This window comes from Python bivittatus, unplaced genomic scaffold (assembly GCF_059951505.1).
Source record: "Python bivittatus isolate LINGU-HERP-01145 unplaced genomic scaffold, Pbiv_v1 ctg000020_np1212, whole genome shotgun sequence".
Classification (NCBI taxonomy): Eukaryota; Metazoa; Chordata; class Lepidosauria; order Squamata; family Pythonidae; genus Python; species Python bivittatus.
In genome coordinates this window covers 54,309,536-54,381,624 of record NW_028277030.1, presented here as the reverse complement: position 1 = coordinate 54,381,624, position 72,089 = coordinate 54,309,536, and the positions used below count along the sequence as shown (strand labels likewise).

Here is a 72,089-nt window from a genome sequence, read left to right as displayed (position 1 = left end):
GGTATTCCATATCCCCAAACTGCCTGATACATGGCTTGAATGTCCAAGAATCCCTGGAGAAGTCAAGATAAAGTGAAAAGTGGAGGGAATCTGCTTAAAGATTCTTTTATTTATGTAGTGATAGGCTAAGGCTATGTAAGACTATTATTCTTTATTTCTGTGTCCAAGCTCTACGGTGGTATGTATTTCAGCCACGTATATATATGTGTGCATGTGGGTGTACACATACATAGACAGTGAGTTGTGAGGATATTTTCTTTCTCTTGTGGCCTATCATAGTCAGTTGAAACTTGCCATCCAATTTCTTTCCATGGCGACATTAGGGCAATGAAAAAGCTAATTATACAGTGGTACCTCGGGATACGAACTTAATCCGTTCCGTGACTCTGGACGTATCCCGAGTTGGTCGTAACCCGAAATGTTCGTTAGTAGAGGCGTTCGTAACCCGAGGTATCACTGTAACTTGTGGACTGAGAAGAAGTTTGCATCTTATTTTCAGTTTTTTTTTCTTTATAGTGCACTTGGAAACATCTGCTTTATTGAGTCAGCTCTTTATTTCACTCTTAACAAGGAATGGTTACATGTTAATATTTAAAGTTAAAAAGAGGGTTATAATTTTTTTTTATTTCTAAGAAAGTTTTGTTTATCTCTTGTAAAATGAGTTTCTCTTTCCAAGAAGGCCCAAAATTTCTAGCCATATGCTTTTACTCTAAGGCCAGGAAGTAGCCCTATTCAAATTATTTCACTTTTTTCTTTTTTTTTTACTTTTGAAACACCAGAAACATGGCTTGGGTGGTTATGAGAGCCTATGTTTCTCACACATTGAGGTTAGAAGGACAGCAGGTGAGGCACTCCCAGGAAGTAGGTGGGAGTGGCATGAACTATGAAGCCATTAACCCAAAGCAGAAATGAGGGCCAGTGTTTGAAGACGCAGAGGACTCTTGAGAGAGGGGTTTTGAGACCTCCAACCTTCAACTCTATGGGCCCAGTCGTTTTGCTACAGTTGTTAACTGCCAGGAGTTGTTGAAGTTTATGACAATATAGAAATCAGATAAATATATAAAAGATATTGGCATTTTGATCCAGAGTAGTTATGATTAAGTGCCTCTATGATGGGTGTATAATATGAGAAATTTGAAATCCTATCAAATTTCTCAATCTCCTAAGAGTTCAGTCATTTTAGTTTGTCTGTCTATCTCACCAGTGCACCTCAGATCACAGGTTGGGATTCATTTGCTCAGTGGACTCTTTATTGATGTTGAAAAGTACTGGCTTCCATTTGGCTACTGAGCTATATGCAAGATGTTTTATTCATTTATAATGGTCTAAATAGCTTAGGACCAGGTTATTTGAGAAATTCTTCCTTTCTAGTTTATTCAATTGTTACATTTAGAGGAGGATGCCTCCTTTAATATACTGTAGGTTTGCAACATTCATTTAGTGATGATATGGAGAAAGGCATTTCCCACTATCTCTGTGTGAAAAGACTTTCCTGTTGAGATTAGGCAGCCGCTAAGTGGAATCTTTTTTTCTGATTATTGAAGACTTTCTTTTTGATTGGACACTGTCCTAACTATATTATTGATAATTATGCCTAATAATTACTGCACTGTTTTATGGTGCTGCTTTTAATTGGTTATAATATATAAACTATTATGTTTTAATTATTATTCTAAACAACTTTGAGTTGTTTAACAAATAAATAAAAAATACTTTCAATCTGTAATACATGTTATAGATATTATGAGCAAGACTTTAACAAGCGTTTTGCTGGGCCTGGCCAAAGATCCATCTAACCTAACAGAGGTTGACCAGATGTTTTTTTGATGTTCAAAAACAGGACATGCCCACTGGTATTCAAACTCGCGCTAGTCTTTTCTTGAATATAGAGATTCCATTGCCTAATTGTAAGATTTAATTCTAGTTTGTTTGCATTCTTTAAATCATTTAAGACAATGTCTGTCTGTGTTACATGTTGTAACACTAAATGTGTTAATGCATCATGGATTGCCTGCAATGTTGTCTTCTGTCAGTCAATGGAACTGTGGCATCCAGAATATTAACAGTTTGAAACAGAAGTTTGTCTTTTGCTGTTTCCATTCTCTCATTCATAATTTTTTATGTTGCTACTGGTTTGCCCTAAAACAAAAGCTGCAAATACCTCAGCGTTTTCTCAGATATCACTTCCATGAGTAGAACTGAAGGCTGGATCCTGCTGCAATCTGAATGGAATTTCATTTTCACTTTTTGAATAGAAATGAAACTAAGTATTGAAAATTGTATACTGTATGGTTTGACAAATCCACATTTTCCACAAACAAAGCTACTTGTTGCACTTTTCAGTCATTTTTGCTAATTACTGTCTGACATGATGAAGCTTTTGATGTTTAGGTCGCTCCCAGGTCAACCATACAGCACTTGGCAAACAGTAGATCCAGAGGAAATGAAAAAATTCCGACTGTTAGCACACAAGTGGTGGGATGAGTATGGAGAATATGCAGCCCTTCATTCTATGAATGATATTAGAGTGCCTTTCATCAGGTAAATTTTAAAAATATGTTGATGTTTTCATGCTTTTGCCAGGAATTTGAAATTAGTGAGAATTATCAGCTTTTGAAATTGAAGCATAGCCTTAGTTACTATTGCTTAGTTAAAAATTGTATTGATCCCAAAACTGTAAAGTATAATTATTGGTAAATTAAATAAGTAGTATAGTTCTGTGTATATGTCAACTCAGAAGTCAGTTACTGAGTTTTACCACCAAAGTTTTCAAGGCAGTAGCAGTTTTATTTAGGGAATATTTTAATCAGTTACAGCTATTTTTCTGAGCAACTGTTTCTTCTGGAGGGGTGTGGTGGTAAATACTGTAATAGTGAATGTTGAAAATGAAATGCAGTTGTTGATATTAAATTGATTTTTTCCCCTTATGACAGTTTTAAAATATTGAGGTTTTGGTAATATGCAAGTGTATTACTGGTTTTAATTAAATCATATTTGTTTTATAATCTGCAAGTGTTTTACTGGTTTTAATTAAATCATATTTGTGTTATATTTTGTGCAAGAGATACTATATTGAATATGAAAAATGACCATCAGCTAGGAAGCCCTCTCTTTAGCATGAAGATCCTAGATGTTGGCTGCGGCGGTGGATTGCTTACTGAGGTAGCACTTACACATTTGATGATGGTTAATGTTCTTCTCTTCTGCCTTTAATTAATAGGAGGAAGCACTGAGCTTTTAAATATTCTTTATTTCTTTCAAAACTTGGTTTAGCTAAGGTTAACTCTCTCGTGCAACAGCAAGAACATTTGCTTTCAGCATCATGGGATCTCTCTCACATTTTACCCAGGTCAGGTAGCTAGCAAGAAACAGGCCAGAAGTTTTATGTTGCTATTTAGAACACGAACCAGGCAGCCTGATCCTTACCAGCCAGCAAATAACTTCATCGGGGGGTGGCAGGGACTAGATAGCTGGTTTTCCCACTGCTGATTACAGAGGGAACTCCTCCATCTGCAATAGGTTACTTAGATAGAAGTCGATTAAGGAGGGAAAGTATGTGGGCAAATGTAAGGGAACACCATGTGTCTGTATTTGTGAAGGTGTATGGGCATTAGAATGGCTCTATACATACGTGTGATTCCTAACCCAGAAATTGTGTATCTCTTGGCAATAAAATGTTTCCCAAGCACTACAGTATGGATTGTTGGCTCTAAATTCTTCTGCTTTATTGGAATTTCCACCACTTTTACCATCATGTTATCTTCTTTTGGGTTCAGTGGACCTTACTCTACATTTGAGTGATGTTAAATTGCAACTTTGGGCAGATAGCATTTTTTCCCCCTAAATCCTTTAAAAATGATATCGGTATACTTAAATACTGTAATTTCCATTTAAACTTAATTATAATTATATTTAATTGTCTCATTTAATCAAATATGAAATAAGAGGCAGAATTGGTCTAAGACAAAGGAAAACATAATTGTCAACTTGTCTAAGAAACAATGTTTGGTAGCCAACTTTTTAGGCATGTTGAGGATGATCAACTAAAAGGAAGTTCCATAATGAAATATTAGGATTCATATTTTATTATTGCAGTATTTATTTTTAGAGGGCAAGGAAGCTTTAGCACTTATCTTAAGCTTAAGTAATGTTAGCCATATCTGTAGCTGATATGGAGGCTTTTTCATATTTTAATGCAGGAGAAGATGACATATTTATGGTATTAGCCCCTAGGTAGACTGGGAGCTTCAGTTACTGGAATTGATCCTTTGGAAGAGAACATTTGGACAGCAGAACAGCATAAATCATTTGATCCAGTCCTTACTAAGAGGATTCAGTACAGAACCTGTACATTAGAGGATATTGTGGAAGAGGAATCAGAAAAATTTGACATCGTTGTTGCTTCTGAAGTAGTAGAACATGTGGCTGATGTTGAAAAGTTAATCAGGTGCTTTGGTGAAGTGTTAAAAGTAAGTTTAATAAATGCTAAATCCCAGCATTTATTAATAGATCCCAGTGATATATTTTTTTACTGTAAAGACCTTTTTGCATTTATATGTATGTTTCCTTTTACTTTAGTGGCTCATTGCTCCACGGTAGAATTTGGTCCATAATGTATTTCACATTCTGAATATCTAGACTGAACACAGAATCTTCATAGTTTGCCCTTTGCTGTTCAGAAAATATTGATTCAGACAACAGAACTACTAAATGCTTAATTAAGAATATGAAATAAATCTAAATGGTGAATAAATATGAATGTTATTAATTTATTTGATTTGTACAGTATTCTATTTTTCCCAAGAGACCAGGACAAATAGCATTTATTTTTTTCAGTAGAGTACTTTTTTCAGACTTTTTTTCAGTAGAGTTCTTTTATCCATATACAGATCTAATTGATTTAAACTTTTTGTATTACCTTTTTAAAAAAATATCTATAAACTATGTTCTCTGTATGCTTTTTTATTGGTGATGTGGGTTGTTGTATAAATAACCACCTTGCAAATGACCCTTTGTTTTATATTAGCCTGCAGGTTCCCTCTTTATTACTACAATCAACAAAACACAGCTTTCCTATGTTTTTGGCATTATGGTTGCTGAGAGGTTACTGGGCATTGTTCCACCAGGCACTCATGACTGGGAGAAGTTCATAGCACCTGAAGAATTAGAGCGTCTCCTAGAATCAAGTACGTATTAAGTCCCAAGGAGGCAAGTGGTAATATCCTTTAAATATGACTGCTAGTTGACTTTGAGTTGTCTGTAACAAAGATGTTGTGTAAATAAAACACACTTCAATCAGATGATTTTGTAAAATGAAAAGTTAGTCTATGTGGTAGTGCACCTTTGCTCAATCCAGTGTCCTCCCACTTAGCCAACTCACTGTTGGCACTACTGGTTGAGAATTCAGGGAGTTGAAGTCACAGCACATCTGGAGACTTCCAAGTCTACTAATTTTCATAAGTAATTATTATTTTTTTTCCGATTACTGATTGAGTTGATTTTGTTTTAAGAAACTTAAATAAGATGATAGAAAATCCATTATTTCCATTTTGGTGTGGAAATAAGATAACAAAAGCTAGAAACCTAGTTATACATTCTGCTTGGGTTTGCAGGCCTTGTATAATGAAGCTGGAAGGAAGCAGAGTGGGATGGATTAGGATTTTGAGCCTGAAGCCATACTTGCCCTTTGACTCTGATATTGGGGTCCTTCTGCAAAAAGTGAGCAAGGTCAGGACAAAGAAGAGGGCAGAATTAGGATTTAAACTAAATCTGATAGAATTGAATTATATTAATTTAATGTATCTGATTGGATTATTCTCCAATCTGTACTTTTTGTCTTACATCAGAAGTATCACAACACATATAAAATGTTGATCTCGTGGTTGTAATACCAACTTTACTTTTTTGACCTCCTCCCTGCAGACACCCTTGTCTTGCATTAAACTTCCATTTAACAGCAACCTTTGGGGAGTGCGTCCAGATTTTCAGGCAGGTGGGCAAGGCAATGTAAGAGGTATAAAGGGAAATTGGTAAGGATCACCTCTCACTGGTTGGGGAGTTTTGAGTGAAACTCTGCTTGGGGAATGTCCCCCTTTTGCAAATAATCTGGATGGAACTCAAAGCCTTACAATTCTTTGGTGTACATTATTGTTGTCTTTAATTTAAAAGCTTGAAAAGAGTTAGCCATGTTAATTCTATGAAGAATTGTGGCACTTTAAAGAGTAATAACTGTATGGTGAGCAATTTTGGTTCATGAAAGCTTATGTTATTTACTATAGTACATGTTAGTCTTTAAGGCTCTTGGTTTGAACCTGTACTTTTAAATCCCATTTGATTTTAAATATATTAGGGCATTGTATTTATTAATTTGCAGATCACAATAGGAAAATAATTGGTCAGCTACTAATATTGTAGCAAACAAGCAGTATATATTTTTACTTGGAGTGGGCCATCCTGAATAGTTCAATGGCTTCAAGAACTAAAATACTGTATGTTGCTAATGACGTCTGACCTAGGTCGTCATCCCACTCTAAATACAGGTAGTCCTCACTTACCAACTGCCTTATTCAGCAACTGCTTGAAGTTACAGCGGTGCTGAAAAAATGGCTTTATGACCAATGCCCGGATTTATGACTTTTGCAGCGTCCCTCCATCACATGACTGCCATTACAGTCAATACATCCTGTCCTGTGACTTCTGGGGAAGCAATGGGGAACTGAAGACAGCTTTGCTTTTAGTGGAGCCAATGTCTGTGGCAGAATGAGCAGCCAATGAACAGATCGGCACCTCAGAATTCCTTCCCAGACAAAGGGAAGGACCTGGGATTGCCCATAGGGCTCCATACAGATGCTCCCCATGATGAGACTGCAAAACAGTGGCCTCTGGTGGGTTTTAGAGCTCTGGGAGTTGGGAGAATCAGCTTTGCCCAAGCCACAGTTCGGAGCCTTCAGAGGGACACTGGGTTCGCCCACTTCCTCTCTTAATCACTTCTGGAAATGGCTTGTAAATTACTTTTTGGATACTAAGAACCTTCAAAAGGACACGTTTCATTTCACTAGGTGATTCTCCTTTAGTACTCAATGAAAGAAGCTTTAGAACATTTTTTATATTTGGAAATAAGCAGCAAAAGGGTGATTAGAACATTGATTTTGGAAAGTTATAAACGGGCTAAGAGGCTAGATTGACTGGAAATAAGATTTTGAAACTAATTACAAGAATCCTTCCTGTCGTTTGTTTAAAATCCTATTAAAAATATATGAGGATCTTGAAGTTAAGTATAAGAAATCTTTCCATGGGAAAATGTGGATTAGAGAAAAATAAGAGGAGACCTCCTCCTTCGCGGTAAGAAGAGACCTTAAAGGCTGGTTACTAGAGGCAACCTGAAAGAACTTAATATTATAATTAAAGGAGAAGACCCACTAATACAGAATGGAGAAAAGTATTTTAACTCTGGAAGAATTCAAGGATATTTGGCAACAATATACTCAGAACTTTCTCTTAAGATTGTCTGATACTATAAAAATTGGTTTTGAAGAGGAGATAGAAGAAAAACAACTGAGAATCAGGCTGTTTTAGATATGGATTTAAGAATGACAGGATACAAGAATGATATCGACAAAGATGCAACACAGGACTTATGAATGAAACTGGTTGATGTTTTAATAGCTAAAAGGGACACACAACTAATAAATCAGAAGAGTGACTTGGACAACTTTCTTATCTTGGACTTACAAAAGAGATGTGTTATACTTATGAAGGAGTTCCTGAGAAAAGATAGAGAGGATGAAAAGAAACCAGCTTTTGGGACACTAATTAAAAGGAATAAACATTAAAGCTTTTAAAACCAAAAAGAAGGATGATAAAGTTGGTTTGTTGGTTCAAGGTTAAAATATGTATGATTTTTCTTCTAATAGCTTTTAATGGATTTTTCTTGACCAGGACTGAATAATGAGGGGAGGAAAAAAATTGGTCAGGCACAGGAGAGATTGCTTACAGAAATTGCTTGGGTTTTTTTTTTCTCCCCCACCCCCCCAGAATGGGGAGATCGAAGAGGAAAGGATTACAAGAGAGTAAGCAGGTACACAATGGGGAATAAACCAGGCTGTTTGCATAGCACGCTTGGGGCTGCACATTGCTTTTGATGTGTGTTCCCCATTGTCTGTGTACTCTCTTGTAATCTCTTCTTCTCCAATGAATGTAAAAGCAAACATTAATTCCCTTTTTGCTAATTATCTCAGCCCTAGTGGGAGCATTCCAAAGGGTGGGGGATGGTTAGGAAACAAACAAAAGCTATAGGTATGAAACTGATTAGTCTTGTCAGTTTCAAGACAGCTATCCAAGCAGGGCCAGGTTGAGCTTTCCAAAGGGTGGGGGAGTGGGAAAAAGGAAAGCACAGTTGCAGTCACATGATTTTCCACTTAGTGACTGCTTTGCTTTACAAATGGTCCCAATTGTGGTGGTTTAACAAGGACTACCTGTAGTAATCCCACCATTGTGTCAGAATTATATTGCAAGAGCTTGGGGACTTTTAGTGTAAATGATAGCTTATTTTTAAAAATTGCCTTAGTCTCCCCTTTCTTTTCCTCCCCTGCAGATGGCTTTTCAGTTAAGGCAGTCAAAGGCATGTTATACAATCCTCTTTTTGGATCCTGGAGCTGGATTGGAAGCACTAGCATTAATTATGCACTCCATGCGATGAAAGCAAGCATGCAAGAACAACTGGATCTGAAGGAAGCCTCCACAGAGCATCAACAAGCAGAAGCTAACTTCAGAACTGCTAGCTAAGACATAATGTCTATAGTTGCTACAGCAGCACAGAGGAAGATATGATAAATAGCTGTAATAAATCAGACAGTGGCAAGCAACCTCATGTTCAATGTGTTGGATAAAGTGTTTGTTGCCAGTCTCAGCACACACGGTAGAGGAATTATTTGTTGTTCGTAATATCCGATACATGTAGATAAATACTCTATGCAACTTGCTGGAAGTCTGATTCTACTTGAAATAGTTCTCACAATGATTGCTTTTAAGACTTTAGAATTACATTGCCATTTGTAAAATAATTACTCAAATTCAATAGGTGGCCTATTTTTTAATGTAAAATCATAAACATCACTTATTTTGCTGCTTCTTCAGGGTTAACTTTGAGCATGATATTACAGCTATAAAAGATAGTGAGGCTTAATTATATATAAAGACCAATTTTTGAGGCTAGAATTTGCACTGGTCGCTCCAAGTTACCCACATACAGTGGGGCAAAAAAGTATTTAGTCAGCCACCAATTGTGCAAGTTCTCCCACTTAAAAAGATGAGAGAGGCCTGTAATTTTCATCATAGGTATACCTCAACTATGAGAGACAAAATGGGGGAAAAAATCCAGAAAATCACATTGTCTGCTTTTTAAAGAATTTATTTACAAATCATGGTGGAAAATAAGTATTTGGTCACCTACAAACAAGCAAGATGTCTGGCTCTCACAGACCTGTAACTACTTCTTTAAGAGGCTCCTCTGTCCTCCACCTGTTACCTGTAGTAATGGCACCTGTTTGACCTTGTTATCAGTATAAAAGACCCCTGTCCACAACCTCAAACAATCACACTCCAAACTCCACTATGGCCAAGACCAAAGAGCTGTCGAAGGACACCAGAAACAAAATTGTAGACCTGCACCTGGCTGGGAAGACTGAATCTGCAATAGGCAAGCAGCTTGGTGTGAAGAAATCAACTGTGGGAGCAATAATTAGAAAATGGAAGACATACAAGACCACTGATAATCTCCCTTGATCTGGGGCTCCATGCAAGATCTCACCCTGTGGGGTCAAAATGATCACAAGAACGGTGAGCAAAAATCCCAGAACCACACGGGGGGACCTAGTGAATCACCTGCAGAGAGCTGGGACCAAAGTAACAAAGGCTACTATCAGTAACACACTATGCTGCCAGGGACTCAAATCCTGCAGTGCCAGACGTGTCCCCCTGCTTAAGCCAGTACATGTCTGGGCCTGTCTGAAGTTTGCTAGAGAGCATTTCAATGATCCAGAAGAGGATTGGGAGAATGTCATATGGTCAGATGAAACCAAAGTAGAATGTTTTGGTCTAAACTCAACTCGTCGTGTTTGGAGGAGAGAGAATGCTGAGTTGCATCCAAAGAACACCATACCTACTGTGAAGCATGGGGGTGGAAACATCATGCTTTGGGGCTGTTTTTCTCCAAAGGGACCAGGACGACTGATCTGTGTAAAGGAAAGAATGAATGGGGCCATGTATCGTGAGATTTTGAGTGAACACCTCCTTCCATCAGCAAGGGCATTGAAGATGAAACGTGGCTGGGTCTTTCAGCATGACAATGATCCCAAACACACTGCCTGGGCAACGAAGGAATGGCTTCGTAAGAAGCATTTCAAGGTCCTGGAGTGGCCTAGCCAGTCTCCAGATCTCAACCCCATGGAAAACCTTTGGAGGGAGTTGAAAGTCCGTGTTGCCCAGCGACAGCCCCAAAACATCACTGCTCTAGAGGAGATCTGCATGGAGGAATGGGCCAAAATACCAGCAACAGTGTGTGAAAACCTTGTGAAGACTTACAGAAAACGTTTGACCTCTGTCATTGCCAACAAAGGATATATAACAAAGTATTGAGATGAACTTTTGATATTGACTAAATACTTATTTTCCACCATGATTTGCAAATAAATTCTTTAAAAATCAGACAATGTGATTTTCTGGATTTTTTCCCTCATTTTGTCTCTCATAGTTGAGGTATACCTATGATGAAAATTACAGGCCTCTCTCATCTTTTTAAGTGGGAGAACTTGCACAATTGGTGGCTGCCTAAATACTTTTTTGCCTCACTGTATTCAGAGACACTATAGTAGCTGCTAACGGCTACCAGATTTGGTTTCAAAAATTGGGATGACCACTAGAGGGCAGAAAAGTGATGCAGAAAACTTTAATCCTTTGTTGCCCTCTAGTGGCCATCTGGATTCTTGAAGCCCAGATCTGGTAACCCTGTTTGCCAAGCCTCATCTGCCTTTTGTATCTAAAAAAATAAGAATAGATCTTTTAATTTAAAAAGGGAGACATTGAAATAGTGCAGAAAGCATTTGCCCTGAGCATCCATCATCTTTATTTCTAAAAAAGCACGGGGACCAAACAGGCTTCAAACACTATTTTAGGAATAAAAATAATGGGTAGCTTCAGCCCATTTACTCAGAAAAAGGGACAGAAAGAGGCAGTGGTAGTAGGGAATGTCCTTTGTGTGTGGGGAGGTAAATGGGGTGGCCTAGTAGGTGCTTTGCAACTGAGTACATATGTATGTATATATTTATGGATAAAGCTCGCAGCAGTCAGTTGCAGAAGTGCCCATGACATGTTGAGATGTAAAATGTATGTGCTGCCTGGAACAAGTTGGGGACCCCTATCCTATAGTGTGGCTAGCTGGTACATTGTATGATACTATGGTTTTTAAACAGGTTTTATTAAATAAACCACATTTGAGTTCACGTACCATGCTAAGACAAAAAACAAAGATAACACATCACACATGGCTTAGTGTGATGTGTGAATCTGAATCTATAACAGCTTTGGTTCATGACATTGATGCACATAGAGATGCTAAACACATTCTTTGATGTAGAAAAGCAGAACAAGGAAATGGGATGCATTATGTGAATTATCTATTGAGAATATAAGTCCTTGATCTTTTATCTGACAAAAGGTGCCTTCCTTCCCTTCACAGAGTTTTCCTCTGTGTTAGAAGAGTAACCTTTACTTTTTCTGTACCTGTTTCAGTAGCTATCTTTGCTTTATGGTGGGAGGTAGTGATGGAATGTTAAATGCAAGCACTCTGGAAGACCCAGCTGGTAGGAGATGATCATAGCTTGCTTCTTTGAATGTACAGTTATTTTACTTTATGGGCAGAAGGAAACCATGACACCAGCAAATACACCACTAATGATCTCGTCAGACTGGCACCACTGAGGAATATATTTTAAGTGTTAAGTGTTTGGGTTTTGCCACTGTTGCATCTTCATATTGTATCCTGGCTGCAAAAGTGCTGGGAATTATTTTGTTGGATGTTGACTTCACCTGCTTTAAGAACCTTGGATTGCAAAATATGGATTGAAAACATGCTTCACAAAGGATGAAGCAGTATATAACATTGAAAGGGCAATAATTACAGACCATTTTAAAAATGTTTTCAAAATAGCAATAGCTAAGGCATAGTCTTAGAAGGCCTAAGACCTGGATTGCACCTATCACGTTTTAAGAGCAAGCCACAAACATTTTAAGCATTAGCAAGCATAAATATTTTATATGAGGTTATGATGGTGCCATTGATGCCTGATAATTAGAGTAATGGAACCCTTTCCCTCTTTCCATATATAGCAAGAAAAAGACAGTGACAGTATATTTCAGTAGTTGCTTGCAAGGGGAAACTGTTTGCCAGGTTTAAATTGATAAATGTATTCAGTGAACTTCAAGTTACTACACTGAGTTTCTTGAATGGAGTCTTCTACAGTATTCTCTGCTTCAGTCTGCTAAAACAGCTGGGCTCGTGCATTGATTGAATGGACCTCATTCCTCGCCAAAGGCTGTCTTCAATAATGGTAACCAGAAATGGATTGAGCTTATATTAATTTCATAGTACATATAGCCTCTTGTAGCATCTTCCTGTGGTTGGGCTTGCTTTCACCTCAGTGATGGCTGGATGATGTTAGAAGATGCTCTTAAGTCACAAGCAGGGCTCTGGCTATATAAATATGATATACAAATAAGTCAACAGAGGCAAAAGAAGCAGTCCAAGTGTTCTTGGGTTTGTCTTCAGAAGGCTTGAATTTCAAATTCTAAAAAATTACTAATTTTTTTCTCATCCAAATTTGGCTAATTTTTGCAAGAAAAATCCCAATCTCTACATACAGATGTATATGCATGATGATCTTTCTATATGCAAGGACCCTGCAAAGAAATAAATAAATTACCGATGTGGATGGAGGCTTTCCAGATCTGATTCTTTTGTGTATAAGCACCTTTTAAAGAATATTTCTTAAATAAAAAGGAAGATGTGGAAATTTGGTTATAGATAAGTCCAGTTGCCTTCATACAAAGAGAAATGGCTGCAGTCAGTTCCGATATTAAACTTTTGGAGGAAATAGAACTGGAGAACGGCTTATATCCCCCTTAAAACATTTCCTTGCTGCAAGGAATCTCTTCAAAATTATTTGCTTGCTAACTTAGAGGCCGCGTGACCTTGGATCTTCCAATCTGCCTTGACCCTGTATTTGGCCAAACAAATCCTGCAGAGTGGAAAGTCAATCTCTTTAAGATGAAGACAGTGATGAAAAGTTAAAAGGGAGAGAAATAGAGGGGTGTGGGTTGTATACAATATGGAAACACGTACATACTAAAACAAGGGTTGGTGTACCCAACAGAAGCGATTTTATTTTTGCTCCGAAGATGCAGCTCACCGCTTGAAGTGAAGTGGAGGCCATGTGACACCATCCGGGCTGATGCCGCGAAAGCTGCAGGAAACAACAACAACAAAATGAGCCAATAGGACGGAACTTCACTTCCCGGAACGGAATATACGCTAATCTCCCAACCAGCCCTCGGTCTGCCTCCCTTCCCGATGCCGACGGCCGTAAAGCTCTCCCTAAATCGCGCCCTTCGCTTACGAGTGACCTCTGTTTTCCTCTCCGCTAATCTAGCAGCTTTAGTGTTTAATTTCTCACGGAGGGGACTTGACTTGCTGCTCGGCTTTTAGGCAGATTGAAAGCCATGACATCACCTCCTACCCTCCTCCATGCGAAGACATAAAGACGGGAGGTAGCTGCAGGGAAAAAGTGCCGCCGCCGCCGCCGCCGCCGCCGCCGCCGCCGCCGGGGATGGTGGTGCTGATGTTGCAGCGATCGCCAAGGACACTCGGCAGAGCCACCGCGGCCGCCGCTCTCTCCTTCTTCTCTTTCTCCTCCTCCTCCACTGTTAAACTCCCAGCTTGCCCCTGCCATCAGCACCTTGACGCCGCCCGGTTTCTCCCTCATGCAGACGGCCCTGGCGTCGATCCGTGGGCAAACGGGAGCCAGCAACGCCCGCGTCGCGCAGCATGCACTGGGGGGTTGGCTTCGCCTCATCCAGGTCGTGCGTGGTGGATCTAAGCAGGAATCAGAGCCTTTGGTGCGCGGGGTCCGACGATCACTTTTCCTTTTATGGGGAGATCATTGCTTTCCCACCGCAGGATTACGGCGGGATCATGGCAGGGCTGGGATCTGATTCGTGGTGGAAGAAAACCCTTTATTTGACTGGGGGGGCCCTGCTCGCCGCTGCTGCCTATCTCTTCCACGAACTCCTGGCTATTAGGTGAGCGAGAGATCCGGGTTTTTGGAAGGAAGTCATAGATGCAAGATAACACAGCAGGGGCAACGATCGTGAGGATTATGTTTTCATTTAGAGCAAGGTTTCTTTGACGGGGGCCGGGAAGGGGAAGGTGGAGACGGGCAGGGTTATTGGCTGACAGGAATAGGATACAGATGGTCGCGCTTTAAGAATGCAGGCCTTAATTTAAGAGGAGGCTCTGTAATCCCAAAGCCTGCTTTCGATGCCAGCGTTAAGCCCCTGAGCAGGGCCTCTGAGAATAAGCAGAGTGCTTTTCTAGTAGCACTCTAGAATTAAAAAAAGTGTGATTTGCAGGCTGCTATGATCTCTTGTGAACTATTACTCTTGTAAAACTGGGATTACTAATTTACTTAACTTCGATTAGAAGGGAGATTTCTTTGCTTACAGTCGGTATGTTTTTAAACTGAAGCTCAATTGTAGAAGAAATAATATCCCCGTAAAACATTTAGAGCCAGCATTCAATATGACCTAGTTTAGAGCACCATTTTTGGTGATGTAGTTATAAATACTTTGTACACAAAGTGAAGTCTTCCAGTCAACCTCCACTTCTGATGGACATATCCTTGCACCTTTCTTTGGCAGTAATGGACGTGTTCTTAATTTCCCAGTCTCAGCAACAGCTGCTGTATTCCATAAGGTCTCCCATACAAATTGTAATCAGGCCTAAACCTGCTTGGCTGCCATATTGGTTAGGCATAGAGGAATAGGGCCCACTACAAAATTTCCCATGATCTCCGCTGGATCAATGGAAACAGCACAAGATCCTCTACAGAACTGTGGCATTGTGATTTCTACACACTTGCATACCAACCAAGTAACATTTATGCTGAAATATATGCAGTAAATATGAGATACGTTGTGATATTTAACAACAGATGTTTCCATTTCCTTCAAAATGGGGAGAAAAGGTGAGGTGGTGGTGGAAACAGAACAAGAAAAAAGGCTTTTCTTTCACAGTTTTTCACCTGTAAATGGCTGTGTGCAAATTTGGGATAATCAGCCTTTCCTCATTTTAGAGACGACCAGATATGCTGGACTACACACCCCATCATCAAAAGTCAGTACTGTACTGGGGAAGTCTGTTTTCTCTTTGTTTGCATGATAATTGTGAAACTCAATAGGAAACTGCTAAACTCCATTGCCAGCCTCCATTGTGGCCAGCCTCTTTGGGTTTAGCATCACCCTTGAAAAAAGGAAGAAATTCTGGAAGACTTCGAAAGCTTTCTTCCTATGCTATGATACTTTTATGGGTGTCTGATAAAAGTCTGTTCTTGTGGTTTTTGCCACTCTCATCTCTCTGTGTCAACCAGTATGACTAACTGCAATTTTAAAAATATGTAGCAAAAGCTTGGAACAGGAGCCAAGCCCCATAATTACTTTATATCAGTTCAGTTATTGTTCACAAATCACAATGTTCTAAAGTTCAGATTTCTCTTCAGAACAGTTTTCTCTCCATTGTGTATTAACTAAGGTAGTTTTGTCCCATAACCTGCAAACATTGGAGACAACATTACATAGAAAAAACGCTCAGCCTTTTTCAGACCAAGAGCCACATTTGGGCTTGGAGTGGCCTGCCAGGGGCCACCTTCCAAAAGTAGGCAGGGCCAAGGAATGGGTGCAGCCAGGCAAAAACTAAATTTTGTTTACTTGATATTTGCATTTACTTGAGTAGAATTAACGATGACTTTCCCATGTATTTAATCATGTTGTCTTTCAATCACATTAAAAGTGACAGCTTTATGGAAACTTTTGGAGAGGCACTGAAAGACTATCCATCAGAGTCTGCAGGAGTAGGCAAGGGGGGGATGAGACTGACAAAAGCAAACCCTGACCCTTTTCTATCACAGTTCAGACTTCATTGTGGTCACGGACCAGAGTTCGACTAAAAGCAACATAAACATTTAAAACATATAACATAAAACAAAGAAATAAAACAGAAATAGTTGTATGGTCACTGTGATGAGGTCATGGCAACTTTTACATACAGTAAAATAGAATTTGGCCACATTCAGTGAAACTCAGTCATATAGATCAGTGAACAGCAGCCATATGTAGAATAGATGTGAACGGTCTGAAAATGTAAAAAGGGAGTTCTAAAATAGTTGACAGTGCAGCAAAATATGAACCATATTTTAAATTTCCTCTTCTCTACCAGAACACAGGCTTAATATAAAAGATTCCCCACCCCCCAAATTTTCCTTCAAGAACAAATTTCCGTGGAAGTAATTGAAACATGCTAGGGTTAATGTCCTTCTGAATTTGGAGATAATTATTTAATTTAACCATCTTGTGGGACCAGCTACTCAAAAACATAACTCTAGAGAGGGCTGACAGATGTAATAGCCCTTCTGTGCCCATAACACATTGTAAAGGCCTGACACTGCCTGCCTGTAGCCCATCATTGATGGTATACCTTTACTTTGAGCACCACAACATCTCATGCATACACAAAAGAGGTGGAGCTTGTGGCACAATCACAATGCTGCTTTTGTTTTTCTAATGAAATCAGCACTAATTCATGTCTCTTCAGAAGAAATCACCTCTAAATTCAAGGGACTATCATACCAAATAAGGGGGTATGTGTCTAGGGGATTTGTAGGGTGCTTCCAGAAAGAGGATTCCTAGAATTACCAAAGTCCACCTCTTCCATCTGTTGATCTTCCAAAGTAGTTGATAGTTTTAAAATCATGGTAAATCTGAGGATCGGTTTATTTGGAGCTGATTGGATATGTTTGTTTCATTTGTTTCATTTATATTGTACCTGTCCTGCATTGTCCTCTCTTCAATTTTATCATCACAATTACTCTTTGAGGTAGGGTAGACTGATAATTAATAATTGCCCTAAAAGCAATTAAAGAGGTTTATATAGTTGGGTTCAAAGCTGGGTCTACCCAGGTCTAGTCTAACACTATATTAGCATTGTTTCACATAGTACATTCTGAATTATTTATTTGTGGTTGTTTTGTTATTAAAAGTTGACTAATCAGTTCTTGAACTTTCTGCAAGAATACATTGGAGAGTAAGACCAGTGATTATCATAACTAGTAACTATTAACCTCCCCAGTTTAATAGAATTTATTGTATCGGGCAATTCTATGCACATCTGCTTAGAAAGAAGTTGTGCTTAATTTAATCAACTTTATGCCCAGGTGTGAATTTGCTTTATTTTTTATTTTATTTATTTATTGATCATATTTATATAGCCACCAATCTCACAAAAGAGTAACTTGGGTGGTGTAATATATTTATATTGTCTTGACCCAGTTATAAAACTCTCTTGATACATTCTCAAAACTTTCACAAATTACTAGGGGAGATATGGAAGCATAGATTTTTACATATCTGTTTAATTAATTGTTTTTATGATGACTAAATTACAAACACAATAGACTGCATATAATATAGTTATTACATTGTTTTAAAGGAGATCATTGCATTTCTTTTTCTTGTGTAGTATATATCTTCCATAATGGCTCATGAGATTTAGATTTTGTTATACAAATCTCTTAAATTTGTTTCTTTAAGGCAACAATCTGAGGCCCATTAGATGTGTTTGAACATAACTCCAGAATTCTTAAATATCTGGAAGGAAATATGTTGGGAAAAATTTGTATAGGTGATTATCTTACCTTTAACTGATCTGATTTATTACTGGTAATCTTTAAATCCTAAGCAAATTGATAGGTGATTATGACATTATAGACTTGAGAATAAGTCCCATTAAACTCAGGAGGGCCGAGCAGATGTATCTTGCATTATCTTATAACAGCACAGTTCTAATCATGAATAAATCTCATTAAATAGGTCTCTTTTCTAAGGAGGTATGCATGTACTCCTAATTTAAATTAAACAGTATTACTTCTAGAGAATATGTTTAATTGAACTCAGACTAATTTCTAAGGCAGCTCGATGTGCTTGCTTAAATGCTGCAAGCAACTTAAAACGAACATAAGAGAATTTATTTATTTTATTTTATTTATTTATTATTAAATTTGTATGCTGCCCATCTCCCCCCAGCGGGTGACTCTGGGCGGCTATAAGAATAAGGAGGGCCCTGGTTAGGTCAGCCCTTAGAGGTAAATGCGATGAAGAAACAGACTTCACAAGAATGACTGGAAGTCTACTCTGTTGAGGTAGGCTATAGTAACAAAATCTTGAAAGCTTGACTGTGTTTTCCCTTCCTTTCCTCTTATACCCCAGGGCAGTGTTTCTCAACCTTGGAAACTTTAACTTGTGTGGGCTGGGGTATTCTGGGAGTTGAAGTCCACACATCTTAATGTTTCCAAGGTTGAGAAACACTGCCCCAGAGAGTTAAGGAGGAGCCACTTTGAATTTCTTTCTGATGTTTTGTTCATTTCCTGCATTTAAAACATGTTTTTGTAACTGTCACCCCATAAGGTCATCTCTGTGGCTCTCCGTGTGGCTCTGACTGCTCTACACCAGGACCTGAGCCAGTTGGCATAACAGTCAAGGCCTTTGATTAGCACCAGGGAGATAGTCCGCCTTAAGGCATGGAAGCGCACTGGGTGATTGGGGGCAGTTACTCTTTCTCAGCCCAACCAGCCTGTCTCACAGGGTTGTGGTGGGAAGAAAGGGGAGGAGGGAGCATTATGTATGACAATTTGAATTTTGGAAGGAAAATCAATTTATACTAATTATACTAATTAAAAGATCTCAATAAGGAATAGTAATTTTTTTATTGTTGCTAACCAGCATTCACCAACTCAGAGTCCTCCAGATAAGTTGAGACAGTTACAGATAGAATTCCTGGTCTCCATGACCGTTAGTCATGTTGGGTGGGAATTCTAGGAGTTGCAATCCCACTATATCAGGACAGCTCCATATCAGGGAAGGCTGTTAAGATCAAGCTTTGGGGACCATAGCTTCAAATCTTAATTGTTTTGGAAGGGTGCCTGGTACAGCAATTCATAGATAGATCTATTGATTAATGGGAGGGGGGATGTTTTAAAGATTGTTCTGATAGATTAATTCTGCTAGGTAGAATAGCCATCATTCTGATAAGTGGGAGAAAGCAAATATCTGTTATGTCTAAAAACTTTGTGCATTTATGCAAAATAAAGACAAATCAGGGTAGAATTGCAGATAATACAAAATGATTTTGTAATCTGCTATTGCAGATTATTGATGGACATCCCATACCCTGGGTTGTGCTTGGATGTTATTGTTTCTGGTAGCCTTAGTCTTTTTTGTAATTTTCTGCTATTGTTTCTGCTGTAGTAGTTCTGTTATTTTGTTATACTGATTTATGATTCTAATTGAAGAAGGGAATATGAGCCTCTCAGAATCCTGTTGGATTGGAGTGGCATCTAAGCCCCAGTAAATAAATAAAAATAGATAAATAATTAGGAGAGAAGCAACTAACCAAAAGTAGGGAAAACATGCCTTTATGCTATATTTTCAGCAAGCTTGTAGAATTAGTAAGATGGATTGATCCTGAAATATGATTTGTGTTGGCCTGAGTCATCAGAAGAGCATATTCTTGTAACAACAACAATCAGTTTTTCAAAATGTCATTAGCTACAGAGTGTGGTTGAGAGCGGGAAATGTAGCAATAAACCCACTGATGTATCCACTTACAGTTTAGATACCAGTAAGACCCATATCACTTATCCATCATGAACAGCAGAGATAAAAACACAAAAGCCTTCTTTGCTTTTTGTCAGAGTCTACCAACGAAAGAAAGAACCTGATGGAGGGTTGTGTTCCCTGGATCCCAGCTCCTAAACAGAGAGAGATTGTGTACTCAGCCTTGATTAATATTCTGTTATACAGCAGGGCTCAGAAGCCTGTGGATCACAAGTTGTCCCAAGAACCTCTCAAGGTTGCACTGCCAACATTTGATGCCATATTTTCTCCTCTCTTTATTGTTATTAACAAATTAAGCCATCAGATAGATTCATTAAACCTCTGTGGGGTTGTCAGACATGTTTATTGAGCAAGTCCCCCTCATCCCACCCCAAAGTGCCAGAAATAAAAATCTGGCCCTCTGAGGCCCTTTGAGCCAGTAAATAAAAGGGTTTGACCAGCTGAAAGAAAGTTGGCCATGTTGTAGGAGCTACAGTCTCCAAAGCACCAAGATTGCCTCACAGAATCATGGGTGTTATAAGAATTTCTCCCAATGGCCTGCCTGAGGTAAATAGTCCCACGGGAGAATCTAGAAGAGGCTGTTTTTGTTTTTGCTGCCTCAGAGAAAGTTGAAGAAACTACAGGTTGAAGTGATGAAGCAGGTAAGATGAGAGAAGAATGAATAGGAAAGGAAAAGGAGCCCTGATTCACTTTCACTAGTCTTGTCCTCTTTGTGGCTCTTTTTATAATTAATATTCCAGCCTGAAGGACAATGTCTGCTCTTGGTCTCTTGGCGTTGATGTAATGTTTACATTCTGGAACTGAAGCTAAATTTTGGTCTGGTCTCCTGGAAGTAGGCTGGAACATACCCATGGCACATTTTGAAATTGGGATAATGCATTATTAGCTTATTCTGCTGGAAGAGAAGTTTCTCTAAATGCTGAGTGGAGGGAGGCAAAGGGAGTGAGGAATTAAGACACATGATGACAAGGATGTCTGTGGCTGAAATGCAGAATCACATATAGGATATTTGTAAATAAAACAACTGATTGTAGTGATGAAGTGTTCATATATTGTGTCAAATCATGATAAATGTTGCCCTTTTTCTGGTTGGGGAGGAATTTAAGGTGAAGACTAGGATTATTAAACAATGTTGAGGCTTCACATGGTTATTTTGCACTCTGGGGGAAAAAATCCATCAAAAGTTGGTGCTCGGCTATCAAATTTCAGCATGTTAATCTAATGGAGGCCTGGAGGCTGTACATAGCCCTTAAGCCATGGATTGCTCATCCTTGTACTAAGCCAGAACCAAAGCAAACCACATTATGGCATAGCACAGTGTGTGAATCTGACAACAGAATCAAAGGCAGTGCCTGGCAGTATGGGGGCAAAGGTCTATAATTCTCTTTCAAATGCTCTTCCAGTTCATGAAGAGATCTGTGTTGGTATCACACTAAGGGAAACAATTGGATGAACAATGCACAGAGTTCTAATGACTGGCTGAGGGTGATATCCCTATTTATCGATAGTTCAACTAAATTATTTCTCTTTTATCTTTGGAAATTTGAGAGAGTCACAGTACAATGACTACACTGTGTTTTTTGTGTGTTCTTTTATTTTTAAAATTATGGTTGTATGCTTTAGCTGTTCTAAATAAATATTTGTGTAATCCAGAAATCTTTATTATCTAGTGCCATGGGCTCCTTGGGGAAAGGACAGAATAGAAATAAAAGGAATAGTAAATAAAAATAAACATGATTTTATAACTGACTGACCAAACCATCTACAATAGTAAAACTAAACAATGATATTAAATTTAGATATCAATCTGCTGATTTCTTTGTGAAGTTCAAATATCATGTTTGCCCACAGCAAGATTGCAGCCCTAGTTAAAATTTATTTTGAAACTATTTTCCACTAACTTGAGAAAATTGAATTAGTTGTTGCACAATCCTAACTCAGTAGCTGTAAAATGAATACATGTAGTACCATAAAGATGAGAGGCTCGTTTGAAAGAAATAAAATTGAAATAAAACCCTAGTTAAAATTAGGCTTTTCTATGAATATTTTAGGATCAGAGCTGCAAATTGTTTTGTGCACTACAAGTATGTATTGTTTTCAATTAAGTTTAATATGTTTTTAAATTACTATAACCTGATATTTGCTATATGATACCAAGTAAGTGGAATCAAGACTCGAACCTACAATGCAGACCTAGAGAACATGACATTATTATTATATGTGATGTCATTATAATCATAATGCACATTGCCATATGTATCAGTGAAACTTGGAAAGGTTTGTAGCTATTCTAATACAAATTCAGCTTGGCTTGTTGGCTTACTTAGAAACTTCAGAAATGATGAATAAAAATGGCAGTAATCTAAGAAAAGACAGAGTTTTTGTCTCAGCAACTGCATTGTACTTTGAGTGTTTTATGTATTTTAGTGCTCTCCAAAATGTGACGTCTTCTGCTTTGTAAACCTTGCTTGTTTTGCTTCTAGGAAAGAACAAGAAGTCGATTCAAAAGATGCCATCATACTACATCAATTCTCAAGGCCAAACAATAATATTCCCAGTTTATCTCCTTTCTGTTTGAAAATGGAGACTTACTTGAGGATGGCTGATTTGCCCTATCAGGTAAACGTCTGCATCTTGGACTCTAGACCAGAATTATTTAGCTTCACTAAATAGCAATATTTTATTAAAAATAATTTGAAATGTGAAACTGCTCAAATGCTATAGTTTTTATGCAACTAAAGCATTTCACAGTGCTGCATTCCTATGTCTTATTCTTTATGGAAAGCTTAGACATGGGAAGGTAAAGAATGATTCCAGAAGGCTGTGTGTGTGTGTTTGCCTGACATGCAAGAGAACCTGACATTAAGACTGACTGTGTGATACCAAGGTACTTATAACTGTGACTGTGGTATCCCATGTGACTGTGGGATACCAAGGTACTTGTAGCTGGTCTGCATGTCTGCTATGGGGTGGAGCTACTAGTGAGCCCATAGCAGACATACAGACCAGCTACAAGTACCTTGGTATCCCACAGTCACATGGGAACCATGATGAGGAGGCAAGGAAGACAGCAACATCCAAGTACCACCAAAGGATAGGACAGGTCCTGAACAGCCAGCTCAATGAGAAGAACAAGATCCATGCCATCAACACGTATGCCCTGCCAGTCATCAGATACCCTGCCGATATAGTTAGCTGGTCAAAGTAGGATATGAAGCCCACCAATGTGAAGACCCAGAAGCCTCTCACAATGTACGGAGGTTTCCACTCCAAGTCCAACACCCAGAGACTGTACAAAAGCCAGAAAGAGGGTGAATGGGGTCTGGTGGTGTCAAAGCCACTGTCCTGGATGAAACCCAGAGCATTCAGGAGTACATCAGTAATATAGCACCCAAAGATGACCTGCTGAGAGAATACCTGAGGCAGCAGCAGACATGGGAGAAAGTTCAAGCAGAGGAAGGGCATGGCAAGAAAAGACCCTGATCTCTTTGAATGGGGGCAGAGGCAGTCTTGTGGGGGAATACGTATATTAAAGAAATTTTAAAAATATGATAGCAAAAAACCAGGGGTGAGTACAGTCTAACTTACATACAGTGTAACCATTTAACAGGCCCCATACTTCCTTGGGATCCCCAAGCCTGATGGCACATCCCAAGTTTTGAGGGCCTTCCAGAAGGCCAGCAAGATATAAATGAGCCACTGAGATGGACATTTTGCTAAGCCATAAAATGCAGTAGATTTGGGGGTAAAGAAGAGTTGGAATTGTTTTGAGAACAATGGGAAAAATTGCAGTGTTCATATATTGTCATTAGCCCCCTTTTCTTAAGCCTGTTAAGTCAGACCTCAGGAACCTTTGGGAAGAGTTTTCTGTAAAATCACTTGTCACAATAGCAGTTGTTTACAACCAATCTCTTTCAACAAAGAGAAAGAACAATGTTCTTTTTGGTTCTAAAATTATTATAAATAGAAGCAGCAGCATCTACTGTATAGGGTGAGGGTGTCAACATTAGCAAAGATTGCAGACAGAGTGTTGGGATGCAAGCCCCACCCCTTTTGAATGTCCATGTGACACTTACACATGGACAGAAAGTGTGGGACTTGCATCACCCTTCGTTTGCCAGATTTGACACTCTCACCCTACAGACGCTGAATAGAAAACTACATTGACTGTATCCTAAAATTATGTAAATGAAAGTAGTGTAGACAAAAAATATCATCTGGAAATATCCTGTGTGTTATTTACACTTTTCCAAGTTCCTATATTAATATTACTACTTGTCATTAATAGCAGTAGTAGTGGTAATAATAATGGCAGTGGTACTATTACCAATCCTCTGGTAAGATCTTGTTTCTTGAAAAGTCCTTGATGGCCCATTTCTTCTATCTTCATAGCAACCACATGAGGAATATATTTATTTATAGAATAGTTTTCATAATATAAAATCCAAATAAGAACACATGGGTTGGCAGCTTAAGAGGAATGTTAATACACTGTTACTAACACAATTTTTAAAAAGCTAGGGAATGAAAGGGGACTTTTGTTTGTTTTGTACTTACATTACAACATTTTTGTTAAGCATTGTCATCCCAAGATACTAAAGAGACTGAAGCAGAGTCCAAATACTGAATCCTTCCTTTTGCCTAGGATAGTATTTTTCAATCTTGGCATCTTTAAGATGTGTGGACTTCCAGAATTCCTCAGCTGGCTGGGGAATTCTAGGAGTTGAACTCTACATATCCTATAGTTGCCAAGGTTGAGAAACACTGATTTAGGACCACTAAGACTTACTGAACTAATCAGAGAAACATTATTCCTTTCCACCTTGACCTACCCCCCAGATATCATTTGAAATAGATTGCTTTGCTATAAATTGCTTCCCTGTCTTCATGACAGAACCTGTCTCAATCTTTAGGGGAGTGTACAGCTACTATATGTGAGCTGCAGAGATCCAGATGACCACTAGATGGCACCAAAGAATCAGGGTTTTCTGTATATTTTCTGGACTTTGTAGCCCCAGAATCAAAGCTGTAAGAGAGAGAGAGCAACAGATTCAGGGCCTCTTTAGACATTTGTGCCAGCAACAACATGATTTAGAATGCAAAGAAGTTTGAGATAATGTTAGGTGATCATTTCAGCTTTATGGAGGAGCGGAACTGAATTCATGGCAAGAGCTAAACCTGACTTAGCTCTTTGTGTTTCCATGTGATTGCTTTATTTTTGTTCTGTTGTTTTGCTTCATAGAACTACTTTGATGGAAAGCTTTCTCCCCAAGGGAAAATGCCCTGGATCGAATACAATCGCAAAAAGGTATCCGGCACAGAATTCATTATTGATTTTTTGGAAGACAAGCTTGGAGTGAATTTAAACAAACACCTTGGCCCACATGAGAGAGCTGTTTCTAGAGCAGTAACAAAAATGGTGGAGGAGCACTTCTACTGGTAAGTTGCCATAGGAATAGGAGTGCTCTTGAAAGAATTAAAGGATGTAGCTGCACTTCATTGCCCTGTGAGACATTTACAATGGACAACATAGTTTTTGCAAGGAGCCCAGGACTGAATGCAGTGTGTGCAGTGGGCCTGCTCCCAACGTGTTTCTCCTTTAGCTACCTCTATGGCAAGACCTGAAGGGAGACTCTGCTCATAGGACCTGAATACACTTAGACTTAATGCACATTTGGGAGTTCTCTGTCATAAGAGTCTCCAACCCTGTGGAAAGTTTTACCCACTTTTAGAAGAAGACCAAGACGTACCCCTCCCCAATTTAACCCTTGTAATGCCACATGGCTATGCCCGGGACTGCCGGCATGCATCAGCAATCTTTTCATAGCCACAGTGGGCAGGGCCACAAGACAAAGTGGGTTAAATGAGGACTAAATGCAGAATAAAACCAAAGTGAAGAGATTAAAATAATTGCTCACTCCTATCTTAAAGGAGATGTGTGCACAAATGTGCATAAACACATGCAAGTATACCTACCACTTTTTAGATTTTGCAATAACTTTCCAAACATTGTGTCCTTTCCTCAGTTCCTATCCATTGAATCTATTTAATGGACTAGGAAGGAATGTAATAGTTATACATAGATTAGGTGGAAGGATAATAAAAGTGGCTGAAAATATATAGTCCCATTTCCTCTCATTAGTTTGCACCCAGCTTATTTTTTTATTAATCCTCATTAAGCTTCCTTCTTGAGATGGAGGATTGATGATAATGAAATAAGCAGAGCACCATAGAGGGATTTCGTGTTCCTAAAGATACTTTGTTGTTATGTGGATTTAATTTTTTCCCCCATCAAAGCATTTCCCAAAATAGGCGAATGCATCAATTAGTTGATGGGGGTAGGAGGAGGAGATGAAAACACAAAACCCTCTGCTAAAGGGAGGTTTGTTTCAAGGATGTGTAGTCCAGGGCACGAGACAATGGATGCACGTTGTCTTAAACAAAACTAGCTGATGCAAGTTGAAGACACAGCTCAACCTGTACCTCTCGCAGTACCTCTGCAGGCAAACCCAGAGGACTGTCTTTCTCCTGGTTTGTTTGAAAGGACGGCCTTTTGCCGAACCCAGTTGGAGCAGTTTTAGAATCTTTTGCTAGGATCCTGAGGCCTCTCATGCCACATGTGTATAAAATGAATAAGGGGAAAAAAGGTGAACAAATCAAATATAAGGAGGAAAACAAGAAGGAATCAAAGTACATACTTACACATGCAATTTGTAAGTTTCTTGTAATGTTAGGGAAAGCACATCAGTAAGGTTCAAATATAACATTTTAACATCTTCAATGCCTTTTCCGAGCCTTCCTGCTCAGCAGTAGAGGCTCAGGACACAGGAGAAAAGGACAGCCCACTTCCTTGTTATCCCCTTTGTACGTGCCTCTATTGATGCGTATTTTCTTCCATTTGAAAGAGACGTTTCTCATCATAAATAATTAAGAGGCTGATCCACAGAAGACCAAGGCATCTGGTTTTTCTCCCTGTGTTTTTTTCTCTTCCCTCCAAGCTCTCAGCAGCTCTAATTTGCATGGGTCAGTGCTGTATCCTGAATGACACCCCCCCCAAGTATTTGCTCATTTTAAAGAAAAGGGAAATAAATGAATTTGTGTCATTTTGTAGCCATCCTGAATGATTTCCGCCAGCACCAGCTAAGCTACTGAGTCCCCAATATCAAGCTTTTCAAGAGTTCTCAGAATCACCTGGTGGAAGTGCCTGCTGTGGGTATTTGGCATTACTTAGGAGAGACAAAGCGTATATTTGGAGAAAGGCCTATTATCAGCCATGGTGGTAACCTGACAGTCTGCATTACCTTCTCCTCACTCCCAGGAAAATTCCCTAATGTCAGCTAACATGGTTCAACTTGATTCAAAAGTTGTGAGGAAAGGGAGAGGTAGCAGATAAGCTCTGTCAGGATATGACCTGACCTGACCTGACCCCACTTACAAAATACTCTGCGCTTTATAAATATTTAATCCTGAATATTGTTGGGAAACTACTGGGCCTGTTTTCAGCACAGTCTCTCCCTCTCCTTTTGAAGCTAGGGTTTATTCTGCTTTCCAAATAGTCCTATGAAATACTCAGGAGAAGGCTGTGTGAGGTCACTGCTGTGAGGGAAAATTAACAATCCCATGCAACATAATTTTCACACTCAAATATTGTTGTATGTTATTATCAATCTACAAAACAATCCTTTGCTTCACAACTTTTTCCTAGTCATTGTTTGCAATTACTGACATCATACAATTGGAAGAGTGAAAAGGGATCAACTCACTTTTGCAATCCAGGACTCTACTTGCATAAGTCCTTCAAAGCTAGAATATTTGTTTGTTTTACATCAAGCAGCTTCATCCTGCTCTTCCACCAAAAAGCACCTAGAAGGCTCACCTATAGTAATAAACACAAGATACCTGATGTCTACAAGCCAACAATCTAAACAAAAGGAGAAAGGGATTGGGAAGAAAGAGAAGATGAATACATGAAACAGGAGCATCAATCCTTAAAGTTGAAATATACAGTTGGAAAGAGAATGTGAGATGTCCACATGTCAAATAGCACTAGATGGCTCCAAAAAATGACCCAGGGCAAACACTGTAATGTGGGCATCTAAAACCCTTTCATGAAAGATACAACCTTAGCTTCTCCAACCTGCTCTCTTCCAGATGTTTTGGACTCTGCCTCTCCAAATGTTCACCATTTTGACTATAGATTATAGAGAAGTCCAAAGTATCAAGAGGACATTAGTTTGGAGGAAGCTGCACTAGCTATTTGAACCATTTCTACTTCTGCATGAAAATCCTCCTCATTTGAGATTTAGACAAACCTCAGTCTTTCGAGAAAATGTTGCTCATTTTATAGAAAGATGGTCTATAACATATTTTATTAAACATTCACCCAGTTGCCCCCCCCTTTTTTGAAAGGGCAACCAATTGTAAGGCATTGTAATCCATTCTTCCCCAACCTGGCATCCTCCATATGAGCTTGACTACCATTCCCATAATATTTGTTTTTTGGAATCAAAGATAGGCTAGTGTTGCCTGAAAGCCAGCCAGTGCTGCTGCTTTGAAGTACCTTTTCCATCTAGTACAACAGGGACAACAGCAACAGTGTGGGGAAACTGCTGTCTTGTCATATTCTGTATGTATTTACTGCAGTTATAGCACTGCTGGAAATCAATGTTGTGGTTGTCTTCAATATTTAGGACCTTAGCATATTGCCAGTGGGTGGACAATCTCCATGAGACCCAGAAGATGCTTTCTCTTGGTGGGCCCTTTAGTGACTTACTGAAGTGGATTCTGTGCCACATAACAAAAGGAATTGTGAAGCGGGAAATGTATGGACATGGCATTGGCCGCTTCTCTGAGGAAGAAATATACAAGCTGATGGAGAAAGATATGCGCTCTTTGGCCAGTCTTCTGGGTAATGCATAGTACATTTCATTAAGTTCTGTATGCATAATCTTTCTTCCTTTCTAATTTCTGCTATATGGTTAAACTTCAGATTATTTATTTTTAGCTAGTCACATGACTGTCTTGAGGCTATTGAATTTACCTAGGCCTGCATGCCTAATGACCCATTCAGTTTAACTGTTATGAAGTTAACACAAGTTGTGAACTGCCCTAACTGAAGCACCTCTTAAGTCAGTATTTCTCTCTCATACCTGGCTGGTCAAACGTGTTGGGGTTAATGGGCCACAAACTGCACAGGCTAGATTTTAGCATGCTGTTCTTCAGCTTGGTGCTGGAATTGGCAAGTGCCCTCAGCAGTAACAATTACTTATGATTTATTTAATAATTCTCTGCAAGAAGCAGTTTGACTCACCTACCCAAATAGATTGGAACTATTACAGTAGTGTAATGCATTGAAATGGGATGAATTGAAAGCACAAATGGATTGGAGAGGTGGCTTGAAACTTCTGCCTTAGAACTAAGACTTGGCCACAGTGAGAAGCTGTCAAATTCTATTCCAGAACCCTCTTAATTTCTTGAAAGGGTGTTGAGGGTTCCTGTCTTATCACTTATGGCATATTCACCAATACAATACTGCATAGTTTCAGCCTAACATATTGGGGCATATTGATATTCATTATGAGACATTATAAGAAGCATTCATAGAGCAAGTAACATTTTATTTAATTGTGCAATGTTCAGAAAGATGCATTTTCATTATATTTGCAATATAGTATTGCCTGTCAAATCCAGATCATATCTGTGTAAAGTATCTTTCTGATGAAAGAGACAGGAGATTTGGGGTTACTGGAGACCTGAATCAGAATTCCAAGATTCAGGCATGTTTTCCAGAAAGTACTGTATAACGAGTTATTATAAGTCTCCCTATCATTAAATATAAAAGCCCCTATGAGTCACCTAAATGTTCTGTGCATATTGAAGCACTACTGCAGAAGCTTCACGGCTGAGTTGAGTCGCGTGTGTTGTTCCTTAAAGGTACGTTTCTCCATTTATATCAGCGAGGTCACTGATTTCAATTCCATTCCAAAAGTAGCCCTGAGTGTTTGCTATTCCCATTTATAGGCAAAAACTGTTTGGAGTAATAATTTATAGGCAAAGACTGTCTGAAATCATATTTTATAGGCAAAGACTGTTTGGAGTAAGCCTAGGTCTCCACTGCAAAAATTGCACAAGGAATTTCTCTGTGTAGAAAGTACATAATGTGATACTGAATTGGTCAAGATTCTTATACTACGTAATTCCTTGCCCTTGTTGGGACTGTGAGAAAATGGTATGTTCCTGGTATTGGGCATCATCACCTGTGTTTTGCCTAATCACCTGGAAACAGTGTTGCTCACGACAGGGGACTAGTCTTGGCTAAATAAAATATTGATTAAAATATTGATATGGGAGAAAATTATGATTCTTCCATAACTAAGAGTCATCTGCATTTGAAAAAAAAAATCAAATCATTTTCAATTGTGTGTGTGCATGTATGTGTGTTTGTGTGTATATATATGAGAGCCAATTTGTCTGTGGAAAAACTGTGCATCTTCACAAATACATAAAATTCTTCAGAGCAATAGGCTATAGATACAGCCAAACACATACTAAATGTTCCATATTCTTTTTTTAAGGAGCTAATTAGTGAAAAATCCATGCAGTGACTAGAGATCACAATAACCAGTTCCATTTTACAGAATAATTAGAATGTACATATCAGTTCAAACCATCATATGTGTCTAATGGGTTGACTGCTAAGTTTACCTTTTTTGAAGGAAATAGCAAGCATTAAGCAATATGAGACTGAAATGTAGTGTGTGCATTAAAAAACACAAAGGAGATAAAATATTACAACCCACTTAAATATTTTTTGACATTTACTTATTTTCTAGGTGATAAAAAGTACATAATGGGACCCAGGCTTTCTACTGTAGACGCTACGGTGTTTGGTCATCTGGCTCAGGCAATGTGGACATTGCCAGGAACTAGGCCTGAGCGCCTCATTAAAGGTATGAACACTTTAATCCAGCAAGAAGGAATTATATGATAGTGATAAGAAAAAAATTACAGCTCCTGTTCTGAGTCAGCTTCAAGCCTTGTTCATGCACCAGCCAATAATGTGTGAATAAAGGGATTGGAGTCCACAGTAATCCTCCCCTTCCAGCATCTGCTTGTTAGGAAAGGTCCATTGGATAGGATTTGCCATTGGATAGGATTTGCCAGCTGATTGGAAGTCCTGGGCAATAGATCATGTGGAGGAGCTGATACAATTCACATGTTAAATCTAATTATGGAACTGGGGAAAGCAAATCAGATCTGATGAGCACTATGAAGGATGGTAGGGGGGCATGGTCATAATTTTTCAGCTTTTGATTTTCTCATGTTTCACTCTGCTTAATTTGTCATGGGAGAAACAAAGAACTACTGTATGTAGGTGGTGTTCCTAAATCTTATATTGGTCTTGGAAAACTCTGCCTGACATTGCCACACACTTTCAAACATATAATGGAAGTGTAAGAATGTTCTTTTAAAAATGAAAGCTGGGATTCTCAGGGAGCCATATATGTACTCTGATGCTTTTCAGGAAGAGCTCCCTGGAAATGACATGTGAGAATGTTGATCAAAGTATTGGTGTAGAAACCTACAGAAAGACAGAAAATATGTGAGTGGTGTATCAGACACTTACAGAAGGGAAGAGTTTTCTCTTTCTTGTTTTTGGAAACTTTACCTTTGATTCTGTCAACTGGATGATGAGTTCTGATTTTCTGTACTCTATGGCCAGATGCCCTTGGTCATTCACACACACAGACTCTGTATGTGTGTAACCCATACCCATACATGCACATCTGCACATACGTAGTTGGCCAACATGGAAATAAAAGGATATCAAACAGAGGTGTGTACAAGGCAGATTGAATTATATGCTACATATAGTTTTTAGTATAGTAAATACTCCCCACTTTCTAGTAGCTCACCATAATTTGGGGGCTCAGAGAGAGTAACAACTGCTCCAGCTTCTCCTAGCGTTAGTTATGAAAGCTAAAATGGAGGGTTGCCTTCTCTCCTCTGTATCTAGGAATAAATTGAACTTCTGCAAGCAGGATAGTAAGGTAAATAAAAGCTCTGCTCTGCTCAGCTTAAAACCAACCAGTTTTTTTGGCAAAATGCCTTTTTATCAGTGAGCAATGAACAATGCTAACAGTTTCTGACAGTTTTCCTACTTCCTTTCACTCTGAGACACCAATCTGCCTATAACTTTCAAAGGGACAATCTGCACTTGTTCCATACATTGTGACAGTGTATGTGGAATTGAAGCCTATCTAAGCATGCCAAGTTCCATTTCTGTTAAAATGGAAGTTGCCTTTGTGCATAGGGCTAAAGCTCCGTTCTGACAGATGAGGAGAAATATGAGAACAGGGAGGGTGAATGCTCTAAGCCTGGAAAGTGAGGTCAACACTTAAGGAAGGGAAAGGGCCAGGAGTGGTGCAATGGAATGGGTATGAACTGTCACCATGACAGAATATTGTAAACGCTGGGTCCTGCAGTGACATTGAGGGTCTGGAATTAGAGCAACTGAAGTTTACCAGCAAAGGACACAAAGGATGTTGTGAGACTGTAGGGAAGAGGCAAGCCCAGTGGTTTAGCTGCTGAAGTACAGTACCTTACAGAGGCTCAATAATACATTTAGAAACTAGCTCTTTGGTGATAATACTATAATTTAAATTATTATCTGTGATAACCTGATGGCTTTCTCCAGGGATTAAAGCTGCTTCAAGATGGACACTTCCACCATAATTTTAACTAGATCACTTTAGGTAATATTTTGTTTGCTTTAGCTAGCATAGTGCTTTGGTGGTTAGGAAAATATATATCCAGAGTTCCTGTGATTTGCATCATATGAGAGTAACTTCTATTAATACAGTAAGAGGATGCATAGGTTATGAACTCTGGTTATAGTGACGGTACAGTATTAGTTTGCACATCACCACCTGGAAATTTCCTGCTGTCTCCAAGCTTTTTGCTTTAACAGCCTTCCAAAGCACCCTAGATAATTTAGACCACTTTCTCCAGATGGATGCCATCCAAATGTGTTTATCTGGTCAGTGCTAATGGAGTTTCCTGGGACTTGTAATTCAACAAATCTAAATGCAACAGTGTTGGGGAAAGCTAATTTAGAAAAAATGCTAGGATGATCCTCACAAATAATGTATGGATGCCAACTTGACAGGGCTTCTCATTAACCTGTCCCATGGGCCATGAATTCACTGGTTGATAGGATGGAGTGTTGCACAAGGATAAGTATTTGTTCAAGGAAGTGTGACACTATGGAAGACAAGCAGCAGCGCTGCTTTCAATTAGTTCTGATCTTGCAGTCCATTGGGTGCTCAGTTCATTTATTTGTTCTGAAAAGTTATGCCCCATTTTTTCACTAAAAAATTGACAGCTGCCTTTGACAGTCATAGCACAAATGTTTGCAACAGATCTGAAGCGTGTTGCACAGACTGTGCATTAAATGCACTTTACTATTGCTCTAAAGTGAACCTGAGTCACACAGATTTGGTATGAGGCAAACGTAACTTAACTCAACTCTTGAAGACTGTGTGTGATGGGCATCCGTCCTTTACCCTGTTCCATAAAAAGGTGCATATGTTTGTAATTTGTATCTATCTGTCCACTTTTTCTTATATGTATTCTATTGGATATTTTTAGCAAAGGACTTCAACATAGCCCTTTTCATAAATACCACAATTTCATGTAATTTGTCATTTAAAGGCCTATAATCTAGAATAGGAACATGGAAGTCATAAATGACTTGTCCAATACTGTGTAAACAAACCGGCTGGGTGTCACACCTCCAAGAGGCATTGGATAAGGCCCAGGAGCTTCAGTATGTCCAGCAGAAATCTGCTGCTGAGCTACAGCTGTTTGCTTCATCTTGGAAACCTGGAGGAACATTTTATAGAGAGTAGAAAAAGAAACTTGAGACGATTAAAGAACTGCTATAAATAAACTGCTTGTGATCTAGAAGGCTGAGTAACAAGTTTACCAACATAAATAAGTCTGAGCTTGGGACATTGGTGTATAAGGTCCATCTTGTCTTTTTCACTGGCATATCTGGCATCTAGACAATATCCAGCTAAAATCTATAAGGGTTGAAATCTGAGAAAGCTATCCAGGTCCTAACACAATACATAATATCAGTCATGGACTTGGATAAAGGGGAAAAAACAAAAAACAGAAAACAAAAAAAACAAACACCTTAATATAGGTGAGGCAAAGGTGCAGCCATTTTGGAGAGAAAGAAATATAAAACTAATACATAAATAAAATACTTTCTCCAGTTTCTTTCAACTGATAGCGCTTGATCTGGCTTGCTGCCCATCACTAGGCTTTGCTTTCTTGTGAAGATTAGATGTCTCCACGAAAAACTTTTTCCTATGTAGAATAACACAGAAAGGACTCCCTCAGGCCGAGCTCCAATCCTGGTGACCCCGGAGACAACCATAGGGAAGTTTTAAAACAAGCTTTACTCTTGTTTTCTCCTGGGATTTTATCATCACTGCCCAGTGTAGCCCTGACTCTGGAATTTTCTGCTGGTCTCCCATTCGAGTGCTTTGCAAAGAAAATCTTCAAATCACCCACGGACAGCTAGGTGCTGGAGAAGACATTAATTTATGAGCTAAACTCATCAAGTCACCTTAGCACCAAAGAGGAGGTGAGAGAAAAGAAAATTTGCAGCCTTGTTTAATTCTGCACATAACAAACCAGAACCCCCCCTCACTGGTCCTATAGTCAACTTCACTGTATTTCCCCACCAAAGTCCCAACATACCAAGAGACTAAATCACCCACACTAGAGGACTGTGCAGAATCCTCATACTCCACTCCCCACCCTCCACTCCTGAAGATGGGCTTTACTATATTGGATTAGCTTACAGGACTGTCATTATTCACAATCTCTCACTCACCAGCCTGCTTTTTGCAACAAGAATATTCCAGCGATGGATTTTCTCAACATGCATTGCCTGGATAACTGTTTGCTTGTTTAGAAGTTTCAAAAAAAGCAATTGACTTTTTTTTTAAGGGTCTGAGCTCAAAAGATGAATCCCTGTCTTTGACTCAGCTAGACGCATTACTGAGTTATCACAGCCCTGGATCTCTGAATTGTTTTGCAGGAAGGAGCAATTTCTTTCCACTAGGAAGATTAAAACCCTTCTTTAGACCAGCTCTGTGTGAATCATTGCTAGGACTGTTCATTCAGTAGCTAAAGACCCTGAAGATCAGGCACAGGCTTAGAAAACAACCAGAAGATTGACTACATGTTTTCTTTTATATTTTCCACAGGTTAGCTCTTGATAAAAATGAAAGCTGGAAATCTGGGATTTATGGTTTATTGGGAGTGGGAGGGAAGTGCCCATTGCCCCCCACCCTGGAGAGGCCCATATTCCATTTTTTTGTCCTGGGCAAAAACACATTAGCATAAAACTAAAGCTGTAATTTTGGGTTCATAGCAATGAGACAGTTCATGCTGTAACAAACAGTGCATAAATGATGTTCATATGCAAAGCATCCTGCTGTTTTGAGAGAAATTTCTGTAGTCATGCCTCTCCTCTTCTTTCCTTTCCTTTCTACACCTTTCTTCTCTCATGTACTTGGAGATTCTGGGGAGGCATGGAGGATGGAGCATCGCTCGCTCTGATGGAATTTTCAAGCAATGCTGCCATCTGGCGGTTTATTTGTTGCCAATTGACTCTATTACACGTTTCTACTCTGTTTCTAAATGGAGAATGTAAAAATTGCATCAGAGAGACTGCTCTGTTGTGGGTTGTTAGATTTTGGGTTGTGTCATACTACCCCTTGTGCTATTTCTTGCAAAACTCTTGTTTATTTAGATTAAATCCCATCTAAATGAAGGTGAGTATTGCGACAAATAGCATAGAGATTGGATTTTTTTTTTTTTAAAAAAAAGCTACACTATAGTGTTCTCCTAATATGGACTTAGTGGAACTTTGAGCTTTATGCAAGGCAATGAAATGGCTATAATGTATTAACAGAAACAGAGCTGAAACTTGGAAAAAGAACACTTTTCAGGATAGTATATAAAATTGCCAGTCTTCCTCTCAAATAAATAATCACAATCTGTTGGTAAATAGAAATGAAAAATCAGAAGTCAGATTTCTTTTTGGGGGGCCTTGAAACAGCGAAATAATAGCCAGTAAAATTCAATTGCATTTCTTTGCTATAGGAACCACTCTAACATTTCTTTAGCAGAGGATAGATGCAAGGAGGTTTGTTGAGGTTTAATTCCTGCCCAAATCCCAGTAGGTACAGTTTATGCACCTATTCTGTTCGACACACATAAGCTGCATTTCAGGAACAAACACTCAAAAGCAGAAACCAGACTATGGACAGGTCTGAGCACACTGGGAAATATTCAGGTACAGAGTGAAGCTTCCAGGGAAGAAATGGCAATGGCTCTGCTAAAAGCAGAGTCGACGACCATGGCAGAATAAAGAGACAGCAAATAGAATGGCTCTTTGTAATTCCTCTCTGGACAAGGAGAGGACTTGAGATCACCCATAAGTGCTCTAGGCAGTTGCTCCTTATGGGGAGACCACAAGATAGCAGTCTCCAGCAGGTATAGAGCTCTGAGAGACAAGGGAATAGTCATCTTTCTCAAACCACAGTTGGCGCCTTTGAAAGGACACTAAGTTTCCATACTTCCTTTTCCAATCACTTTCAGAAATTGCTTGTTAACTGCTTTTCAGCTATTAGGAACCTTTGGATCAACATGTTTTACATGTTTTACAGCACTGGGTGAGTTTCCTTCAATCCTTAATGAAATAAGTTTTAAATTCAAATTTAAGAACTTAAATTTTGTTTTTGAATAAAATAGCAGAAGGGTGATAAAAACTTTGATTTTAGAAAGTTACAAATGGACTAAGGGTCCAGATAAATTTGAAATAAGATTTTGGAATTAATTATAAAGAATCCTTCCCATGGGAAAATGCTTTTGTTTTGAATTCTTTAAAAAAAATAAGATAAGACTTTAAAAATTGGATGTTAGAGGGAACTAAAGATTATAATTAAAGAAGAACACTCAACTTACAATTACAGAATGAAGCAAAATAGTTTAACATTGGACATATTGAAGGATATTTTTGAACAATGGACTCAGAAGTTAATTTTAAGAGTGTTTGTGTCTGTAGATAGACTGTACTTAAAAGATGTTATGAAAGGGAACAAATTTTACCTGACAAGATTGAGACTGATTTGAAAGTGGATTTAAAAATGATAGGCTAAAAGAAGGATATGGAAAAAAGATGGACATACAAAAGAAATCGGCCGATGTCCTAATAATTAAAAAGGATATACAAATAACAAACCAAGAGAGTGACCTGGATAATTTTCCCATATTGGATTTACAAAAGAGAGACTTGTTAAAGCTTTGAAAAATTTTGTGAGAAGAGACAAAGAAAAAATGAAAAGAAATCAAGTTCTACAATATTATTTGATGGGATTAAAGTTCAAGATTGTTAGAAGTAAAAGGAAGGAATATAAAGTTGGCTTATTTGATCTAGGTTAAAATTTTTATTTATTTATTTATTTATTTATTTATTTATATTTATTATTAAATTTGTATGCCGCCCATCTCCCCCCAATGGGTGACTCTGATATGTTGTTATCTCTGCTAACCCTCAATGGACTTTTGCTGACATCAGAACTGAAATGACGAGGCTTTATGGATTTGTGTATAGATAAGAGATGGGATATGGGAAGAAGAGATAATTTGTTGTATCTTAAGAGAAGGTGATAAATTGCTAAAATTGTTTATACTTGTTCTGATGAAGGGGGAAGTCCCTTCTTTATATATTTCTTTTCTTTTTCTTTACAATATTCTTATTTTTTCTTTCTTTTCTCTTTTTGCTTTTCTGCTGCTTTTCTGTTTTCTTTTTATTGTTTTCTTTTTTTAGTTTGAATTAGTTTTTATTGTCGTAATTGTAATATTTAATAAAATTACTATATATAAAAAAAGGAAATATTCAGGTATAAAGTGTAGCAGGCTGGGATGCTGGTTCAACCAGGGAAGCAAGTCAGCATTTCTAACTCAACTGAGAGTTTGTAGCAGGAGTGGAGAGTGACTGCCTGAGGCCATGCATTTGATGGGTGCAAAATCAGGGCCCACTTGCAGCCCCTGCTTTTATATTGTGGCCTCCTTGATCAGCGCCGGATCATGCCATTGAAATTCCAAGGCATAAAACTCTGGCTTGGTTTTTGGTATATGGGGCTCTTTAAGAGTGCTATGCAGGGTGTTGGATTCCAAGGTAAAAAGTGTTTTGACACACATGGGTCGTGTGAAAGGAGCATCTGACTTCTCTCCTTAAAGTAACTGTGCTTTTTCCAGGGATTATGCTGGTTGATCCTGGGGAAAGAACATTTGTTTAAGGAATTGCAGAAAATACTCTGTTCAGATCTGTGTGGTTCAGAATACCTTTTGCCTTGAAGCAAAGCACTCCAGAGCCCTACCAGTTAAAGCATATTAGGCATCTTAAGTTAACACATCTATTTTCAGATTTGACAGTTCCCCAAATAAAAAAGGAAACTCAGAAAATAAAAAAGGAAAAAGGAAAAAAAGGTGACATTTCTATCTCACCTCCTGGTGTTCTAATCCTGTCATCAAATCTCTTCCTTGGACTTTTGGTGGAGGCATGGCAAGCTAATCATGTTTCTGACAGAGCAGAAATGACAACCATGGCAAAGACCAAAGAACCTGTTCTTTGGAACATCTCTGGACAAGGAGAGTACGAGAGATCACTCACGCATGCTCTGGATGCCTGCTTCCATAGCTGTGAGCACCAGGAGACAAAGGGATCAGTCATCAAGGTCACAACTGTGGCAGAGTCTTTTGAAGGACACTAAGTTCACTAACCTCGCCTCTAATCACTTTTGGAAATTGCCTATTTAACTATCTTAAGGCTATTAGAAATCTTTGGACCAACAAGGTTGAATGGTGAATCTATCTTAAAATCTCCAATAAAAATTATATTTAAAAAAATCAAATCTCTTCCTTGGAACCCTCAAGGCAAAATCATCATTATCAAAAGGGCACTTCCCCCCAAAACAAAAGATGACCCCACCCTGATACTGATGAAAATGATGCTGACTCCTGGGGGAATGAATATTCTCTTTTCAAAGTGTTTCCTGGAATTTTGGGTCTTCTTCCTGTTTTGGTACCCTTAGACCTTACTGTAAAGTAGAACAGAATAGAGCATTGTGTCTAACCTATATGGACTATTTGTTGTTATTCTGAGATAAATTTTACCCTAGTGCTGATGGATGGATGGATGGATGGATGGATGGATGGATGGATGGATGGATGGATGGATATTGATTTGTGGGATGATATGGAAATAGCTGTGGCCATATATTTGTCATGTCATCTCTGAATGTGAAAGTTGCCTCTTGCTAATTAAGACTTTCCTTATCCTTTTCCTGATATTGCAGTTTGAATAGCTTGGTAACCATATAACATTGTTCTCCATCCCCTCCTCATGTTTTTCCAGGAGAACTGATTAACCTTGCTATGTACTGTGAGAGAATAAGGAGGAAATTCTGGCCAGAGTGGCATCATGATGAAGACAACACTCTGTATGAATCAGAAGAAAGCAGTGAAGCAAGTAAAAGTCAACCGCTGCAGGACTTCAGTTTTTATTCAAGGACAGAAACATTTGATGATGAAGGACCTGATAACAGTTTTTCCCGAACGCCTGATACCGATTATACAGGGCATTCCCTCTTTGATTCTGACGTGGATATGGATGACTGCACAGATCATGAACCATGCAAGTGATGTGTCTAAAATATGTTATCCCATTTTGTGTCAGAAGCACTAATACTTCTTGGGACTCATGCAAACTGACTCAGGTTTCAAAGAGCCCCTTGCTGGTTGGGAAGAGACCATTACGCTCAATGCTATTTCCATATGGTCTTTGGACCATTTCATCTTTTTTTCATCTTGCAAAAGAGTTCCAATGGATCCTAGGCAAACAGTTTTTAATACTGCGCACTATGAAATTGAAAAGATGACAAGGAAGGTAATGGGAGGGAGGAGGGGAATTCATGTTAAAAAAAAAACAGAACTTTCCAGAATGATATAGAGAAGCAAAGCGTCAAGAAAATCTCATTTTGATGTTCTAATCTTCTCCTCAGTGGACTTCCTGCCCCCAGGATATGTTGTAGTGAAATCAGCACAATGAGGAATGATAACATCTTTCTACTACTTTGGGTGTGCCAGGTGGCCCCTTGCATTTTGTTGTAAAACAGGTTCTTCAAATATGTGGGCTCTAAGAAATGTTTGCAAAAGGAAGAAGTAACTATTTGTTTTTGCATTCAAACCAATCATTTATGGCTCCTTTCTGATAAAATTTATTTTTATTTAGTTTTAATTTACTTTGACAATCTTACTTTTTTAAAAGAGAAAATGCACCATCCTTTGTTTTTATCCTTTGCATAAATTCTGCTGCCATAATTACTCAGACTAGAATATAATAATTATATCAAAAGATCACAGGATCAGGTTACAGGGGCAAAGAATTGGATTGTGCATTATGAAGCAAACTTGATTCTCATTGGCTTGAGTGGTTGGGGCCACCATGATGCAGAAGCAGACTTGGTCTTCACTCAAGAGCAGTTACCAACTTTTACTTTCTCTCATAGAAATGCATGATTGCATTCATTTATTTATGCATTGGATTTATGTCCTGCCTTTCCACTTATACAGGTAGCCTCTTACTAAGTAAGATCTTACAACAGACTGCATCTTCCCACTGATAGCATTCCAGTCTACAAATCTCTTTTCATACAACACCTATTGGTTATAATCATGGCAAGACTTCTGCTCATGGCCAATCACCTGGACAACCAGGTTTGGCTATGTGAATATTGCAAACGTCTACTGTATATCAGGATGTAGTATCACAATTGTATACATAAAGTATTTTGTTTTTAGTTCTTTTGTCCACCATGTAGCCAAGTTTCTCAAACACTTGCAAAGTCGACCAATGTTATTGTACAGGGTTTAATTTTGGGAAGAGGAAATGCTGCTGGGAGCTATAACTTCTGCCCCTCAGGTCTTTACCTGGTAGGTCTGTTTACAGTTATTTAAGGGAAATGATAAATACTTGTTTAACCGCAGGATCCTATTTATTACACCTCACATTGCAAAGCAGATGGCTTTGGTTTTTGAAGACTGATTCTGGGGTTTTATTTAATTGTATTTATATTTATATTCATACTCTACTTTTTGAACCCAAAACAGTTTTGAAGAGGCTCTGGTATCTGTTAAGCTCTACTGTAGGATTTTTTTTTTCCTGGCAGGTTCTTAAAATGGGCCACTGCCTTTCATCAGAGAGACCTGCTGTAGCTTTCTTTCCCTTCCATGTAGTGGATCTTGTTTGTCACATCATCTGTGTAGCTGTTGCATGCAGTCCTGAGATCGGTGCTTATTTATTTCTTTATTTATCAATATTTATAACCCATCCTAATCCTAATGGATCCTGGGTGAGACAACAAAATTAAGTGCAAAAGAAAAAAGCAAAAATAAAAGCTCAGTGTAAGCTGTTAAAATAATATCATTAAAAGCCAGTAATAACCATCATAGCTGCCCTTAAACTAATCTAATCAAAGGGCTCAGTGCATGCTGGAATTAAACTATTTTAGCCAGTTTACTAAATGCCAGCAGGTTTGGGGCAATCCATTCCTTGGGTGGAAGAGCGTTCCTGGTCTGTGCCCCATATACCTTTTGAGGACGGGGCACCTACATCTGTCCCACTCTTGATGATTGGACTGCATAGGCAGGTTCAATTCTGGCAAAGCATTGCCTGATATAGCGCAGAGCTATGTTGTAAAGAACTTCAAAAGTAACAACCAGCATTTTGAAGTGAGCTTGAAACTCTACTGGCAATTCATTCAGTGACTTCCCATCAGCTGCTGCATTTTATACCAGCTGTAACTTCTGTAATGTAGAGAAAGTAGAGCATGTCTCTAATGTAGGGACCATTATCATCCTCCTACCCCCATGTGGTGATCAGGGCATGGGTTACCATTACCAGGGCATCTTGGCCCAAGTAGAGTCACCACACCCCCAGCTCCTGCAAGTGGTCCAGAAGGATAGTATGGCTGATAGCACTGAACACCATTGAAGGGCCTAATAGGACCAATAGGGGCACCCTTCCTCTGTTTAGTTCCAAGCAAAAGTCATTGACAAAGCAAGCAGTGCCATTTCTGTTCCATTAAACCTATTAATCTGTCAGTTGTTTTTTAATAACTGAATAATCCATATCTTCTTTAAAGTATAGGATGTGAATAATAGCTGATATTAGAGATCCATAGAAATTTTGTTGCTTCTGTTAGATTTCAAAATTCATAATAATAATAATAATAATTAATAATAATAACAATATAGTAGCATTCAGGAATTTTGAGTGAAATTAACAAGGCCTGTCTCTCTCTCTCTTTCCCTCCCCCTCTTGTTCTCCTTTTGCTGGTTTCAGATATACCTGAAAGGACTGAAAGGTTGACAGTTGCAGTAAAATCCCTTGTGCCTTGTCTATGATCTTATTATTTGGAGATGGATCCAACTGAAGCCTTAAGTCTTGTGAGTGGGGAAATCTTGTTTCCTTCCTCTGAAATATTGTTGCATTCCAAGGGCCAGGTAGCCTTTGATATGCAGAATGGCTTTATTTTACAAATATCCTTCTCCTTAATAAAATATTTCAGAAAGGCTTTCAATTCATATATATATAATCTGAATGAATATACCCATGAATAAATATAATGCATGACACCAACCAAATCCAAGGAAAATTCTATACTAAATGAAATCTGAGAGGTCCATGAGGAAAAAAAGAAGTTTCAACTCATTGAAATGATAGCAGAGATTAAATCACATAACACATTGAGACATAATGTAGTTTGTTTGGTTTTGGCTTAGTATAGTGTGTGAATTCAGTGGGTTGTAAACCATGATATATGACTTAGTGAGATGTGTGATTCTAGGCACTGTAACTCTCAGGTTTTAAAAAAGCATGATTAAATCAAGACAGGGCTTAGCCCAGTGTATGAACACAGTTTTCTAGACTATCTGGTCTGTGAATTACTCCACTTTTGTCAGATCAGGCAAAGGACCTCTGAAGCAGATCTGAATATTTGAGAGAGGTTTGGCTTAGAGGTGAAAGAGCCTGAATTACTCAATTGCTAAGTTCTTTATTGCTTTATACAACACTATTAGTACTTGGAATTGTATCTGAATATGGACTAGGAACCAATGTAGCTATTTCAAATCTGACTTCCTTTGCTTCTCAGCCAGTGATCAGCCTGATCATCAGGTTGATCACAGAACAGAATACTGTCTTCTATTTCCACTACTCAGTTGATCACTTTGTTCAACTGTCTTGTGTGATATGGAGCACAGGATTGCTGAAAGAGAACATAAACTACCCTTTCCTCTACCTTCCTGCCATCCTTTTCTAGTAAATTTGCTGTATTGCATCAGGGTTGGCACACTCTGGGTTCCTTGAGTTAGACAATGCCATCTAGTGGGACCCTGGAAGTGTGCCTTCTCTATTGCAGTGTCTGCCCTGTGGAGTGAAGCCCTCCGCCCCCGAGGTCTGGGTGGCTCCCACCCTGCTTTGGAAGGCCTTGAAGATCTGGCTGTTTGTCCAGACCTTTGGCAAGTTAGTTGAAGCCCCTTCTGAGTTGTGTGGGTATGTCTCTTGTTATTGTCTGGTTTGCTATCTTTTGTTCCTTTTGTCTTTTGTTTTGTTATTTTTCTGTTTTTTTACTTGGTGAACTGCCCAGAGTCACTGGGAGTCAGGCAGTGAACTTATATAATAAACCAGCAAGCAAACTAGAGCATACTAAAGAAGGCATTTGGGCCTAAAAAGTCCAAATCCACTAGTACTACCAGTCTATCTTTAGGGAAGGGGATCCAGAAGAAGCTGAATATCACATTTAAAAACAGAACAATTAAAAACTTGGTGAGAAAGATGCCCTTTTCACATTTTCTTAATGCTGAGAGAATGGGAGGCAAATGACATAGCAAAGTACGAGTCGGCTTTCTTGTACATGCCAGAAAGATGAGTTTCTGACCCTTGGGAGGCATCTTCAAAACATGGGTGACCATGCGGGGGGGGGGGGGCAGATGAAATGTGATGTTGCAATGTACAACCTGTCCCTTTTCTTTTCCATTGTGATGTCATGTGCAAGTATGTAAGGGGAAGGGCTTTTGTTGTTTTGATGAAGCTTTGCTTGCTGCAGATGTCCATGTTTCGGAAGGGCCTCTCCTCCTGGGCTTAACAACTGGAAGATTTGTAACAGGAGATGTGGTCCCTTATAATCAGACCCTAGGCCATTTAGGACTTTAAATGTCAATTCCAACATTTAAAATTGTGCCTTGTAAGCAGTTGGCAACCACTTCAATTCTTTCAGTACAGGAACTATTCATTCATTTCACATTTCATCTTTATAGGTGCTCCCCACCCCCCATCCCCGCAGTCCACACACATTGGGCAGCAATATGTCATATGATCCCTGTATCTCATATCAGTTAGCTGTATCTTTCAGGTGCTTTTCAAGGATAGCCTCATGTAGAGGATATTGCAGTAGTCAAGAGGGGATATAACTAAGATGTGGTGGATAACCATTGCTGAATCTCACCAGCTCAGGAAGGGACATAGCTGGCACACTAGACATAATTTTGCAAAGGTGTTCCTTGTGACAGCAACTCACCTGCAAATCACAGCTGAGGATTAAGGAGCACCCCCTTACAGCGAACCTCTCAAAAAAGCTTCAACTCCATTCCAAACAGGCAGAACCTTGATTTCTGAGTCTAGTTTCCTCACTGATCCCCATTTAGATAATTGCTGCAGACAAATAGTTGGGCTGATGGTTCTTTAGGTTTGATGTGGGCTAAGCCTCGTTTCCTTTATTGGGTTCTTTTCTGTGTTGAAGGAAGCTGAACTGAAAATCTAGGGTAGCTGTATCAAAATGTGTTTTAAAATGTATAATTATAAGAAAGATTAATTTTGGGGGGAAAACATATTTAGATGTAAACATTGTGCAGAATTTTTAAAAGGTTAGATTAATGCAGAAACATATATGAATATACACATGTTTATACATGTATTTATACAGGGACTGCAGAAAGACTTTATAGCATCATGCACTCACTGCAGATTATTCAAGTTCAATGCATTTATTTATTTAAATTATTATTTTATTTATTAAATTTCTCCCCCACCCATCTCCCTCCAATGGGGGACTCTGGGTGACTCACACAAAACATTAAAACCATAAATATATATAAATACATAAAACATCAAAATTTAAAAAACATTACTAACATTGCCTTCTTTGCACATATCTTTATTAGTAAATAGATAGCACCATTTTCCTTTAGGTATCTTCAAATCTCTCCATATAAATAATGTCCCATTGTGCTAGTCTAAATTCAAACAATACTAGTCCAGGTATTTTACTAACCAAGTTCTATCTCACCTGCTAAAAAGTACTTTAGCCCTTAGATCCAGCAGGGCTAGGCTGTGTATCTCCTTTTAAGGAAGTGTGATCTAATCTAGAGCAGGTGATTCCCAAACCTCTTGATGTTTGGCCCATCCTGTTTTGTCTGAATTCAAGTTATTTTTTTTAGCACCAGAATCTGGAAAACTCAGTACTTAATTGGGATCTGGATACCTTTAGGCCTCTTTGTGGAGTGGTCTTCCTTCTTCTCCTTTTCCTCCTCCTCAAAAAATAAAAATAAAAATAAATAAAATAAAATGCCACAGATCTTTCTAGCTTATCACATTTTTTGGCTGCATGCTTTTCTAATTTTTTCCACATCTTTGGAAAACTCACATTATTATGACAAAATTAAAAAAAATAATGTTACTTTTTCCCCCATTATCCAATTTAATTACTCAAATTTAAATAGAATTATAACATAGAGCATGAAGGTACTTAAACATGTACATACATCTGTCAAATATCTAAATATATTTATTCTAAAATATAGTTGGAAAACCTCTGTTGCAGAAATACAGTTTTTAAAGAATGCTTCACAGTTGATTATAAAGTCTTTAAGAATCAGAACCTACTATACATTGGGGTAAGAAGTCAATTGATCTGGTTAATAATTATCATTTGGATAAATTGGATAAATTCAGCCAGACAAAAAGGCTGTACCCACCTCCCTCCAGGTAATAAAGCAAAAAAAAAAAAGTTTTTTTAATCTGAAAATATTTTAAATATAGCTTAAGAGAAATTTGTTCCAACTTAATCCATTGAGGGGCTGGGAGCAGCCCTCTCATTTGGCAATCCAGTGCTTATTTATTTTATTTATACTCTACCTTTCTGCCAAAAGTGGTCCTTGGGGACTGGGAAGTCAAATCTGAGGAAAACCAATATAACATTTGTCCAAGTGTATAATGCATAATTTTTTTTGAAGGAAATCAAATGGATAAGGAAGTTTGACTAAGATAGTTTGTCAATAAATCCGATTATGCCTATTGTCTTCCCTTTTTCAATTTTCTCCTTGTCATCCATAATTAATGATGGGGAAGTTTAATAGTTTCTTGCCTGGCTAATTACAAACCACACTTCATACGGATTTAATTTTGCACTGGAACCCCAAGAATGGGTTCAGATGGATGTATCAACAGTACTTTTCCTTCACCAAAATAATGCTAAAGAAGCAGTTTTGATTTTTCAGACCTAAGAGACAGCATGTTTCATTTTACTAATATGTGTTAACCTAAAATTAGCAGTAGCTTGACAGGTTTTTAAGAGTATATCCAAGGTTTCTGTTTGTTCTTTTGTTCTTGTTGCTGTCCAAGATTAAATCTCTTTTGATTTTCCGTTTGACATCTGGAATATGAATGGAATTTTGAATGGAGCAGAAGCTATGATATATGTTGATATTATAACTACTCAATAGACATCCCACTAGCTGGTGGCCCTTTTATTCAAAGAAGCGTTGTGTATTTTGCTTTTATGACATTTAACAACTATAGATCTCCTACCACTCAACAAGAATGGAATGATTTTCAACTGGAAAGCATCACCATAAAGTGGTATTTTCTTTATACTGTGTATGTTAACAGAACCCTCCTTGAAAATCTTTCTCATTTGCTTTATGTATTCATATTCATTCTAATGAAACTATGTTCACAATGTCCTTATATATGGTTAAATATAAATTTAGCAAATGGAGATATATAAAGAAGAAAGTTTAGTTATACGTTTTGATTGAGATATGTTAACATGAAGTGTCTTCGCTTGGTATAAGTGATCACATCAACTCTCTGGGAAGCTGATGTCACCATTTGTGCTGCATAGTATATATATAATTAAAGCAAAGTTCACTGGAGGTTATGTAAGGGATCATGTCAAGGTCATAAAATGAAATTAGCAATGTATGTGTAAATTCAGTTACGTGTATTCTATCCAAATACCATGATCGCTGTTGTTTGTTTGCTAAATGTATACCTTCAGGACCTCAAGGCAGCATAAATACAACTCCCTCTTCCTCTCTTTCCCCACAATACAGGAATTGTTGGGCTAAAAAACAGAGACTAGCTCAAAGTTATCCAGTTTCTATGCCAGAGGATAGACTTGAACCTGGGTGTCCTCACTCTTTGTCAAACATCTTAACCACTACACCACATTGGCTCTCATATAAAATGCATCTTATATCCAGTTCAATACTGTTTTGATGAATTAATGATAGAACATCCTCCATTTCAAAAGTCTATCACGTCCCCGGTCAAATCACTGAATGTGATGTCAGTATTACAAAATAACCAGGATTTTGACAGCTGTCATTTTGGTGCTATTGCTTAAACCTCACTAAAGAATGCAGGAATTAATGCCGTTGCACCGTTCTCTTCTCTGACTGTTTTCTCTCACAACTCTTCTAAATTTATTGTCCCAATATCTTGTTTATGATTTCAGTTGTAAGAACACTGAAAACAACAGGGTCATTGTGATTGTGGAAAGAATGCAGTGCACGTAGCTGGTATGAAAATAGAAGCCAACATTGTTTTACTGAAACTATCGGCACTATGTGTGAAGCTACCGATCACACATTGGTATGTGACAAACCAATGCTATTGATTGCTACATGAGGCATTCATTATTCTAGCACTGTTACAACTACTAGTTTTTAAAGCCATGTTTAAACTTGTGCACTTGAGTGTAACATACTTTTAAATTGTGCACTCTGTTGATTAATGTGTGTGTGTGTACATACATATACATATATGTGGAATTCTGTATATTTGGCTTCAATGCATATGTAGTTGAAGTGTAAATTATAATGAATAGATATCCAATATGTTGTTTGTCATTTTTTTCTTCTTGTCTCAGGTATTAAGAAAAGACGGTTTCACAACTTACAAAATCTTAGCGATATATATAATGTTTGGTCATAATACAAAAACCAGTCTTTGGCAGTCACTGCTGTTAGATGTTCTACCTTACAAAAAGGTAGTTCTGATTCAACTGAATGTTCGAAAAATACTTCCTATCCATAAGAGAAGTTTGATAGTGGAAAGAATCACCCAGATAAATCCTCCATCAGCCATGTTCAAAGGGAGGCGAGACAACCATCTGCCACAATGCTTTAATCTGGATACCTGCACTGACTGGGGAGTTAGATCTGATGGTGTAAATGGCCTCTTCTAATTCTGTGACTTTATGCAGTGAAAGTAGAAACTAGCATAACAGAAAACCAAAAGTGTATTTATAGGCTCAGTGTATTTTCACATTCAAGGTTCTAATGTAATTTACATGAGTGAAATTTAAAGAGCTTTTGTTGGGGCTCATTATGTTTGCTGAACAAAAAAGCCAAAGTGACTGGTTTATTGGTCTTACATTAACACATTCTTCCTCTCTCAAGCTGTGAGGATGGCTGTCTCTTTGACAGCTCTGAAATATCCCTGTCTCCTTTTCCTTGTTTAAGGTGAGTGTCTCTTAATTTAAATACTCATCTGATTAACCTAGACATATTAGAGCCTAAGGCAGAGCAATAGACTCATTGCTCCATCCATCCATCCATCCATCCATCCATCCATCCATCCATCCATCCAATCCTCACCCAGTATGCTAATGTTTGTGAGGGAAAAAACCATAGACCAGGCTGTGGGTGGTTTCACAAAATGGCGGTCATAGTGAACATGGCCAGTCATAGTACACAGATTTATTAGAAGGCAAATTGGTAAGGACACTTGGCAGCTTCCTCAGCCTTTTTGGTGACAGCCATGACTTCAAAGGAAGCACTGGTATTTTATACTTGAGAATAAAAATAATGCTGGGATCTGGTGCTTTCCTTTGTAGCATCCCAACTTCTAATTTTAAAATCATCTTAATCTTTTTTTTTTTTTTTAGTCAATTGGGGAAGAGCCTGGCAGGTGCCAAGTGAGGTGCCTGTAGCATGTAAATGCCTGGAGGTGCCACACTCAGAATCCCAGAGATATTGGAGGAGTCTGATCTCTCTTGCTAGACATCTGTCTTATTTTCATATAGATAAAATTTGAATGCGGTGCTATATTTGGATTCAAGGGCAAAAATGCACCTCAGAGCATTCAAGGTGTGTCCATAGCACTTATTTGCGCAACTCCTGGAAGCAATTTGTTTTTTCCTAGGATTTCATGGTTGCCTTCCACAGTTGCTGCAAGTTGTAAGGGAAAGTGTGTTCAGTTTAAGGAAATGCAGGCTTAAGGAACTGCGACATATTCCCACCCCTACTCTGTGGACTTCAAAGCACCTTTTTGCTTTCAAACCCAAAGTACTGTAGAGCCCTACTGCCACTCTCAGGCTCGTGTTTCTTGGTGTGGTTATTTAGCCAAAGATACTATTAATGCTGTATCCCAATGTTGCTATGACCCTGCCAGTAAAGTGAAGGTCTCAGCTATCTTTGCCACAGAACATTTTCAGGAATTAAAAGAAAGAAAGAAGTATGTATCCCAGATATATTTAATGCATAAGAAATCTAAATTATTTCTAGTAAAAAAAAAAAGGAAATTGGTACTTGTCTGTGGTGGCGTTGTCATGTTTGCCCTAGGCCTCCCAAGCCCAGATATATTTAATGCATAAGAAATCTAAATTATTTCTAGTAAAAAAAAAAAGGAAATTGGTACTTGTCTGTGGTGGCGTTGTCATGTTTGCCCTAGGCCTCCCAAGCCCTACCCTGGCCTCCCCCAACTCATGTGCAGCCTGCGCCGGACCTCCCAGGGCCTCCCTTGACCTCTCCCACCCCTCTGTGGCATCCCTGTGCTCTTTACCTGGCACTCTTGCCGCTTCCTGCTTAACCCACGTGTCTTGGGGGTATTGGGACTGGGACTTCCAGGATTGTCGTTGCTATGCAGTGCAGTAACATGACATCATGCTTTGGGACTGCATTGCATAGCAACAGCAGTCTCGGTCCCAATTCCATCGTGCCCCGAGGACTATCTCTATGTTAACTCTGTCTGAAGAATTGCACACAATTTCTGTTTGCTTTTACTGTACCTACCCAATAGGAAGATAGTGTTCATTTATTCATTTATTTGTTTGTTTATAACAAATAATTTGTTATAATAATTAATAAATTAATAAATAATTTATTAATTTGTTTGTTTATATTTGTATAGCCGCCCATCTCAGGTAGTGACTCTAGCCTGTGTACATAATAAAACAATCAAAACACATTAAAAAAAACCATTAAAAACAACCAATTTAAATTAATAAGACAAAAAACAAAATGGCAGAAAAGCATACAAAAGAGTGCATTCAGTTAACTATCATATAGCCATCTAGCATGCTCTACTCTATCATGGGATCCCCAAGCTAGTTGATGGAATCATGTTTTAAGGGCCTTGGACTTCTGAGGAAGAAAGGGTGAACTGAAGACGGCTCTGCAAAAAGTGAGCTGACAACTGCAGTGGAATTAAGAGCTGGCAAATAGACCGACTCTTCATAATTCCTCTCTGGACAAGATTGCCCACAAATGCTCTAGACAGTTGCTCCTCATGAGGACACCACAAGATAGTGCCCTCCGGCAGGCTTAGAGCACTGGGAGATAAGGGAATAGCCATCTTGCTCAAACCACGGTTGGCACCTTTGAAAGGACACCAAGTTCACATACTTCCTTTCTAATCACTTTTGGAGATTGCTTGTTAACTGATTTTCAGATATTAGGAACCTTTGGATTGACAAGTTTTACAGCACTGGGTGAGTTTCCTTCAATCCTTAGTGAAAGAAGTTTTAAATACAAGTTTAAGAACTTAAATTTTGTTTTTGAATAAAATAGCAGAAGGGTGATAAAAACTTTGATTTTAGAAAGTTACAAATGGACTAAGGGTCCAGATAAATTTGAAATAAGATTTTGGAATTAATTATAAAGAATCCTTTCCATGGGAAAATGCTTTTGTTTTGAATTCTTTAAAAAAAAATCATAGTAAGATTTTAAAAATTGGACATTAGAGGAAACTAAACATTACAATTAAAGGAGAAGAACACTCAAACTCAACTTACAATTATAGAATGAAGCAAAATATTTTGACATTGGACATATTGAAGGATATTTTTGTACAATGGATTCAGAAGTTAATTTTAAGAGTGTGATATAGATAGACTGTGCTTAAAAGATGTTATGAAAGGGAACAAGTTTTACCTGACAAGATTGAGACTGATTTGAAAGTGGATTTAAAAAGAATCTACAAGAATGACATGGGAAAAGATTCTACACTGGACATACAAAAGAAATTGGCCAATGTCTTAATAATTAAAAAGGATATACAAATAACAAACCAAGAGAGTGACCTGGATAATTTTCCCATATTGGATTTACAAAAGAGAGACTTGTTAAAGCTTTGAATAATTTTGTGAGAAGAGACAAAGAAAAAATGAAAAGAAATCAAGTTCTAGGACTTTATTTCAAGGGACTAAAGATCAATATAGTTAGAAATAAAAGGAATATAAAGCTTGTTTATTTGACCAAGCTTTAAAATAGATATGTTGTTATCTCTGGTAACCCTTAATGGACTTTTGCTAATATCAGGACTGAAATGATGAGGTTTTATGGATTTGTGTATAGATAAGAGATGGGATATGGGAAGATCATTTGTTGTATTTTAAGAGAAGGTGATAAATTATTAAAATTGTTTATCCTTGTTGTGATGAAGGGGTGTGAGGGTTCTTTACTTTCCAAGGACTGGACACACCACAGTGCAGCAAATCTGTACAAAATGCTTTATTGCAGCACGCACCTTGCCAAACAACAGACTATTGCTCTCCACCTATCTAGGACTTGCAAGGTAGTGTTGCCATGTAAATATGTCTTTAATACTCAGTCCTTTAATACTTAATTCAGAAAAAAGTCTATAAGTCTGTAAAGGGGCGTACAATCTTCACCTCCTTCCAAAAGTTCTTATTGGAAACTTGTTGGGATAAGATGGTGTCTCAGTGTGGTTCTTCCTCTTCTAGTTGCTACCAAGCTCCCGGCAAAGCTCCAGGCAGGACTCCCACCAGGATATGCTGCTCACCATAACTTGTGGTGCTGGCAGTTGAATGATAGTCCTCTTGCCTGCTTGTAATAGCTGCTAATCTTCAGACGTCACTTCCGCTTCTCCATCTGTATGCTGTTTGCTTATCACCTTTCCTCCTACACACAGATCTTCCCACTCTGTCTTAGCATTTGCTTTTGTAAGCTAAGAGCCTGGGTGGGTCCTTCAAAAATGCCAGGGTGTGGCTCAATTATCACAGGCAGCTGGAACACCGGCTTGGATGTTTGTGAGTAAAGTTTGAACATATGAGGGAAATGAGGCAAGAAGTGTTTCTGCCTGGCTACAGCTACTTTTCCCAACTTCACTCCCTGACAAGGGGGAAGTCACTTCTTTATATATTTCTTTTTTCTTTACTTTACTATATTCTTATTTTGTCTTTCTTTTCTTTTTTTCTTTCTTTTTTTCCTCTTTTTTTCTTTTCTGCACCTTCTATTTTTTCTTTTTATTCTTTTCTTTTTTTTTAGTTTGCATTAATTTTTATTGTTGTAAAGTGTAATCTTTAATAAAATTGCTATTAACAAAAAGGAATAATGTTTTAAGGGCTTTCCCCACCTTGGTGGGAATGATGTTCCACAGGGCGGGGGCCATGGCAGAAAAAGCTTTCCTCCTAGGTCCCGCCAGACAAAACTCCCTGGCTAAGGAGACCCACAACATGCCTCTCCTGCTGGACCTGATGGGACAGGTAGATGTAATTGGGGAGAGGCGGTCCCTCAAATACCCTGGCCCCATGCCATGAAGGGCTTTAAAGGTCAAAAGCAGCACCTTGAATTGGACCCGGAAGCAGACTGGCAACCAGTGCAGCTCGCAGAGCAGAGGTGTAATATGTGTACTTCTTGGAGCACATCTAACTGCCTGCACCACGGCATTTTCCACCAGCTGAAGCTTCCAGATACTCTTCAAGGACAGCTCCATGTAGAGCATGTTACAGTAGTCCATTTGGGAGCTGACCAGGGCATCAGTGACTAAAAGTAGGGATAACGTTATTTTCCCCCCAAAATTACATGTGAATTGGAAAGTGGTGTTATCTTACTTTTGCTGATGGAAGCAAAAATCTTTGGAAACAAAGGAATGAACCAGAGATGCAAAGGCCTTCAACTTCCCTGCTGCAAAGCCTGGATGCTCCTGCAAATTAGCCTGAACGTCAGATGCTACCTGAGAAGGGGGCCACCTACTACCTTCTAATCCTTTTTAATGCCACAGCTGATGACCTTTTACTCTCATTCTCATATCATTTGCCATGTTTTCCATAGACAATATTCAATAATTTGCTGCTAAGTACTAATCTGTAGCGACCAGTGTTTTGCTGGTGCTGAGAGAAATTCAGTGACATTGACTATTAGCATAAAAATCTCCTTTGTATTTTGGTTATTCATTCAGAGCATTGCTTGAATACCATGCGTTCTTATATAAATTGCTTTTTAATTTTTTAAAATTTCTTCCTAGTTTTGCTTTTCTTGTGGAGAAACTATCCTATGCTATTCTGAGAGGGACCACTGGAGGGTAGTCAAACACTTGAATTAAGTGAACGGGCTCCAGGATATTTATTTGTATATAGTAATCAGTTGGCCTCCCTCCCATTGAACTTTTAATGTTAGAAAGACTGATGCAGAAAGGGGATGTGATTTTCAGTTCTGTACCATGCTTTATGCATTTTCTTCATACTTTGATTGGTTTCACTTCTCACCAATGCATGACAAATGAAGGCTAGCAGCACCATCTCAGGTCCTGTTCACTGGCTAAAGCCAAAAGCTGTACAGAGTAACAAGTGCTACAGACTGTTCAAGGTCAGGACTTGCTCCTCAAAAAGAAAGCAAACAGCTAGGAAAAGTTTGAGCTGTACAGAAGTAATATTTTCTTTCTTTGTTGGCTTTTCCTTGCGGAGCCCTTGTGCCCTATAGCTTTCATTTCTTTAACATCACAAGCCACGTGGTACCTTGTGCTGGTGTAGAAAAAGCTCAGTTCAAAGTCAACTAAGGTCACGGAATATCAAAGAAAGCTAAGAAAAGCCTTCAGTTGAAAAACATATATCAACACAGACACACTGATCACGCACACCTTTCATAATCTTGCTGCCTAAGATGTATCTGCCCAACTTAAATTACATCTTTTATATACTTGATGTCAAACCTTTTCCTTAGTACAAAAAACAAAAATAAACATCCTTCAGCTTGCCATACAATGCTTCAAAAACCTGACCCTTTCAGCTCCAATGAAAAATATTCCCTTACTGTGTATATTTCCATCTCTGTATCTACATTTAGTATGATGTCATTAAGCATCACCTACTTCTCTATTACTGAGTTTATTCTGCTTTTGTCTAATGATATAGAATTTTTATTACAGATGTTACCTTTTCTTTTCAATGCATATCAGTTAGTACTGACAAAACAATTCAGGTTCTCTTGATTCTGAGGTCACAACCTTGTACAAAATGGGCAGCTTTTTGAGCCTCCTGGTCAGTTAACCAATCTCAGGTTTCTGTTTCCTTTTTTTTTTTCAACCAGGAAGGTAAGACAATATGCCTTGTTCTTTTTCCTACCCAACACCACTGTTGTCCTCTGTCAACAAAGCTTTTATGATTTGTGAAAGTCCTACAAAGTAAAGTCCTTCAGAACATTTTCAACATGGCTAGAATTCTAGGAGTTGTCCACCACATCTGGAGGCATTGGGCTGTGGGAAACTTACTCTAGTTTCTAGGTTTCCCACAGCCCAATGCCTCCAGACGTGATGGACAACTAGAATTCTAGCCAAGGTTGCTCTGGCTAGAAATGGTTGAAGTACAAGGAATTCCAGTGAAACTGTAAACAGCTCTATTGGTGTTGGGCTCTGTCATACTTTCTTGAACTGAACAACTCTTCTCCCTGAATATGCATTTTTTGCTGTCCTAGCTCCATTGCTGGTTGATTTTCCTCTTTTTCTTCTAAAAATTCCCCATCTTCTCTTTCAAATGCTTTTGTGCTGTTTCCTAAACTATTTTTCTCCTGAATTCTTTCTTGCTCCATCTCCCTGTATCACCCATTTTTTGTCTCTTCTAGGAAAAGTAAATTTTCCTGGAATCTACTAGTACCAAATAGATTCTTTCTTCATCTAATTTTGTGCTGCATGTCTGGCTGGCAGAAAACTGCTCCATATGTATTTGCTGAAATTGTAACTGCTCTTCCAATGTGGCATAATTTTCTCCCTAAACCTGCTCTAACTCCTCCTTTAGCTGAGAGGTTGGCAACCTGCAGCCTGCATGCAGACTCCAACACCTCATACCTGACTTCCAGCAATAAAATGGCCAGATTTTGGCAGTTAATTTACTTCCCTCCCCTCCAACAATTTAAGGATGAGAAAGGAAATAAGGGGCTTCTGGCTGGCCAACCACTTCTATTCCCACCTGTAAAAAAACACCCAGAATCAAGCAAAAAGATGAAGAATTGCACTGCTAAATTTTGATCTTGTCAAAAACCATGGGCTCAGGTTTTGTGGTGATGTATGTGTGTGTGCCTTTGAGTCAGTGTTGGCTCCTGACCACCATTTGGACAAATCCCTGCAGTTTTCTTGGCAAGATTTCAGAAGTGGTTTGCCATTGCTTCCTTCATAGGGCTGAGAGAGAGGGACTGGCCCAAGAGACACACCCCCAATAAAAAAGGATTGAATCTATCCCTTCCAATGACATCATTACAGCATCCTGGGCCCTCTAGAAAGTCAGGAAGCAGAGTTATGGCACCCAAACCATCAACATTATCCACCCCTGCTTTAGCTCATCCTGCCTTTCACTAGATTTCCTTGGGGAATCTAATTCTGCAGACATGTGCTGGTCATCACACCCAAGGATTCATAGTATTCCTTTGCAGGGGTATTGACACACAGTTTAGCACAGTGGTTCTTAAACTGGGGGTAATTCCCCCCAAGAGGATAATTTGGGCATATCCTGGGGTAATGGAGCAATTTGTAATTGCTTGTTTGTGAGTTGACAATCCAGTTTGAGCCTGCTGTTGCCAAGACGCTTGTGCAAAACAACAGAGACTGATTTATGTGTGTGTGTGTGTGGGGGGGGGGTAATGATATTATTCAAGACTGGGAAAAGGGGTAATTGGGTCAAACAGTTTAAGAACCACTGGCTTAGTAGCATTTAAAAACATACTTTCCTATATCAGTCCAAATTGGTCTAGCCTAATATTCCGTCCATAACGATTGCCACTAGACAGGTTGTCTTCAGAAGCTTCCAAGCTGTTCATGATGAAAGAGTATTGTTTCTGTGCTGCTCAGAATGCATTGCCTTCAAGTACAATGGTTTATTTGAAATTAGCTTCAAGCGATTGTTAGACCTATTTTCCCCATACCGTACCACTGCTGCTTTGCAGCAAGAAAAGGTAAGCTAGCACAAATTCTTCTTTCCAAATATGATTGTGCTGCATTGATTCTGGGCACATGGAGCTTGTATTTTGCAGTTCGTGACCTCAAGGACCAAACTCATGTGAGTCACACAGGTGAAATGTGTGAGTGTAATTCCAATGGAGTAAAAGTCAGGTAACCTTGTAATATGTGCAACTGTTTTCCTACAGCCAGAGGAAACTGAACATAATGGATTTGGCTAGAAAAGGTGCTCTGGGCTACTTTCTAAGATTAACAATGCACTGCGCATGTTAGCTGTAACATACAGAACAGACCTCAAGAAGAAATGTTCATTGTTTTTCATAAATCATTTGCTTTGAAATACCTTGAAGGGATGCATTTTATGTGATGTTCCCAAAGCCATTTCTTGAGCAATCCTGATCCACTGTGTCACGTCATTGTCACCGTTCTATGTTGTGGGCTGCTGAAAATAACACAGTGTGCCCTAAGTGCTAGGGTACTGCTGATGTTTTTGGACGTGACCTCCTGATTAAACATTGTATATTCTGCCCTAATTTAGGGATGCACTAAGAGGAGATCTACTAGTCCTAGGCTGGTCCTTCTGTGAGGTGGACCTAGCCTGAGGCAGCAGATGCTGAATGGTTTGTACTTACTTTGTTTTCACTGCGTTTTTCATTGCCAACGATGGGAAGATCTCATGGGCTAAAATTAATTTGAAAAGCTTTAGATACTTTGCATCCTGACTTGAGTGGGCAGCAGGGGATGGCACTTGTTGCCCTGCCTCAGCAGCAACATTTTTAAGATACAATGGCCTGCCTGTTCCGCCTACAAAATGGGTCTATCAAATGGCCATAATATGTACTTGGTGGGCTTTGTGTAGCTTACAAGAGGAGACATCAGAGCTTAGTAGGAAAACTCATACTGCATGCCAGCATTTCAGGTTTAGTTTCTGTCCTCTCCAGTAAAAAGGATCAGGGACAGAGGCATCTGCTCCTAACTACAGTGATGCCAACATGATAAAAGGTGTGTTGTGACACCACAGCTGAAACTCTAACATTGCTTTGTGCTGTTGCATGTAAGTATGTAAGGCATACTGTTTGTATTGTGATGTTGCAATATGCGTTTTGTCACTTGTCCTTCCTGACTCCCTTCCTGGGAATGCCTATGCCCGAGAGGCGGGTGTCAAAATGAGCATTGCATTGTTGCAATGCAGGCCCCACAGGTACCAAACAGGCAAGGCTTGCATCACACCACTGGGCTGCTCATTTCTTCATTTGACGAAATGGTTAGATTCTGCAGACGTTTGGGTTTATCACTTGCTTATACATCTCACATAAGTTATCCAAAGCATTGCTTCCCATGAGTTAAGTGCATCAATACTGAGATAGCATTAATTTAACCAGTGGCTGATTTTGTAGCATCTGGTCTGAAATAAAACTTCAAATGTGCAATGGGCGAGCTTTACAACTGAGATAGGAATCAGGAAATGGTTTGTATCTTTATCACAAACTCCATAGATGTCCCCAAACAAACCATGTTCTCTCTGTGTGCAGAGTTGTTGCCAGGAATACAGCTCCTATCGTTACATATTTCTTAATCAGCAAAATGCCATACCAAGAAAGATGGCATCATATTTATCTATTGTTAGATTTATAGGCCACCTTTTCTCCAAGAGCTCAAGGCAAGTTACATGAAGACCTTCTTTCAGTTTATTCTCCACAAAGCCTGTCAGGAAGCCTGGGCTGAAAGAGAGCAGCTGACCCAAGGACAACCATGAACGTCGGTGGTTTAGCAATGGATTTGAAATGGGGTCTTGACCAACACCTTAACCACTATGCCAAGTTGGCTTTCACATTTATTTTCACACGTTAAGAAGGTTATAGCTTATCTAGAGTGACATGCTTAACCTTTCTACTAAATGTGTTCCTTCCTCACTTTGACTAGGAACAAACAAAAATTCTATATGATCAAATGTCTCTGTACGATCAAACCAGTTAAATATCCTTCTTTCATACTGGTCCCTCACTTCTGTGTTTGTTGCTCAGTTGCAAAAACAACACCACCACTTTCACAATTCTACCATGTGTAGTGAAGGCTTTGTTTGGTCTGGCTTTTAGGAGATAGCTTGGCAAGTTTGCTTCTGAAGTCAAAGACCTTAAACTGCTTATTAGTCCTCTTCTGGACAGCAGAGAGGGGTTTCTCAGACTGATAATAGGAAATTTATTTTGAAGCATCGCTTATTATGCAGGGCAGGGCTTTTCTGATTTAGATGGAAATTTTATTTTGAACTACTGCCTATTTTTCCAGGAAAAGAGTTGTCTTATTTAGAAGAGAGATTTTATTTTCAAGTACTGCTCATTAGGGCTGTGCAATGTTTTGGATTTATCTCCAAAAGGTGCTTCAGAGTGTGAATATAGCACTCATGGGCAACTTTGTAAAGCATCTTTCCCCAGGTTTACATGGCAATTTTCTGGGAAAAGGTGCAGCTGTTTTTGGGTGTTGCAGTCAGTTGATACGTTCATGCTCCTGCACACTCCAAAACACTTTTTGCACAGCCCTGATGCTTCTTGCTCCCTCTGATTTAGGAGGCAAAGATTATTCTGTAACATGCCTGAGTTCTCTTTTTTTTGTATTTCATATTTATAAATACTGTAAATAATGCATAGAACACGTGTGTGTGCATGTGTGTGTTGCTCATGTCATATCCTTCTTGCTACTCATTCTATATGCTTATACTTTATTACTATGTCAGATACATTATATATAACAAATGGATGTATGAGATAGACTAGTGTTTCTCAAAGTGTGATCCAAGGACCCCTGGGAGTCCCCCAAGACCGTCTCAGGGGTCCACAGAATCAAAATTATTTGCCAGCCTATGTTGAAAGTAATACAATATTAAAGTCCCATTGAACAATTGTGAGAAGTGGTAGTGGCAGCAAATGTGCAATTTTAATTTTTAATAGGGTAAATATCGATAAATATAACCGATACAAAGAAAAGCTCTTTTGGAGTCCTCCATAATTTTTAAAAGGGGTCCTGAGAGAAAAAAGTTTAAGAAACACTGAGGTAGACAATACTGACAGGAGTATTTCCCTTTTTCAGAAGTGTCCTCTTTTTAGAAAGTTCAAATATGGTGTCTTATAAATATCCTTTAATTCCATTTTAAATTTAATTAAAATAAACTAACCATATACATTGATATGGCTACAAGCCATGTATTTAATACAGTCCCCTCCTCTCATAGGTAGAAGAGGGAAACAGCCATGCTCAAAAACACAGTCCCATTAGCTCCCTGTCCCCATGTAGGAATGCAAACATAGAGTGGGTTCTGGTGAATGCCTCCCCTTATGCTGCTTAAAAAGCTAAAGGCTGCAGCTGAGTGCAGTTCGGGCAGAACTATAAACTTTCTCAGTCACAGTAGGGAAGCGTTTTGCCATTCCCTTCTTCCTATAGTTGACAGTGTGCATAAGGGGCAGAGTTTACAGCACATTTCTCATCACTTGGTTCTTGCTTGCCTTCTCTCCTTCTGAATGCCAATGTATCTTCCAGGATATTTTTTCAATCTTCTCAGTCTAACTTATAGCCATGATATTTCCTTATGGTCTCCTGTCTCAGTACTAACCAGGCTATGCTTCTGAACCCAGTTGGAGGCTTTAGCCTGTGCTGTCATGTAGCCACCTGGGAACCATCTAACTTTACATTGCCTCTGGCCACTTGAACATGGCCAATTGGAGAAATGGGCCCAAGCCTCACATTCAAAGGAGGCTCAGCTTTATGCATTTGCCTTTTTAATTAACAATATAAACTTACTTCATATATTAAACTTCTATCTCACAAATGGGTTAGATTTATTGGGTACTTTTATTTTTTTTCTTCCATTTTCAGTATTTTTTAATCATGGCTAAGGACATCAGAAGTTGGAAGTAGCACAGGTTCCTCAGAATTTCTTGAAAGGACTGCATCCCCTTCCAAAAAAATGAAGTGTCATTTTTTTAAAAAATGCTCTTTGGAAGTTGCTAGATTTACTTCCCAATTTTGCGCAACACTGTAAGTAGGTTGGTCTGTGTAGGAAGCAGATGTGCCTAGCAAATTTTAACTCTTACTCAATTACTCATAAGTCTTACTCGACTTTCCAGGTCGATGGAATTCTGGAACAAAAATGTGTAAGCAAGCTTGTGACCCTAAATCTCTGTCCATCTGTCCATCAGCAGGACAGCTCTCTAAAAACAGAAGAGAATGGAACCAAATTTGGTACAGTGGAAGAAGCTGGCAAAAGAAAGATCAGATCAGACAGCGTCCTAGATTTGACTGGGATTGCAATGAAAAATGCCAGCAAAAACAAACAAACAAGCAAACAAATAAATCCTCCAATGAGAAAGGCAATTAGGCAGCGGTGCGGAATGCTGCCAACTGCTCCATTCTAAGCCTCCCTGCCTTCTTCCTTCTAGTCATGTGACCTGGAACAGAGCGTATGTCCCCTACCCTGGGTTTCCCAGTGCACACATAGCATGTACAGATGCAGCACAAATGGAAAGCAGAAACACATGCACAAACACGCATTTTCTTTTATTATGTAGGAGAAAATAGAGACAACTACAACCACTATTGGGAAAAACGTTGGAAAGAATTCCAGAAGCCATGTTCTGCCTGCTTTCCTTAATTGGTTTTCTTTCTTCAAAGAAGAATGGGCAGAAGAAATAATCTTGAGGAACAGGACAACTACCAAGTTGAGGCTTGAGCCTTGTCAAGACAATGGTCAGATAAAAGAAATCTGAGTCCGAAGCAGACCTGTAATCTGAGTGAGCGTCTCAGACAAGACCCTCCTAGTTCTCATGAAGGTAAAGGTAGGGAGGGGGGAAGCACATTCAGACTTGCAAGATTCTGTTACTGTGATCTTATAATAAAAGTAATATTAACATTCATGACTTTGGTTTCCTAGTCTGGTCTACTTTGAAGGGCTGACAAAATGTCACAGATTGTCTTCTCTCTCTCTTTCTTTCTTGAAGGCCCATGACAATACTTCCAGGCACTGACTCATGCAAATGCAGGTGCACATTTTTTAATGTCCTCATTCACTGCTAGGAAACTATGTGGACCCATCAGTACACATGTTCTTTATTTCTTATGGTTGTGTCTGTAGAATTGTTCCATGCAGGGCATTTTACCGTACTCCAGTGATGCAATATTAATATTTTCCACTCTCTTAATTTTCATTGTATTTTACTATCTGCTTGCAACTTCCAGAATAGCACTTGAACTACAAGAAGGCTGGAGCTTATTCTTTTTTGAAGGCTAAATAAGAATATTTTATTTAACTAAAATAGGAGCATATTAGTGAACAGGTCTTCAGGATGTTATTAAGGTTGCTTAATCTTGTCTTCCATCATTTGCACAGAGCTTGACTGAGACAAGATGTATAGAAAATTTTAAAAAAACAGAAGAAAAAATAGAATGAAGTTTTTGAGATTCTATGTTTGGATAATGTATTCTTTCTGCAGAAAAGAAAGGGAGGCACTCATGGCAAAACATGAAAGCAATTTATTTTAAACTACAGAGAAGAGGTAGAAGCAAGAAAGAGAAAAAAGGGGAGAAAATGTCTAATCAAATAATTGGTAAATGGAGAAATAGCTTTTTAATAAATGTCAGGGGGAAATTGTAAGTGAAAATATTTTGCCATTTCCAGTTAGAGTGGCTGGTCCTGGAGGTGTCTCTAAAGGCACTGTAAAGAGACAAAAAATCTCCATTTTATTCCATTTGCAGGAGAAAAATGAGACAGAAATCTAGGTGGAAATGGAATGAGACCGTTTAAGAATTTGGGAGGAAAAAGTGGGTGAAAATGTTTCTTAGACAACGGTGTAAAATTATTGTTCTTGAAGATTGGAAGACAAATAATTCTTCCCAGGAGATCTTTTCCCCCACCCTTCTTGAAGCCCCTGTGTATTTTTTGGCATCAGCAGAATGCCACCACCATTCATGTATTTACTTTCCCTGGAGTGTCCAGATGAGTGCGTGACTGGCTAACTCAGATTCTGTCCAGAATCACTCCACACAGCTACATTTTGTTGCAGATGCCCTTTCTGTAATGCATTTTACACACTTGAGATTTAAATCCTTCCTGAGATAAGAGAAAGAGAGAGAGAGAGAGAAGAAATGAAAAGAAAAGAAAAGAGAAAGAGAAAGAGAAAGAGAAAGAAAGAAAGAAAGAAAGAAAGAAAGAAAGAAAGAAAGAAAGAAAGAAAGAAAGAAAGAGAAAGAAAGAGAAAGAAAGAGAAAAGGAGAGATGTGGTTCCCTTCATCACTCTTGGACATTCTCCAAGTACTTTTCAAATGTACTGTCTAAAGGATATTGTATGCTTTCCTTTCTGGTCTGAAAAGAAAATGCTCTTACTATTGCTGGTATCTTTTAAACTTTCCTTTCATTCTTCCATGTTGTTATTGTTAGTGGACATTAAAACAACAACAATAAATATTTAGTTACCATGCACAACTTTTGAAACAAAGGGTTTTTGCTTTATGAGATGTTTCCAGCAATGTGGGCTTGACTACATCTTTGTCCATATCCTAAAAGTCCATGTCTTAAAAGTCAAGATGAGAAGCTTAATGGGTGGTAGAAAGCTACATGGGTGAAGTATGAATCTACCAACCCATACTAGACTTTTGAATCTAGATAACCTTATCCACACAGAACAACTGTAAAATCTGTTTTATGTAGAGGCTCAGTAAACAAGATTTATCTACGAATGTTTTATATTGTACCAGTCTTGGCGTCTTGGCAAAGCTTAGGGGAAATACAGTCTGGTTTGTAGGACATCAAGACTCATTCAGCGACAGTTCGAAGTTGTGACAGCGCTGAACGAGTGGTACTTATGACCAGTCCTCAAAGTTCTGACTGTTGCAGCATCCCATGTTCATGTAATGGCCATTTGCAACCTTCCCTGTCAGCTTCATACAAGCAAAGTCAATGGGGAAGCTGGCAGGAAAGGTTGCAGGTCACTCTGGTAAGTCCCCCTGGCCTTCTTTCGCTTGTGCTACACCGTGCTATCCATTCCCAGATCTTCCTGGGCTCATATGCAGCCTGTGTCGGGACTCCCAAGCCCTCCCCCAGCCTCTACCAACTCATGTGGGGCCTATAATGGCCCACCCAGGGCCTCCCCCACCCCCTCGCAGCACCCCCCACCCCCTGCAACACTCCTGCCACACCTCCGTACTCCTTACCTGGGACTCCCACCACTTCCCACTTAACGACCCTTGTATCTTGGGGTTACAGCTGCAACTGGGACTGCCAGGATTGCTGTCACTAAGTGATGTGGTCACATGATGTCATGCTTTATGACCACATCGCTTAGTGATGGCAATCCTTGTCCCATGCGTGGTCAATCCACTACCAATCCAGGGCAGAGAGAATCAGCTGGATACAGGGAACCTGGAATGCTACTTCAGCAATGAACATTAATTACATATTTTCTATGGGTGTGTGTGGCATTTTAAGCTCTATCTCCTCTGAGAAATCTGCTTGGGCTTAAAGGAGATAGACCTTTTCTCTCAGATACTGGCCCTAGTAGAACTAGGGAGTTTCCTGTTAGTATTGTGACCACAGAGATACCTTCATGAACTGCTTAGGGAATCTGCTTTGAATGGATTATGTGAGTGATGGCATTATCACTTGTGTTTCTATTACAGTTTCCGTTGAGTTCTGTGACTTCTAAAGAGTAATGGTGACTTCTAAAGAATAATGTAATGGTTAAGGCATTAAATTAGGTCCAAGGAAATCCAGCTTCAAGTTCCCCTTCAGCCATGTAAACACTGCTACCAGATTGAGGAAAGCTATTATAGAAGAATGATTTAGGGCACAGAGAGAACTGCTCCTGTCTGTGCTCCTGCACTCTGAAGATGGCCACAGGTGCTGGCGAAACGTTAGGAAACAAAACTTCAAGAACACGGCCACACAGCCCAGAAGACCCACACCAGCCAATGATTTAGATACTTAGAAAGGAAGACATACTTCTGGAAATAAAGGTTCAGATTATCCAAAACATCTTCCATTGGCTGAAGGTGACAGCACAACCAATTCGAAGTCATGGTGGTTTCTTCTCACAACAGGATAACTCTGACCTATTTGCAGATGTTAAATCCAAAATCCAGAGCCTACCAGCAAAGGAGAAAAGTGGGGAGAAAACATTGATATTCCCTTGAACTCATATCACTGTACAGACATATTCTCAGTAAGAATGCGGAGTGGAAGATGTGCGTCATCTGTTGCTGCCATATCTTGAAAACTTCTTGGGAAAAAAGAATCGGGGAAACAAGACTAAAAGATTTGGTGGAGATATATTCTAAAGGGCTAAAAGCAATTTCAAGGCTCTTTTGGGAAAGACGCATTATCCTTACTTAAAAAAGAGCTGGATGTGAATGGAAGATCCCAGCCTTCTATGGCTAGTTGTGCTAAATATTATACAATTCCTGCAGAATAATGTGATAGGAATAGGCTAGGCAGTCCTGGATGGCAATAAAAGAGCAAAGTAGACTAAAACTTGGATGAACATTAAATATTACTAAAAATTAGTTCCCAAGAAAGGGCTTTCAGGAGAAAAAACATCCTTCTAAACAGACTGGTAGTGTTTCATCACCAGATGGCAACAAAGAATTAGAGTTTTCTGTCTCTCTTTCCTGCAATTTAGCGGTGATCTGAGTTTTTACAACTCAGATTGTTATGATTATGATCATTATTTAAATTTAGATGCCACCCGACTCCCAATGACTCTGGAAGATACAGTAGTTCTAGATATATATTCCTTAACAGGCAACTTGTTCTCCCAATGATTGTAATGAAAAATACCTGTAGGTCAACTGTGCATTACTTTAATTGTGTAGTTAGCAAGCAGACTAGCATTTTGTTCAAAAATAGTACTAGATGCAGGATATGTATCATATTCACTGGGACCACAGGCCATCTAGAGAAATTTTAACCCTTCTCTCACAGACATGTTCCTGCAGTTTTTTTTCTTCCTGCCCATGGCAGTTAGCACTAGGAAACAAAAAGAAATAAAATAAAAATCAAAGGTTCCTTTGGTTTCAATGACCTGGGGCTAGGGGAGGATTTTTAAGGTTTCATGGAGTCCTCTCTGTACACTAAAATTGGGCTACCAGATCTGGGCTGCAAAAATCTGCAAAAATTATCATTAGAGGGCAGAGAGCAGATATGGACAACCCTAACTTTATTAATTTATTTAGGAAACTTATATGGCTGCCCATCTTAGATACCATATAAGTTATACCATATGGCATAACTCTGAGTGGCTCATAAAACAACAATAAAAAGATATAAGAAATAATTGCCCCCTCCCCCGCCCAACATCCGAAAATCAACATCTGATGTCCCAAAGCAGCACTTCTTAACAACCACAGCAACAATCACTGGGCTCCAGCCTCATCTCATCCCAGTGCTTGGGAGAAGAGCCAGCTTCTAAAGGTTTCTGGAGGGCTAGATGGGTAGAGACCTGCCATGGGGCAGGGGCTGCTACTGAGAAGGCTATTTTGTAAATAAAAGGGTAAGGCTTTGGTTAACTATGCTGCCATCTAGTGGTCATCTGGCAGCCCTATTATCAAATATGGGCTTCCAGCAGAATTTCTGCCTCAGGCTGTTGCCCTTTAGAACAGTTGGATGGACTATAGCTGGCATCACTCCTCATCATCCCAGAACTTGGTTTCACTAGGTTTAGAGGTACCAGACTGGGCTGCAAAGATCCAAGTAAAGAGCGTTAGAGTTGTCTGTATCTTTTTTTGCTGGCATCTAGTGATCTACTGGGAGACCCAGTTTGGGCTAGTGGTTAAGGCATTGGCTAGAAACCAGGAGACTGTGAGTTCTAGCCCTCCCTTAGGCACCAAGCCAACTGGGTGACCTTGGGCCAGTCATTCTCTCTCAGCCCTAGGAAGGAGGCAATGGCAAACCACTTCTGAAAAATCTTGCCAAGAAAACTGCAGGGACTTGTCCAAGTCAAAAACTGACTTGAAGGCACACACACAAAAGCAATCTGGAGTTTTGCAGACCACATCTTCTAGCCCTAATCAACTTGGTGATGGCTGAATTAAGACTGGAGACTAGGGGCTGGGCTGTTCTTAAAGGGATAGAGCACATTTAATTCACTAGGTTTGAGTATCATACAGAAATTGATTTCACTTAATGTTGTTTTGTTCATTAAGTAAACAGGGTCTTGAATACCTTTAATTCTGAGACAGACAGCATCCCAAACTGGTCTCCAGCTGAACATTTGTTTAGAGTAAGACCTTGACTTCCATGGCAAATATCTATATTTATATAAGATTCTTGCTGAACATCCTTAGCTTAAATCTTGTTCTTAGTTAAAAATGTCAATGTCTTAATGTTCACAAAGTTTGGAGATCATGTCCTTATTGTTCAAATGTGAATCTGAATGTTTTTGGCATGGGCTTTTCTGTAACTCCAGCTAACAACAAGATAACATTTCTTCCCTCTTATTTTTAAAAGCACAACAGCTATTATTGCTTTTTGAGATAATATGGCAGAATAGTGTGCGATTTGAAAAGACTGGTGATAAAAATCTAAATGCAAGGGCAGGATGAAAACATGCCCTTTCTTCCAGCTCCGTCTCTTCTGTTGAGTGTGTTGTCTAGATCTGTAATTAGGATGGCATTCAGAAAATGTGAACAAAGTTGGTATTCTTTTCATACCCCCCCCCCCAAATCTTTGCATTGCTGCATGAAACTTTTGGCTCTGACTTTTCCCTGTTCATTAACCATGCCAAAATTTTTAATCTAACACCACTGTTAAAGAGTGGCAGGCTTCCAGGGAAATATATCAGCCAGGCTTATTAATTTCATGCCAAGTGCTGGAGGCGTGAATGTAGAAAACGCTGTTTGACTTTGGATAATAGGAATCAGGCAGCTTCAAGGCAAGGGATAAAGATCAGGAGCCCTCGGTCTCAGGGGAAGGAGCAGGTGCAGGCTTTAAGCAAGGCCTGCAGGCCCAAAGGGGCAGCCTAGGCTTAAAACAATCTGCAGTGCCTCTTTTTTATATTTATTTTTTTTAATTTGGCATGTGCCTCTCACAGCTTAACAGACCGCTGCTCCACAAAGAGGGGTAAACAGAGAAAGGAAAATTAAAAAGGGAAGTCCCTTGACAGACAAAAACAAATTAGGGCAAACAAATTACACAGAGTCAACAAATAAACAAGGGAACATCTGTGAATATATTTCTTGGATTTTGGGATTCTGAAAGCAACCTGAGCAATCGTGTCAGGGATGTAGGAAGAAGCCACCCTCTCTCTGCTTTAGAAAGTAGAGTATATCTAACAAAAGAGACAGAACAGTGCAATTCAGAAGAAAATATATCTACATCTATATCTATCTATCTATATCTATCTATCTATCTACACGCACATCCATCCATCCACACTTTCTCTTACACCTCACAATTTCACTCCATGGAAGCCAACGGAACGGGAATTCATTTAAGGCTTAGTGGAGACTTATTTAAGCTCCTCACTGGTTGTGCTAGATAGTCTCAGTTTATATTAGTGGGTGAGGCACTAGACTGCCAGGCTATGTACACCCTGATATTACAGTTTTCAATTTCCTTTTTCTAGTGTGAAGTTTCTTTTCCCAAATTCAGGACAGGACCTGGTCTGGGCATCATCCAGGCCTGGGAGGATATTTTTATGTCTCCTTCAGCTGTAATAATTTCCTAACATTTGCTTAGGCAGACTCAAGTGTTAGTAAATGGTGGTAAGAGCTTGACTGGAATAATTTAAGTGTTTTATTTGTTTAGGAAATTTATAGGGCTACCCAGCTCACACACAGTGACTCCAGGCAGATTACAGAAGAGAGATTTCCTATTAGAAAGAGCCCTCTGGACAGGGGCATCCATCAGTGGGATGGGTGGCTGGGTGGGCCAAAAAGTCAAAGCATGCATGGTCAACATCACACCATACATAGAAAGGGACAGAGATTAGATGGCATGGCTGTGTCTGCTGTCTTGTGATTCCTTGTGGCTGCTGCTGCCTGTGGGGTGGGTTGCTTTTGGCCCCTGAAGCTGCTGTTTGACTCTGTAGTCAATAGGAGCTTCACAGGCAAAGAGCAGCTATAGGATGTGTGTGGCTGTGAGTATGGGCACTTTTCAGGGGAAAATGACCCAGGTGAAAGATCTGAACTTCTGGTGTTATGTTAAACTGCTCTGGAGTTAAATAAAGAGGAAAATACACCACCAGCAGGTTGAATGTCCTATTTTATTTGACTGCACAGCTAAGCTTCATTTGAAAAGCTAAGCAGGATGAGACCTAGTTAGTACTGAGGTGGGAGGCCACTAGGGTTATAGGCTAGACTGGGAAGCAGAAAAATCCTCCCAGAAGAAGATAGTGAGAAACCATTTTCATACTACTGCAAAGGACGTGTCTATTAAATCACCAAGGGTGGAGTGCAACATGAAGGATGCTTCATTTTTATTCATTTGGGCCTCATGTTTCAAGAAAAATCTTGTACCTTAGCTTAATATCAATGTGGAGTTATCAGCTTAATATACCATAAAAAATGCATGCCCTGCTGAGATTGGGTTCTAAATAGGAGACATCTGAGCCCATGCTAGGGTGACAAGCAGCTCTAAAGTTAAGGTACTACGTGCCATGGTACTACAGCCATCATACTGCTCCATTGTCCTTTTACAACAGCTTGCACCCAGGAGTGTTAACAGATGTCAGTCTTCATCAATACTAGCATGTGTTAAAGATTTAATTGCTGGGGTCATTCAAGATGCACTGCTAAGTAACAGCTTTATATGCATGTTACCTAGATACCAAGTAGACCCCAAATAAGTTGCTTCTAAGCCCACATTTCTAGCATGTCCTGAATAGTGTTTTCATTCCATGAGAGAGTTGCTCTGTTCTGCTCTGTGGCTTAGCCAAGTTCTCTTTATGAGCTGTCTGACTGGCTGATGGCTTTGCTGTTGATTATCCTGTGCACTATGATTTTAGTAAAGTTTTGTGGAACATGTTGGAACCTTCTCTTTCAGCTGCTTCTGCTTAAGTTATTGCCTGGACTATACAACTAATTAAAGAAACCTTACTTACCAAACTTGTGCAGGTTTCATAACTGCGCAAAAAAGTCATTCTTTCTATCCCATGCTCCTTCTCTACCCATTTAACACAGACTTCACTGGTACGCTGAGTTGCTCAATGTAGGTGGTGGAATAGATCCATTCTTTGCCTGTGGTTGCAATCATAAATCAGACCTGACCTTTGTAATTTCTTTTTTGGCTTGTGCTTCAACTTCTGGGGGACATAGAGTAGGTGAAGCAATGACTGTGGAATTGTCCTTCATCAAAGGAGTTCTGGTTCATTACAAATACTTCCTGTACAAGAACAATAATAGCCCCCAAATCTCCTTCCAGGTACTGTCTCTTCATAGAAACTGTTTATCTGCAGTTGGAGAGCTATTGATGGGAAGAATATGTTCTACTACTGCATTCATTTGAAAAGAAGACAACCTTTTTTTCATAAATACATTATCTTTAAAAAGAGAGGGTCATCTTAGATCAGATGAAAATGTGGCAATCAAAATTTTTCTGTCTAATCTTCCATTGTGGGTATGTAGTCATAAACTCAGGTTCATCTTCCTTTCAAAATACTGTATATGCCACACACAATCCAATTTTTAAAAATATTCTTGATCACATAGAAAGAAAAAAAGTTAAAAAAGGATTAGGCTGGGTTAAACCTTTGTCTCTGAGATGCAAAGAAATAAAAAAGCTTTGCATCTCAGAGACAAAGGTTTAACTCAGCCTAATCCTTTTTTAACTGCAAGGTTAGTTTTCTATTTGTTTGCTTTTAAAAAATGTTCACAGATGTGATTCTGTCCTTGCAATCTGAAGTGGTAAAACAGAGAAGCACTTTAGTTCAGTGAAAGAATTAATATGGAACCAATATTACAGTTAAGAGCTGAAAAACATGTTTCTAAGTTTAAAAGAAAGAATGGCAAAAGTAGTGACTTGACTGCTATCAGTTGGAATCACATCTGCAAGAAATTAATTCAGAGTTCAGCATCTGACTCCTTAAATTTGATTATCATCTATGTTTTCCCCTAATGTCAACATAGATAGGACCACAGAGTACATAATGGATAATATTCTCCACTTGGTTGGCATCACAGGGGCAAAGGCACTATTCCACTGGACATTTACAAAATCTTCCTTTGAGGTATGTGGAAGGCTGAAGACAGAGAAATGAGAGAGCCTTCCTCAATGAAGCATTAGTGATGTTGGCCAGATATTGGGAGAAGCTCATTACGATTCTTATCATGATGGTACCAAGATGAAAACTTTGAAGGCTGTTCCCCAGTAGCATCTCCATAGGTATCTCATTTGAAAAGCCTGAGTGCATTGTACTGAGTGCAATACAATGAAGAAATGACAAAATTGGACTGGTTCAAATCTAATATGCAATTTTAGGGTGGTGGTGGTGGTATGCAGGTATAATTCTGTGTGCAATAACTTTGTGAGGTAGGTTGACTGGAATAGAATGATTGACCCAAAGTCACCCAGCAAGCCTCTATGGCTGAGCAGGGGCTAGAACCTGGGTCTCCCCACTTTTGGTCCAACACCATTCCATCACATGGGTTCTTGCATTCTTCTATCTTCTATTTAGGAATGATTATTATGGCATCTCCTTGGAAAATCACATTACTTTGGGTCCTTTCTTATGTTGTTAAAGGCAGAAAGTAGGACAGCCCCTTTATCCAACCTGAGCTCCTTAGAACAGTGCAAGTCAGTTTTTTTGAGCATGTACAAAATGCAGTTCCTTTTGTGTAAAGTAAGTACAATCACTTTCAGGTAAGGGTTCTTCAAAGATAGGATTTCAAGGCTTGCTTGAGTTCAAAAACGATTCAATTTATTAAAAAAAAGATGATGATGGTTTTGCTTTAGTTTTACAGTGTTGTTGAGCACAAAATATTGACAATCTCTTCCACACCAATTGTTAAAATTATTGATTATGACAGTTTCCATATAAAAATTGCCACAGCACCACAGTAAGATGCAGTATAATCATTGACTTGTTATTGCACACAGAGAGCCAACATAGCACTGATCTTCTTCACTACTCTTATCTTTTGGCTGCTTGAGTAGAAGGGAATAATTTGCCCACACATATAGACATGTTTTCTTTCAGAGCAGTCATTATTGGAGGCT

At 38.9% G+C, this 72,089-nt stretch overlaps 2 protein-coding genes across 2 annotated transcripts in view; both read left to right on the top strand.

Annotated features, from left to right (window-relative positions):
• The window catches only part of COQ3 (coenzyme Q3, methyltransferase), an 11,890-nt gene extending 2,919 nt beyond the window's left edge, over positions 1 to 8,971 (top strand). Inside the window, exons 3-7 of the mRNA XM_007422502.4 lie at positions 2,392 to 2,541; positions 3,063 to 3,162; positions 4,227 to 4,469; positions 5,027 to 5,186; positions 8,594 to 8,971. Coding sequence (XP_007422564.1) covers positions 2,392 to 2,541; positions 3,063 to 3,162; positions 4,227 to 4,469; positions 5,027 to 5,186; positions 8,594 to 8,784 — 844 coding nt within the window. The 3' untranslated portion in view covers positions 8,785 to 8,971. The remainder of the gene's footprint in view (positions 1 to 2,391; positions 2,542 to 3,062; positions 3,163 to 4,226; positions 4,470 to 5,026; positions 5,187 to 8,593) is intronic.
• Positions 8,972 to 13,637: 4,666 nt separating this feature from the next.
• FAXC (failed axon connections homolog, metaxin like GST domain containing) lies at positions 13,638 to 48,302 on the top strand. Its single transcript, XM_007422503.3, has 6 exons — positions 13,638 to 14,352; positions 22,479 to 22,614; positions 25,238 to 25,434; positions 28,686 to 28,903; positions 30,828 to 30,944; positions 39,500 to 48,302. The coding sequence occupies exons 1-6, from the start codon at positions 14,099 to 14,101 to the stop codon at positions 39,784 to 39,786; spliced, it is 1,209 nt and encodes a 402-aa protein (XP_007422565.1). The 5' UTR covers positions 13,638 to 14,098; the 3' UTR covers positions 39,787 to 48,302.
• The last annotated feature ends 23,787 nt before the right edge of the window (positions 48,303 to 72,089 follow it).

Bases quoted from the DNA above. Each gene is read 5' to 3' on its own strand.
- FAXC (XM_007422503.3), top strand. From the start codon at position 14,099: ATGCACTGGGGGGTTGGCTTCGCCTCATCCAGGTCGTGCGTGGTGGAT. The intron at 25,435-28,685 runs GTAAGTTGCCAT...TTCAATATTTAG, and splicing joins GTGGAGGAGCACTTCTACTG to GACCTTAGCATATTGCCAGT. The intron at 30,945-39,499 runs GTATGAACACTT...ATGTTTTTCCAG, and splicing joins GCCTGAGCGCCTCATTAAAG to GAGAACTGATTAACCTTGCT.